This window comes from Cotesia glomerata, linkage group LG1, assembly GCF_020080835.1.
Source record: "Cotesia glomerata isolate CgM1 linkage group LG1, MPM_Cglom_v2.3, whole genome shotgun sequence".
Lineage (NCBI taxonomy): Eukaryota > Metazoa > Arthropoda > Insecta > Hymenoptera > Braconidae > Cotesia > Cotesia glomerata.
In genome coordinates this window covers 7,518,212-7,590,300 of record NC_058158.1, presented here as the reverse complement: position 1 = coordinate 7,590,300, position 72,089 = coordinate 7,518,212, and the positions used below count along the sequence as shown (strand labels likewise).

Sequence of the window (72,089 nt, the reverse complement as noted above, 5' to 3'; positions counted from 1 at the left end):
TAGTATTACAGTATTATATGTTATATGTTATATGTATCGTGTGTGCTCCTGCTCGTCAGCGAATCACCCAGCCGGTGAATATCATCCTGTGACTATACATTACATTAGGTACATACACTCCATACCCTGGTGCACACTGCTAATACAGTAAATACATGTCGTGGTAGTCCATTCCGCCAGCAGACAATGCCACACATCCGAAATGACAATTAACTAGATTAACTGTTCATGTCACTACCATTCAAGTTAAGTAGTTTTGATATTTAAATAATAATCTTATTTCAAGACTTTCTCCTCTGAAGTAAATTATTAATTGTTAATAAATTAATTTATTAGAAAAAAATTTATTCATTTATTAATTATAACTAAATATTTTTTACTATTAATAAATATTTATGTATAGTTAACAATTTTTTATTAACAGTTAATATAAATTTTGTTTAATAAATAATTTATTAATTGTTAATAAATATTTATTTAATTACCTAATATTAAAAATTCATTTATTAACACTTCATAAAACTTATTAAATATTAATAAATCTTTTTATCAGTGTAAAAAAAAATCACAATTTTGCTCGAAGAGTTTCAATATAAAATCAAAATCTTAAAGATATAATTGAAATATTTTATCAAAAATAGAAGTCGGAATAGAATGGATAAGAAGCTTAGATCGTACCAGTTCGCTTATATTCTCATATCAAGCAAAGACTTGATTATAATACTTGCGTGTGTTATCCTACGTGGAGGTACAGACGGATGGTATCCTCGGTACGTGATCCACGACTACGTGATCTATGTCCTCTGGGTGCTAGACATTTACGACCTTGTATGTCTTTTAACAGGAAACTAAACGTCTTTCTTATATTACTTGTTAAATCCTTCATTTTATTTTTTTTCATTTATTTATATTTCGCCAAACTCGCCTTAATCTCAAGCTTTGTTTTCTTAAGTAAACAAATTAATAAAACTCTTTTAATTCCCATGCACACTTCCTCGGGTCTCGGGCCGCGGATGACGTCAAAAGTCATGAGGTAATTTTTTTATAAAAACAAAACAGAAAAAGCCAATTGGAAAATTTGGTCGCGGAGTTCGTTATTCGAGAGTCGCGTGCAATAAATTTGTTTCGAAGGTGAGATGACTTTGGTCGTTGTCGATTGGCCGTGTCTGGCCGCAACGAGGACAAGAATAGCTCTAGCAGGAGTACGTGATTCTCATTGTTTTAGTGTTGACCGGTGACATACGTGATATGAATATTCGTGGATTAAATATTATTATTATTGCTTAAAAAATAATGAAATCAAATTTTTGATTTTTTTTCCTTTCAAAAAAAAAAATAAATTAAAAAAAAATTTTTAAACGTTAAATTATGAGTGAAATTTATTTGGAATCTAATTTTCTAAAATTTATACAGAAAAATAATCGATAATTGTCAATATAATCCTTCATTTCAACATTTTTTCCTAATTGCTCCAATTATTTAACCGAAGTACAGTATTATTACCCGAATCGAGTTAAAAATACCCTGTACATCCACCAAATGACGAATCAGCGAATTAAAACTCTCATTATAATGAAACAGATAATTTTAATTCAGATTAATTAATGATTTTTTTTTTATTGAAGGTTAATCGTTTTGGTCTGTATATAGGAATGACAGGTAAACGAGTCGCAGGAGCTTGTCACGTCACTGATTCCCACGATACCGCGACGACGGATCCAAAAGAAGTTTGTTGAGTGTCTTTTGACTGCTGTCGCTCGTTCGTCAGATCTCACGTTGTCTCACACTCGGTAAGTACATCATTTCCATCCTCAGTCACTAGCGCTAAACAAAAAAAATCGAGTTTAAGCAATTAAAAATAAAAAATACTTCAATGGGTTAAATAAAATCCAATTAGCAAAAAATCCACAAAAGTTATTTTATGCCTGACATAAAATATTGAACAAAACGATAATTATGTCATCGATTAACATAAAAGTCTCATTAAATGAATTAATCACTCAGGTGATAGCTCCGATAACTAACGTAAAGATAACAATGCATACTTGCTATTGATATATTATATACTAGCTGTTACTTGCCCACTCCGCTGGGCGCTTTACAGAATTGCATTTTTAGATTTAGACTTGAAATTTAATTAGAGTATTGTTTTGACTAGCACGGATTCCCAATTTTATCGGATTGGTATGCACCTTTTATCCATGTAATTATTCTAGCTAATATTCATTGTAACTTTCAATGTGCAATCATTATAACACTCCCGTGTTTTTCTAATAAAAATAAATAATAATTGATATGAAAAAAAAATTTGTAATGAGCATCGAAAGTTTCAGTTAAAGAAATTGCAGGTCTCATAAGTGAAGAAATCTGCCTAGTATATAAACATTACCAATAAAATTAAAATAGTATATTACGACCCACAACCAGAAAGTTGGATTTCCTGGCGTATGTGATATGATGGCCGAGGCTACGCCTCGGCCATCATATCACATACGTCAGGGCATCCAACATTCTGGTTGTGGGTCGTATACTATTTATCTTGCTCTCCAGCCGAAAGTACGCAACCCCGGGGAAGGGGTTTTGCAAAGCCGAGGCGAAGCCGAGGTTTTGCTGGTCGGGGCGGGCATAATAAAAAAGTAAAAATTAATAAATAAAAAAAAAAATAAGTTATTTTAAAGTTTACTAACAAATGCTCTGATTAAGAGAGATAACATGCACAGAACTCGTCACAAATATTTAAACACGATTTAATAACAAAATTAATTTTTTTAAGTTGATTAAAAATTAGTTTTTAATTAGACGGCTAAGAAAGATTGAAATTAAATTATTAGAAGCTTGTAGAGTACATGGATTGTTTTATAAACATTGCTTTACTAGCTGTCAAAATATAAAAGAAAGCAAATAAAATTTACAAAACTTTTATATTATTTTCTAAAATTTTTATATAAATTATTTATGCTGTATTATTATTAAATAGTTCATTAACAATAATCTAGTTAGAAATTATTTTTATTTATTTGACATTTTTTGGTTAGTTTCTGCGCTGACACGTTACATACAGACGATGTTGTGACTGTTATATACAGTTGAAACTCGCTGTATAGGCCGGTCGCGCCACGAAAATACGAAAGAAAGCGAGGTTCTATGCTGCCGGCCAGAAAATATGCGTAGCGCGCTTGCGTTAGAGCAGGCCATAAAAGTTGCTCTTCCTGGAGTAAAGTGTGTCCAGGAAGAGCGTACTTTCGGCTAGGAGAGCAAGAAATAGTATATTACACACCTGTGGCAAGAAAATGAGAAATGTCTCAGAACACATATATGTTGCCCGAGGCGAAGCCGAGGTCGACATATATGTGATCTGAGATATTTATTATTTTCCTGCCATAGGTTTGTATACTATTTTTCTGTCCGACAGAGGCGGAAAGCGGCAATTTCGTTTAGCGCAGCGGGCCGAAAGTTGCCACTTTCCGCCTGGAGGGCAGAAAAATTTATTTTCTGCCCTCCGGCCGGAAAGTGGCAACTTTCTGGCCGCTGCGCTAAACAAAATTGCCACATTCCGGCTACATCGAGCAGAAAAATAGTATACACACCTTGGCCAGTAAAAAGTAAAGCCTCAGACCACATGTTTGTCAACCTCGGCTTCGCCTCGGCCAACAATTACATGTGGTCTGAGACTTTTCTTATTTTACTGGCCTAGGTATGTAATCTACTATTTTAACAAATGACAATCGAATAGAATAAATTTAGTTACAATAAAAATTCATTATTTCTAAGTAAAAAAAAAAAAGGTTCCGGATAAGTAATCACCACCATATTATATACTAAAACCTTCTCCGAAACACGCAGCATCTTATGGTATAAGTATTATTTCGATCGGTTCAGTAGTTTTTGCAGTATAACCGGACGAAAAAACCGGCTCTCCATTTATTAGTATAGATTTGACTGGTTGTTATTCAGCGTAGCCGCGAATTAACAACAGCAAAACACGTGGATCCAACACTTACCGTTTCCCGATAGTTTATACGAAACGTCTTATTCATTAATGTAGTATTCTATTATAATATGTAGTATGTAGTATGTAGTCAGAAAGGTTGTCGTATAGTAAGTATACTACAGTATAGCAATGTGTAGTAGTTGTCGTCTGGATACGAATAAGTAAGTACAAGACAAGACGATTTACAAGAATACTTTGGGGTCGCCGACGTATAATTACATATGCCGCGGTTGTGCTGTATATGCTCTACGGGACTTGGTGAACGAAATGATCCAGTCATCGGGGCGTCATGTTTAATGTATTCAGAGCGATCCTGGCGACGTCGCAGACAATGGGTGTATGGGCGCGTCGCGAAAATGCAAATTGCCATGTGCCCACCTACGGTACACTCGCGATTACTTTTTTTTTATTCTCTATCCCCTTTTTTCTTTGTCTTTCATATTCCTTCAGTCTATATTCACTGTAAAAAAATAAAAATCCACATATCGCTGAATTCTTTATCCATTAAACTGCGCGGAACTATTTTTATCTTCCCTTAAATTAATATAGATTAATAAAATAATAAGATACCTGGGTAATTTATTTAATAACTACTGTTTATTTAAAAATTATATTAACAGTGAATCATTCTAGCATTTTTTGGGTCTCACCTTAAATAAGGATTATGTTAATATAATTTAATATTATCTGAAGGAGCAAATGCCCCTCGTTAATTCCTTTATAAAGCTATTAGACTTCTGATCTTGGATTATCTGCCGATTCCAGGTTTACCGAGACAACTTTTAAGTTTTCATACTCCCACTTTGTTTTTTTACGAGACAAGTAGCCTCGTCAGCTGTCTCTTTTTAAATAGCTTTCTGTGCCTACAAGTAAATAATAAATTTTGTCCTCATAATATAATATAATATATAATATAATGTAGACACAGTACAATCTTCCTTGGGCATATAATATGTAATATGGCTGATAATAAATAAATTTGGCGCGAAGTATACGAGCTGGCGCAAGGGATCATAATTAACGTCGAAAGTGTTGTGTATATAAGCACTTGTACGGCTCTTCGACTGGATGCAGACAGAATAGAGACCTAGTCGATGAAAAACAGCTTCGAGCATGTATAATAATACGACCTGGGCTAATATAACGGACGCAAAAGACGAGTTATACAGAGGCGTTATTTTATTACGTTCATACTTTTATGATCGCTCAACCAGTCTCTGAATTTGTGTGGGCCGCGATACAAGCTCCACTCTATTACCTATCGTAATTTATCTATTATTTTTAAAAATGATAAATACACAAAATAAAATACAATTTATTATTTATAAATTTCTTAAATATATACTTTTGAATATTTCTAATTTTTATCCAAAGTATGATGGTTGATAAATAAAAAAATCTTATCGATCGATCATCACGAAAAGCTAATTATTATCGCACAAATCGGTCTTGTCACGGCATACCCCTCGAGCGATTATCACACAGAAAACGAGAGCCAGGTAACAATTTTCGTTATCTCGGGATACTTATATTTTAATTTACAATTTTTAGTGGGTTTTTAAGCCGTCCAGTAGCCGCGAGCCTTTCAGGTCCGTGTAATTATCCAGTCTGTGTCCTGCACGACTTAATAAAAACCCCGAGACGGCAGATAACACGAGCAAAAGGATCTTTGGATTTTTACAAATGTCTCCGGTCTCGCTTGCTCTCAAGTATTCTTCGAGATATTATCAAAACAGCTTGTTGAATAAACTCTGGCTCTTTTACTGTCCTCAGCTCCAAAGAGGATAAAGAATCTTGGTTGAATTTTTGTTTTTATTATCTTGTTCATTTTTTCTTCCGACTTTTAAGTAAGAACTCTGACCACTCTTCCTGCCGTATAACGATCTCTTCCTCGACGGCGAGCTCAAGGTGCTCTTCGTCCGGTCTCTATCGGTGTCAAGGTGCATCTTGCTGCCAAGAATCACTAAGCATGCTTCATTATTTTTATTTTTATTTTTCTACAAACTGGTTTTATAATTAAATAATTAAATCAAATAAATTAACAGCAAGTGTTGAAAAGTAATCAATGTTTATACTAGACAGAGTAAGTTTCTCTTTTTTTTACTACCGTTGGGTGGCTACATACATATATTTATATAAATTATACAAGTCTTGTGTGTATTTCTTAGCGATTCTCCCAAGAGTTTGAGTAGCCGTCCCGACGGAGCGGGTTTTGCCGGTTGATTTATACTTCCGACAGGCGTAACGAGGCATGAGGTTCAGTCTCCGGGGCATCACGAATTTTTCACGTGACTCGCGATATTGCCCTTTTGCTACTCATGACGATCGGCCCCATGAGTCGCGACGATGAATCACGAGACTCACGAGAAAGAGAACAGTAACTATTTTATTTCCGCGGTTTAATAAAAATTCTGATTGTTTCAGTTTCTGTAAACAAAATAATTGTATCGTTGATTTACGAGGCAACCAATTACAATTACAATTAGTGGATTTTCCATGCGTAAATTTTACTTTGGCTTTAAAAAAAAAACCCTGGCTAGATAAGCTGAAAATAATCTAAAAGTTCAGTACAGTTACAGCGTAAACTACGAATCGGTTAACAATTCCACGCTCGGTGCGTAGACAAACGCAGACTTGCAGATACAAGATTTAGATCTCCACGCTAGCCGCGGCCAAAGAATAAGAATAAGAAACAAGACCAACGAGGTATAAGACAAAGAAGTTGGGCTTTCTTGGAGAGTTACTGAGTCCAAAGAGGAAAAGGGTTAAAGCAACCAAGAGTAGAGGAAAAAGAATGAAAGAGAAGACGCGATGGGCCCGCGTGAGCTCTGTACTGTTAAGAAAGCCCGTCGAGATTTATTTGCTATGCCGTTTTCAGCGGCAACCTATTCCCCTTGCCTGCGCCGCTCCCGAGATGTCCACTCAGATAGAGAATCCAAGAGCAGGAAGTGCTGTAGACTCTGACTCTCAATGAAACCAACTGAAATAAAAATATAAATTATTTTTTGACCTTCTGTCTTTCGGTAAAAAAAAATTCCCGTCAAATCAATCCGTCATAAAAATAGACTGGAATAAAAAAAAAATGAACAAATTACCAGATAAATAATTACCGATTCCAATCAACTGCTTACAAATCTCCAGTTATATCGTTTATATACACTGGAATCGTTTATAAACACGACAAGGGATTTAATTCAAAGGAGACTCGATAGTCGTCACTGAAAATACCGTCGAGCAAATCCGGAGCCTCATGAACAAGAGACAGGAGAAATATACAACCACACGAAGAGTGTATCATCATCGATAAGACGAAGATGGGGAATAAGGGAAAGAGAGTAGGCAGTAGGTTTTTTGCAGCGGATCGCGCCGAAAATCTTTTATTTGGGCCAGACAGGAATTCGGCTAAATGCATTGATTAAACTCCTGACATCGTTCGAGCGGCCGGTGGGCCAGCGCGTCTCCGGCGACGTTTTTTGCCGTCACATGCAGTAGCAGCAGCAGCAGCAGCAGCAGACTTTCATCTCATCTCATCCTGGGTGAAGCTCAGACCAGACCCGATCAACGACAGCCACCAATGCCAAGATCTGAGTAACAGCAGCAGTAGTCACTCTTCTCGTTCGCTTTTCTCGAGTCGTTTGATCCTCATCGGCCGATCACGGACCACGGATCAACGATTCTCAATGCCGCGGCTGCCGTTGATGTCGTTCCCAATGCCAATGCCGACTACGATCGTTCTGAGGGATCCCGCTACGCACTCTTGTAACTATCCTGTTGTTAACAACGAGCAACAACAGCCAGCGAGACAAAGAGAGGAGCAGCCCACTATCCACTGCTCAGCTCTCTTTCTGTTTTCTGTTATATATCCCCTCGGGTCTTATAAGCGGTCACATTTAACTGCCGGTACCTGTCGTCATGCCCAGACTAATGGGGAGCACTCGATTCGGATTCGGACGATTGACGTCTAATAAACGACTTTATCAAGCCGACAAGCTAATGAACCTCTGCTCTTATTTCCAGAGAATTTATTCACAAGTTGAGTCTTGAGCTTTTCTCTGGGCTCTCATAAAATAGACCGATATGTTGGTCTTGTTGTTGTTGTTAACAATACAACAACAAACCAGCCGTTGAATTATCATATCAGTAATAAGTAATAAGCAATAAGCAATGACTAATGACAATAAAAATGAATACCCCATATAATTAGGGATAAATTTATTTTGAAATAAACAACGCAAGGGGATCCTTTAAAAAGTGTATTATGTATTATATGTTGAATACTTACTCGAGGAGAAGAAAGGTTTAGTTGGTTTATAACCGAGTATCTTTTATGTTGAACGAAAGCACGAGTTTGGCATGCATCGCTCACTCCTTGGAGCAGCCAACAGCCATCTATGGAATTACCCCGATGATTAATGGGCAGGGTCCGGTGGATGGAGGTACACTCGCGTATTTCTCCCGCTCACCGGACCCCACAACCGCCTCCGCCGAGAGCGACGGCCCACCTTGGGGACCCTGCCTTAGACCCGTCCATACCACCGTACAGCCGACAGTCTTAGTCTGTTAACTTGCCTGAAGATAAAGAGGAAAGAGAAAAGAGAGAAGAGAGAATTGTTTGGCAGACGCGTAAAAAAGCTCGCGATGGTGAACCCGTATTAACATTGTTGTTGTTGTTGTTGTTGGTGCTGTTGCTCTGTAGTGAACCTCCTCGTATCGTCTACGTCTCGTCCAGGCTGTCTCCACGTCCATCTCGCCTGCAGACAAGTTCCTCTCTGCTCGTCCCCGATCTCCAAGATCTTGAACGCTTTCAGATAGATACACCACAGATTTATTTGCGTCTTGGCGACATTCGCTGAATTTATTGAATTAATCCACAACATTTTTCTGATAGTTTGTCTCTTATTTTACTCTTATTTTTCTAGTCCTGACGCTGACGCTGATGCAACTGTATACTTACTTACTTACTTATAAGTTTACTTGTTATTTATTATTTCTTATTTACGATGATATATTTATGAACAAAAATCCCGTCAGCTGCGCAATAGTCTCTGCTATTGTCGGGTTGTAAAAATTTAGCTATCATGGTTAAGAAAGATCTTTATCTTTTATCTCGTAAATTTAATCCGGGAAGACAATCTTCGGCGCTATTTCTTTAGATTTCATCGACGACTCGCGCTGGAATATAACGGAATTTTAGCACGAACAGACTGCTAAGACTACACCAATACTATCAACAGCAAAAAAAGGAATAAAAGGATAGAGATAGAGGGAAGGGAATGAGGTCTCGAATTCAGATCGCATGTCAACAAACAGTAAGACCTCCCAAACTACCCCGACGGGGAATCCTAGACCGCGAATATCAGTGATTCGCCTGGGAAATGTGCAATATCTTCCGTGATTCGGTATTATTACGCGGTGATTGCTGGTTCGATCTAGGCTAGTTCGTCTGGCTTTAGGCCAGGGGCTTCGGGCAGATTTCCACGTTGCTCATACTTATCCTCATCCCTATTATACATCTATCTATACTTTATAAATATACTCTTATAATATAACGTGATATATAAAAAATAATCTGATACTTTTATTCTTGGCATCAGAGCGGCCTTATAACCTCATCAGTACACAACCGTCAGTCAGCCAGGGCCTCATCATGCGATTCGTGATACGATTGACGTACACGCGGCTCTAATACACAATTTATTTCGTGGGAAAAAATATTGTTTGCTCACTCATATTCCGACTAATTACTTACATATTTAGTATCGTTATTTCTAATGGGCTTCCGAAGAAAAATTTAATGTTAAAATAAAAATTGACGGCCAATTTAGCTTCTGGGAACGGATTTGTTGTAAAAAAAGAATGAAAGGTAGTGTGATTTAAGGCGGAACGCAAAAGTGTTCAGTAACACATCCGACGGAACGGGTATATACGTATAATATAATGGGCACGCGAGCGATTAAGCTCGCATGCAGATTTGCACTTGGATTCGAACGGAATAACCTCCGACGTGTACTTATGTTGTTACACATTAAAAACCCAGCGAAAAAAAATAAAACAAAGTCATGGAGGCAGAAGAAAGGTCGAACGAAAAATAGAGAGTATATGTTGCAAGGCGCGATGTTTAACCGCATTGCGGAACGTAGCATCTTGAGACGAGTCATTCGCCAACAACCTTTTCTAAGAATATGTTTTGTTGTAATTCAACTATTGTAGTACAAGATATTATAAAATTTTATTCTATGCAGGGAATTGAGGTTTGAACTTAAGGCGGTCTATTGTTCTAAACGCCTGTCGAATGATAAATAAGACACCGATTATTCAAAGGAATAAATCTTATTGACATAACAAGCGATATTGTCACGCGAGGCTCATGCATATAAATATTATCTATCAGAAATTTGATAAATTTGACAATTTTTTAAATTTTATAACAGTAGCGCAGGCATATGTGACTCGAAATTGAATCATCAGTCACAAAAATTAGGTGTCTCGGGTGACTCGATCGTCACAAGCGGGTTTAAATGAAATTGTCCGTCTAATTCCAGGCCGACGTGCGGTATGGGCTCGGGCTTTAAAATGATGGAAGGTCTCGGCGGGATAAGCGTAGGGCTGCGGTGTCTGACGGCTGAAGACTATTCAGTTTAAATGTGTACTTGCCCATACGCACATATACTGACAGAAGGTACTCCCAGTGTGTACATAAAGTGTAAGTAAAGTGTATTAGTATAGAGATAGAGAGACTGTTGAGTAATAGTGTGGAGGTGGGTTTAATAAAGGGCCTCGATGTCCCCGACGGGTGAGCGAGTGACTGTAGCTCGTTCCGCGGTCTTTCAACCCCTAAAATTCACTCCCCATTCTTTAGAACTCCATTGTCGGTGTTTCTACCCCATCTGAATGCATCGGCTCGACTTTTTACGCCCTCCAAGTCCAAACGAGTTGGAACGAGACTTAAAATAAGTTGAAAAAAAAAAATAAAAGTTTATTCTCTTTCACGGATTCGTGTTTTATTTTATTTTTCAACTCGGCACAGCAGTTCTTATTCTTCTGTTACTTCGTACCATTTCAAATGGACTACTGAGTGAATTATAAGAGACCTGTGTTGATTATAGGATTTAAAGTAATTTGATTGTCGTAATGAAGCGGTAAAAGTGTATAATACACTTTATTAAAAATATTAGTTTTATTTTTTTCCAACATTTTCGCTTCTGATGGTATTTATTTTTATTATATTATTATTATTGTGTATGAGATCATGATTTCTACTTGAATGTTAGGCTGCGCTGGTTATCCACCGGATCGGTGGGTTCGCGCGTTAATTATCCCATTATATATCCTGGCAAATGGCTTCCGCGACTTTGAATGAGCTAATGTCGAGTAGACTATACAACACACATACATATACGCCTCTGTATGTAGATAAACATATCATATCGTAAGCCTTTTAGCTCGCGGAAAAGAAAGGAGGAAAAACTTAAGCCGAGACCTTGCAGACTGTCAGAATCAACAATAAATTAATTTATTTTATTTTTTTATCTAACAATAAATCATTTTATGCTCAGATAAGAGTTGTTTAAGATTTCTGTAGTCGCCTCTGCTCAGCAAGTCATTGGTAATAAAGTAGGTGCCTAAAACCGGGCATTTCAATAAAACCGTCCCATGGGTACAGGACCCTACTGCGTGTGATTAAAACACTCTCCCTACAGCTAATGTCACGCACTCCGCGGGGGGCTGATTGTCAAGAGGGGGTTAGTGCGTGAAAGCTCATACGCAATATCGCTTACCGAACTATGTGCCATTGAATGCCTACTTAAATTAATACATTTAGTGCTTCAATCATCATTTATTGGCCATCAAAATTTATTTATCTCTGACAAAATATCTATTTCATTTCAAAAGTCTATAATCTATACTAATAAATGGAGAGCCGGTTTTTTTGTCCGATTATATTGCGAAAACTACTGAACCGATCGGAATAATACTTATACCATAAAATGCAGCGTGTTTCAGAGAAGGTTTTAGTATACGATATGTTGGTGATTACTTATCCGGAACCTATATTTTTTTGACTTAAAAATAATTAATTTTTATTGTAACGAAATTTATTCTATTCGATTGTCATTTGTTTAAAATAAATTTTTTAATTCTTTCGGTTATGTTTATATACTAGGCAGATTTCTTCACTTATGAGACCTGCAATTTCTTTAATTGAAACTTTCAATGCTCATTACAAAATTTTTTTTTTTCATATCAATTATTATTTATTTTTGTAAGAAAGACACGGGAATTTTATAATGATTGGACATTGAAAGTTACAATGAATATTAGCTAGACTAATTACATGGATAAAAGGTGCATGTCAATTCGATAGAATTGGGAGTCTGTGCAATTCAAAACAATACTCTAATTAAATTTCAAGTCTAGATCTAAAAATGCAATTCTATAAAGCGCCCAGCGGAGCGGGCGAGTAACAGCTATCTATACTAATAAATGGAGAGCCGGTTTTTTTGTCGGTTATACTGCAAAAACTACTGATCCGATCGGAATAATACTTATATTATAAGATGCAGCGTGTTTCGGAGAAGGTTTTAGTATATGATATGGTGGTGATTACTTATACGGAACCTATATTTTTTGACTTAGAAATAATGAATTTTTATTGTAACTAAATTTATTCTATTCGATTGTCATTTGTTTAAAATAAATTTTTTAATTCTACATAGTAAAAAATTTTGCGTCATTGCGTCGAAAAATTTTGTGTTAAAAATTTTTATGTTTAAAACGTAACACTTTTTTGTGTTAATTTAACATTTTTCTATGTTAATTTAACACAATAAATGTTAAATTTACACAAAAAAGTGTTAAATATTTAACACAAAAATTTTTAACACTAAATTTTTTGACTCAATGACGCAAAATTTTTTACTGTGTATTGGTTATGTTTTTATACTAGGCAGATTTCTTCACTTATGAGACCTGCAATTTCTTTAACTGAAACTTTCAATGCTCATTACAAATTTTTTTTTTCATATCAATTATTATTAATTTTTGTAAGAAAGACACGGGAATGTTATAATGATTGCACATTGAAAGTTACAATGAATATTAGCTAGACTAATTACATGGATAAAAGGTGCATGCCAATTCGAGAGAATTGGGAATCTGTGCAAGTCAAAACAATACTCTAATTAAATTTCAAGTCTAGATCTAAAAATGTAATTCTATAAAGCGCCCAGCAGAGCGGGCAAGTAATAGCTAGTGTTAAATAAAATGAAATTGAAATGTCTTAAAGTTATACTAATTTAGTATAATTCTCGGTAAGATATAATTATTAACTGGTGAAGTAAAGCCTTGTCAGCATTTCGACATTTCTAATCGTGTTGTCAAGGTTTGAAAGCCAACTTTCAGCTGACGATTATTTTCCATCCATCCAGGATTGATAACTTATCCTTATCATTTAACAGAATATTATCTATTAGCATAGTTAGCAGTGACGGTTGTTAATTCGCGAGCCTTGATGTTTTTTTACAATTGTGTGGCTACTTTACGTGTGTGTGTGTGTGGCTACTTTACGTGTGTGTGTGTGTGGCTACTTTACGCGCGTGTGTGTGTGTGTGTGTGTGTGTGTGTGTGTGTGTGTGTGTGTGTGTGTGTGTGTGTGTGTGTGTGTGTGTGTGCTTGTACTGATACTGAGATTCTTAGATGTTTTGCTGTGAATAATTTTCATGTCACATGAACGACCCAATAGAGGAAGACAGTTGCATAACGTTTCTCATTGACGCCGATTGCATTAGCTGTTTGATTTATCGAGGACAACTAGTATACTAATACTAGCATATAAATATATATATTACACACATATATGTATAGATATTGATAGTAAAATATGTTCGATAAGGTACCTCGTGTCGCGTAATCACACTCAACTTGCATTTTAATTACATAGACACAGATAAGTCTGTGAGATTCATCGCGAGTCAACTTAAACGGTGGGATTTTTTAACTTGAATTTTTTTATCGTCTTTCATTCTCAAGGGGTTTTTATTTTTATTTTTAACTTGTTATACATAATCAATATTATTATTATTATATTATTGAACTGGGTATAGTATGAAGTAAAATGTGCATGAGTTTAAGTCACTTTGCGAGTATAGTGTGTCAGAGTGATTGTCAAAAAACGATATATACTGTCGGATGACGATTATTATTCATACCGGCTCACCACCTTAATTAAATAATGATTTATGTAATTTATTCGGCGCACTATGCACTCAAGAGCTACTACCACTCGGGTAGGACATTTGCTACGACTGATACGTTCGATATCTTCAATACGGTAATACAGTAAACGATAGCTACATTTTTATTTATTTTCTTTCCACTTACTAATAAATATTTCTACTTAATGTTTAACGAGAGGGTAAAAAACATTTTTTTCCTCAAAGTGATTGTTTATTTATGGTAATCAACAGTTCTCACATACATTAAAAAAATAAATAATCATTAAAAGAACAATTTATATTTTTTTTTTCAGAGAATAATTTTTTTTTATTCTCAAAATCACATAAAATGATTAATTAAATAATTGTAGAGCAAGCAGATCTTGTTACACTAGGTGGAATAAAAATAAAAAATAGTAGACGAAGCAAAGTTGCGTTTCATCGGAATTCCGACCTGGATACGTCCGCCCACCCGTCGCATGTTTGTATACCAAACTATCACGATTTGAGAACGTCAGTGCGCGACTTTAACGGGACTTTTATCGAATCACGCACAGCTTGTTTCCAAGTACTATCGCCTATTGTATTTTGCGGCGACCTACATGCCGAGCTATTTTTTTTTCAGGCATCAACGCCCCCGCGCTATTCTTTCTTCTACCTCACTACTCTATAATCCGGCGCCCAACAATAAAAGTATAACAATAAATAAATATGTATACATCAGCACTATTATAATAGACTGCTGGGTGGTTGGCTTGGGTAGCTTTTAAACTCTCTAAATCTTAAACACTATCCGCACTCATCGGCTCATTCACGAATCGCGTGTACCCTCGTAACGTCTTGTTCTTTTTCATTTTTCATTTTTTATTATTTATTATTCTACCATCTATTTATTTTTTCCCGTGTTATGTTTATAGTCGTCATTACTGTACATAAACCTGTCCGCAGTTTTTTTTTAAACAATTCCGCTTAAATGAAAAATGTCCTTACAAAACGCAAAAGGATAACTTATAACTTACAACACAACAATATTCCTTTCACCGGTAAATATTCGCCTCTCTCTCCACTCGTAATTTCCGTCCAACGACAAAAAAATATCCCCCGAGTAAATTAATTACCCGAAAGTTAAAATTTATATTTATATTTATAATTTAATTTAATAAATTAAGACATAAGACATTCGGTATCCCTAACCTGGGGTCTCTCCTCGTATAATAAACCAATTAAAATAAAGCTAAATAATTCAAATCACCAATAATTGGCTGCGTTACTCAGTCTTGAGACTTGCTACCAACATTTATCTTAAATTAAACATAAATATAAAAAAGGCAATCAAGCGAACGAATTAACGACTTTTAGTGTTATATTATATCGTTATACTATACTCGTTAAAAAAAAAAAGTATCGCCATTACGTGGGCGGCAATGACACGTAATAATAACGGAGGCAACGCATCGCGTGCGACAACGAATCGTAGGGAATCGTGGGCCGTCTCCTTGACAAGCGGGTGTTTAATTGGCGTTGAAATCAACGGTGTGACGGGAACACACCATATACACTTTCTGTGTACCAGCATGGCCCGAATACCTCGCTCTTTATTATATATACATATATATTGTATATTCGTACCTACTTACTGCTTACTCTATGGTATCCATCAGACCTACGAGGGGATTCGCCATCACTAGTTACCACAGAGAACAACCTCATAATTACAACGGGCACGCAACTCTAACTTATTTACTCCTACAAACACATCCACATCTATATCTATAACTATATTCATTCGAGTGCGTGCACGCAGTACCTGATTAGAAGTCAAAATTTAAATGCTGGCCACTTAGCTGGATATATTTATTATTTTGTTTTGATTGGCAAGGCTAAGGACGGTAAAAAATTATCATTAATCAATTAAAGACACAACAAGATATCTTTTATAGAATCAATTTGGAAGATCAATGATCATGATATGTTCTGCGGTTTTTAATCATTTGATATGTATTCAATAGCCAAGAAGGTCTAATGGTAGGTTCGGTGATATGTGATACTTTATAATATACAGCTTATGAATTGTAAAGAGTATGAATTAAACGATGCGGGTATAATTATTGTGTTTAATAACTTGTCGACTGTTATATGTGTGATGATAAACTCTTATTGCCAAGTAGTGTGATAAGTGCGTGTATGTTGCCACGCGAGGTGACAATAACTTTATTGAAAAGTGAGCATAACGCGAATCATACGGGCTTATTTGTACTAATTTGTATCACACTTTTAACACTTATCAATGATAAACATCTAATCGTTTATTATTTTAAATTGAAATCAACATTTTTATGGTGTATCATATGCATATGGGTAAAAAATATAACTAATGGCATAATAAATTCACACGTTAATTGATTTTATAATTATTTAACGTAGTTTTGAAAATATATTTATGAATTTGAATTAAAAATAAACAGATGAGTTTATTTTTGTGGATTTTACTCGAGTTAGAGAAGAATCCGTTAGCGTACGAGTGAGTCTGAGTCTAAGGAGCGTATAGTGCATTAATATATAGATATACTCTTGAGTAAGAAGAGGAAGAGGAATCCAGTTGTATCTACATACACCCAATTATTCACGAAAACGGATTACCATAAATCTTATTGGCAGCCACGAATACCCGGGGGTATTCATGCAGAGCTTGGAGTATCTCGCGGAAGTTAAAGAAGAGGAGCCCAAACAAAGAAAAATACAATCATCGGAGTCTCTCCAATGGAGGGTATAAACGCTTAAGAATAACCTGAATAGAAGAAGAGACCGTGGAGGAGGAATAGGACTTGCCACGAAAAAAAAAATAAAAAACAATCTCTGCGAACAGAACTCGGGAGCAGCTAAAAAAGACTCTACTCCGATAGAACAAGATCCGGAATATAATCTCGAGGGATACAACATTACGTCTATCGTCGTGATGAAAGTACTTCTTCAGCGAAGTTATAAAGAGAAGATACTTAACTCTCAGCCCAGTAATCGCGTGGACCAGTAGCTCTTTAATGTCTCGTGGGAACGACATCTCGTTTGATGAAACTTACTTATCCTCATCAGCTCGCCGGTTTTGCTTGTATCAACTTATACTTGCTGAAACGAGTAAAGTGCTAAGCCCAAGTCCCATCGCGAGGTTTGTTCAGACAGGTTACCTTCTATTCTGTCTTTGGTCTCCATGCGGGTGACAATCATGTCTGTCGACCCTTTTGACTTTTAATCACTTCTATAACTAACAGGATCGCGCTTTTAGATCAACATTACGTTAGCGATAGTCATAATTTAAGATTTTTTAGGATTAGTACTCGCTTATGGGAGATTTATTGGCAACACCCTTATGCACTGTGTTTATTTCCCGCATGTAATGCATAAAACACGGCGAAAAGACGCTGGCTCGGCACCTTTCGTCGAATTATTTTTTAACACCATGCACATATGGGATATAAACTCATGTAGACACCTTGTAATGTGGAGTGCTAGCACATGCATACACCCAATATGCGTATAATAATGTCCGGAAGATTTATATCCACTCCAAAAAGAGTCCACCGGTTGGTGCATATACACGCGTTCCAGCATCCTCGGTGCTATATATTCTACAGAGGATACTCCACTAACAGTAGTCGCGTACAAGAGTGTTATACACATAACAGAGAAAATAAAAGTTGCCGAGACATACCCGATTTGGCTGGCTGGCGTGCAAACCTTTGCTTTGGAATCCAAAGAGATTCTCTTTGGAAATTAATGTCCAACGCCTTCGTTCTTACAGTAATACTCTTACTCTGGGTTTTTGTTTAACATACACCAGTATTATACTATCTGTGCATATAGTATGTATTTATATTTATGCTCTTTTACTTTTTGTCTTTATCTTTGTCTTTACTCTCGAGGTACAACAAGACCAAGTGGTTATTGCACGAACAATAACCACTTCCTTGTTCGGAGTATGCTTCTGGAATTACAGCAACAGTCTTAGGATAAATATCCTATAATGGTGGATTCAATGTTTTAATCTATTAAATTAAATTTATGGTAAATTGGACGGGAAGAAGGTGTATTAAATGCCGGAGAAAAATGTAATACTATTATTATAAATTATTGAAATCGAAGTATTTAATTGTTTGTAAAATTTTCTCATAACTTTTTTCCTTGTAAGTCTTAAGTTAATTTATTTATTAATTATTATTCCAAGTGATGATTACTTATTAGTATTCAGAGTGCGGTGCTGGTGAAATACAATTGGCTGAAATGAGGGAAATGAAGAAGCAAGTCATCGAGTAAACGTTGTTTTAATATATTTTATAATAGTATTATATTATTAATTGTAAGAGTTGAGAATATATAAGGTGAATAATACCAAGGATAAAAAAAAGTAAGAGTCACGATTAACTGTTGCAGTTGGACTGCTAATACCCGGGGTTCGGGTGGAGTTAATTAGCGTTGAAATAACTACTGTACTGGGAATTTTTAAAACAACGCTAATTTCTCGGTGTACTACCAGCAATATAGATGATTTTATTTTTTTTAACACTCGCTAACGGTAGAAAAAGAACGGCTATCCCGTTTACACTGCGATAGCTCAAGTACTAAACAACCGTGAGCTCTAAAGTAAGTTTTAGGGAGTTGAACTTATTAATTACCTCAACTTATCTGGGGTCGGGATTGGAGCTAAGTTCAAGGCGATTTTACCGTCTCACCCTTTCACTAAGAACGGGGTAAAGCCCACTACTACACTTGGAGTGTATATTAGAGTGGAGAGTGTGTGTAAAGCCTATACTAGCTCACACTCTGCTCGGTCCTGCGTTCAGTTGGCCAAAACGAACAAGACCAGTGAGGAAGCGAGAAAAAATTCAGTTGGTCCCAGTTAGAGAGAGAAAGAGAAGAAATATAAACAAACGAAGATGGTCGGGATTGAGAGTGGGGAATATTTAAAAAGTAATATCAATTACATTTGCATATTCACTACCCATCCGTGGCTCTCAGTCACGAGCGGCGACCGGTACCCGTCTCCCCGATACAGAGCGGCTCTTTTCTGCCTTCTATGTTTCATGGGGGTTAGTTGTATATAATAAAGAGGAAGAGAGTTTTGTGTTGCCCCAAACTAACACCCTGCCGTTGCTCATTGTGCTGGGGATGAAATTGCCGAATTTCAAAGCCAATTCCGCAATCTCTTTTGATCCTCGACATCACTCGATCTATTTATCATTTCGGTATATTTAATTCTATTTTTTATTTTTTTACTATCGAATTATTTTTTTATCGTCGAAAAATTTTGTTTCGCGTATCGCTTTTTTATACATTTAGTGCTGTGATTGAGTTAAATATTTAAATGATTAAATCTCGATAAATAAATGTAAATAAATGAATAAGTAAGCAGTGATGGAGCGGGAATAAATATTTAAAAATAAACTAAGAGTTGAATAAATTTGCTGGTCACTCTGATACCGTTTTACGTAACCTCGATGATGTATATTAGCACAGAACACTTTAATAAAAAAAAAAAAAAAAAAAAAAAAAAAAAAAAAATCTAAGAATAAGTATAGAGAAATAAAACGCACGTAAGTCCGGACATCGAGGCGCCGCATTGCGATAATACGATAACACCCCCCTTCTACTCTTCCGTGAGTACCGCGTCTTTCCATAAAACCTCCAGAGGGAATCTTCTATTGTGCCCGTTTCGATTGTTACTCTGGAGGCGTTAACATAACAATACACCAAGTAGAATACCCAGTGAGTCGCGGTGTATAACGTTTTGGTTCCTCCAACACTATCAACGCCGAATATACGTATGTAGAATATAACCAGAGCAGAGCGCTGTACGCCATAGCCAGGTCTAATTCTCTCTTGACTCTTCACGCCATTGTCGTCTCTGACGATACAACGACAATCGGTCTTATGACACTGTGAACTCTCACGACCCCCTTGATGACGCAGATGCGACCCATTCCAACAGACAACACACGATTTGAATTTTCCCGAGCAGAGCTGCTTTTGCGTAAGACTTCTCAGGCAAGAGTGCGTCGGTAATCCGCTTTCAGACGACACTGTTGTAACGTGCTGTCTGTTTAAAAATAAATGCCGTAGATCTACTTTTGTTCCATACGCTTATACATGAGTTTTATTTGAGTCTTTTTGTACGACTTATGATGCGAAGCATCAGAGAGTGCTTTACAATCGAAAATTTTTTTTCGCCTCATTTCGGCAACTATTTTTATTATTATAGTCTTGTTAGTTCACGGAATCAAGATATTTTGCATACTATTGTCAAGATAATTTAATGGTGATTAATTTGACACTTTTTAAAAATTGATTTAGTGCAATAGAAACGGAAAAAAACATCAAAACAAGGTCGAAAAATTTTCCTGTCCGTCATATATGAAACTCTGAAAACACTGCAACTTGCGAAAAAATTCATTAATTGAGTTAAATTTTTTTTTATTAAATTCTTTAAAAGAATTGTAGGTCACCGAATGCGAATGGTTACACGGAGAAAAAAGTATTGCTATTGTAGCGATCCAGTGGATCGTGAACGTAGTATTGTGATTAGCTCAAAACAGTATTGTCATTTTCACAATATTATAACCTGATATACTCAATACTTCGGATTCTTATATTCACTTGCCGTGGTATGTGAATATGTAAAAACGTATTGTGATCATAAAGAAACGTTTCCTTACTACGGTGAAACGGATCGTGATTATCACGATCCACGACGCCTTCAGCGCCACCACGCATAACCAAGTCTGAAACTTACGAGTGGATTTCCTTGACTAAGGTGAAAAATTTTTGTAAAAATGTCTGGAATATATGCGCTTATTTTTTGGACCAAATCAAAACAATTACAGACAATTAAAACTTCAAACATACCTGTCCATTCACGATATGAAAACGCTAGTGTAAAGTTAAAGTGGAAAAATGAACGATCAAAATTATTTGAAGTGTTAGATTCTAAAATTTTGAAAATAAGTGGTAAGTAACTATATAAATGTAAATTTGGATGGTACAAAACCAAACTATTTTTGAATTAAAATAAATTATAATAATGTTATTCCAGATGATAAAGATTTGCTGGACAATATTTCTGTTGATGAAAATACTGGTCGCGGATTTATAGGATCAGAAGTGATAATGATGATTATGATGACGATGACGATGATAATAATGAAACTGGTGATAATAATGATGAAAATTATTTCAAAAACTCTTCAATTGATTCATAGTTATATATAGAATTTTACAAAATTCAGTAATGTACTTAATCAGTTATTAAATTAAATTAATTAGTATTCATTCTAGTATGTATTGGTATTGATTTATTATTAATAAATAAAATTTTTTTTCAATTGAATTAAATTCGAACTTTTCATTTTATAAATGTAAGTCTAATTTAAATAAAAGAAAACTATGAATTATATACATTTAATACAAGATTTTTCAGTCTGACCAAAAATGAGATTTGTCTCAGGTATACGTCGTTAAAATTAAGACACGTGTGTGAGACATGTCTCTATCGATCTACAGTCATATGTTGAGGCCGTATATGAGACATTTCTCACTTTGGGCCCCGGAGTAAGAAAATTTGGAGTATTAGATAAACCTCATTTTAACCTCATTTCAAATTTAAATGTTCTTTAGAAATGTCTCATTTTTGTCTCAATCCGGAATATTGCGTACTAAATGAGGTTTTTCCTGGCATGAGTTTTAAATGGTGAGGCTTAAACTGAGACAAACCTCATTTTATAGCATTTTGAGACCTAAAACCGTAGTTATTTTTCGACTCGGGTTAACTGTGTTAATGCTGTGTCCGTGGTTATTGTATATAATTCTACTGCGTTGATAAGGAAAAACAATGTACATTATATATTGTATTAAATAAATAAAATTTTTGTTTTCACAAAAGTCTTTTTTAGCATAAATTATTTGATCCCATACTGTTTTATACAAAAATATGTTATTGTATGAAATATGTACAGTAATAAAGGAGTAAAAATTCCATTAAAAATTTTTTTCTTATGATAAAAATATTTGCCTCTTTTAAATGAATACTTCGATAATACAAATTTCTAGACTAATAATAATAATAATATTTGTAAAAATAAAAAAAAAAAGTGATATGAGATAAATTCCAACAGTACTGCTGTAAGTCATTATTTAAACATTTTTAAACCTAACCCAATTCTTGACTGTCATAATCTACACAAGAATTTTTAACTAATCAAGCTACAAAAGGAATTTGTATTTATGTTAATAACAATAATGTACCAAAAAAATAATAATCTGCAATAAAATATAATTAATATTTAATTCAAGACAACTAATCATCTATAAAACATAGCAATATAGACACTCGATATCCGTATCCATGTGGATCGTGATAATCACGATCCACTAGATTGGGCATTTGCGCATCTAAAGTATAGTCATACAGGGATCGGGATCATTACTATACTGTATTGTGGTAATAGCAATACTTTTTTCTCCGTGTAGGTAATTCAGTGTCGTTTATTTACAATTTATAAAATAACACAATAATCAGAAGACCGTATATCTATATATATATTGTGTACATTTATCCCACTAGAGGCGCTTGAGCATTATCGTATTATTTTAGCTGTTTAATATATTTTTTTTCACATTCTTTAATTTATTGATATTTCATAATTAAATGAGCATTATGAGTCGTGCACTTTTGGATTTTCCAAACTTTTTTTTTTATTTAAATTTGTTGCATTTAATTATCGCAAGCAATTTTAATGGTTAAAATTACATTAAATTGTTCTGAAAAAAATAATGTATTAACTATTAAGTATACACGTAGTATCGTGTTATTATTAAGTTTATGGAACGCAAAATAAAGTGTGTATTACAAGCATCGGTATTTCTTGGTAACAATCAACAAGACCGTTATACTCCCTAGTATAAATTATGTTTCCCTTGTGTAAGTTGCATAACTATCGCGAGACTTGCGTACCACTATATCATATATTATAACATATATCTACTTATATATTTGTGCTATACCATAAACATTCAAAAGCACTCTCCACATCATACTCAGTATTGTAATATTACACCCCAAGACGTAAAATAAATTTATTAGGAATATTTTTGAGTACACGTAATACAGTAGTAGCTAAGGCTTATTATCATTTGTCGGGCACTTATATTTTACTTGTAATGCAATTATGTTATATTAAGGTAACCAATCTCGTACTGCAAAAAATAAATGCTCGGTATTAAATAATTACATAAAATAAATTCTTAAAAATTCACGATCCATAGCAAAATAAATAAATCATTCTTTTATGTTACTCGGTAGAAACACCGCGTTCTGTTGTTAATCAGTGTCGCCGTAATATTCTGGTAGAATAAATAAAATTAACAAATGTATACAGTATATAAAATAAAAAAAAAATATAAATGTAAAGAGAGACCGGGAAATGGCGTTGTGCTACTACTATTTCTACGACAGCGATGTTATATTAGTAGAATGAGAATAAAGTCTGAGCATTAAGCGTGGCTAATTGCTTGAATCATTAAGAAAAAAACACGAATGGTCTAGCACTGAAGCCGCCGACGACGACGTTCGCTGTTATGTGTGTATGAGCATCAGACGCCAGTGGGAAGCGGCATGTGATAGCGATCAACACTCCGCGTCCTCATCCTCATCCACTAAGTCTCAGCTAGCATTCACTAGTATATACTCTCTATTCTGTTTGCTAGGAATGAAAATAATCACCTCGATTTTTACAAACTGTACGTGTGTATTGTTATATTTTATATTACATTATATTATATGCATAACAACAATATCTAGGACTTGAACCTGTTACAATTGTCATCAACTGAGAAGAAAATTTCTTCTCAGTTAATAATCTTTCGTATTTTTTTTCTGGGAGTTTTTTATATATTTTTATTTTTCTTTCTGTCTAATATTCTTATCTAATTGCACACTTTACTTCAATTCCCGTTTTTCTAATCTCAGATAATACACTAATAAAAAAATTTAATTGATTATAAAGATAAAATCTTAAACCAAAAATATCTCTTAAAAGAGTTTGATTATTTTTCTTGGTTTAAATAAATTTTACTTGATTCAAAAATTTTCTTAAGATGATTAAACTCTTCAATGTAATGTTTTTTTGAATCAACTTATTTTTTAATCTTATTTGAATAATTACGCACCAAATAAAAAAATTAATTTGATTTAAGATAAACATTCTTAAACCAAAAAAATTATTTTGAAAAGTTTGATCATTTTTAATCAACCAAAAAATTCTTAAGCTAAGAAATTTTTATTGGTTCAAATTAATTGTACTAAATTTTTAATTTAAAATAATTTTTTTAGTTCAAGAATTTTCTTTCGATTCAAATTAATTTTTTCATCATTGTATCGACATCTACCCTCTGTAAATAAATTTGTTTGTCACCAATAATCCAAATAATGAACGTAGACAGTAAGTTGAGCTACCGACGGGCAGCCAAGCTGTTTTATTATGTGAAACTTGTAAAATAACCGTCCGGCTGTGGGTGTACGGGCTAACATTACACCCAGTATACAAGTACGAGTAGAGGTTCTGCCGTCGGAGTCGGATCATATAAATTAGCTCTTGAGGTACCTAACTTAATGTATAATATAATACACACACATCCCGGCTGTTTTGTAACAAACGTTTAGTTTAGGAGGAAAATAAAACACCCGGTGTAGATGATGATGGTGTTGTTGTTGTCGGGCCTACGATACGCAGCCTGGAGGTTCAGGTGGCTCTGGGCTAACTACTGTGCCGTAGTAAACTCCATCCATCAGCTCAGTACGCTACCAACCAAGGGTGCATACATTATATTTTCATTCGGCTCTTTAACCCCCTGAAAGCTAAAGTATCCAAGCACCATGAAGAGACAGGTGCCACAGTACACAAGTCGCTGATGTATCCCACACCCCCGAGCCCTTTTATTCTCTCATGTGAGGCCCCAAATTTTTTATACTGACGTTTATTAACCACTAAAATTACCTTACTTTATTTTTATTATCCCAGTGTCGCTGATTAAATTTTCTTATCCAAATAATCGCAATAAGAATTGGTAATTTTATTGTACGGAGTAATTTAAAAAAATAATTTTAAATATTTCCCAAGATAACAATGAACAAATTTTTTTATTTTCAAAACCAAATGATGATTAGGCCGTATGTAAACAGTTTATTTATTCAAAATTGCCGGAATAAATTTATATAAAAACACAAAGTGTAGGAAATGTACGTACGTAGTATCTTACATGTGAATAGCGCTATAGACAGTGACTGTTGGTTTATTTAGATTAGTATTTTGTAAAAAGCTTGTCGTGGTACGTGACGGCACGCACATTCTTGGAAATACCCCGGGTGGTTCAGGCTCTCGTTCGATTTATTTAGCTTTTATTTTTTACTTCCAACTTAACATCAACGATCGTTTCTTCTCTGGTGTCTGTCTCATCGAGAAACATTCGAGCTATCATTGAACGACCGAGTCCACATCTGAGACAAGGTGATAAATCTACCTATTGGACACACACGCGTGCCGCGAATGTTCACGCTTCTACACTTGCATCACCACCGTCATCCTCCTTAGTCTTATCATGATCATGATGCCCATCATCCTCGTCATCATTCCAAGATTCCGATGGTCAGAGTTTCGGCAAAAGGGCACAGAAAATAGAGAGGAAAAAAAGAGTAAATAATACCTAACCGTGGACCTGACTTGAGGGAGCGTCTACGAGAAAAAAAGTTTGACGGAGACAGAGCTTGTAAATCAGAGCCCGTCACTGTTAGTTATACTTCAAACGATCCTCGCAGTATCATCACTATGCCCAGGATCTACAGGAGATATCCTCCCCTCAGCTTGGTGATTCTTTCTCGGCGGCTTGGAGAACGCGTAGGCGTATACCAGGACCCGCGAGGAACCGAGTGTGCCTACCTACCGAGTACCTCGGTGACACGAGGACGAGTTGTGTGAGAAGGGGATCCTAATATGGCGGCCATCTTCGTCGGTATTCTGATCGTCGCGAGCGCGACAGAGGCGGGCGCGGCCGACTCTTGAAGGCAGTTTTCAATGCCAGTCATCTCACGGAATGCCTACATAACATATACCGTCCAGCAGACTCTAACTCGGCTCGTTTACTTTGTATTCATTCCCGGGTACGAATGGTCGAAAGTCGCCAGGCGATTCACCTTGGCTGTATTTTCGAGGAGAATGCACTCCGTTTTTGAATAAATATAAGTTTTATGATAATGTGTAAGATTATTGTCAATTTTTAATTGACGCTGAATTATATCAAGGTTATAACTTTTGAAATTGCGAAATTGAATGCCCTGAATATTCTGAACTACGGTAATACACATCAGTACCTGGAATTAAAAATAGAACTGCGTTCAATTCTTTGTCCGACAGACACTCGCCTCCATTATGCCAGTACCACGTGGTCAATGACGTAGTATGGGTTAAAACAGTATTGTACAGTGAACACCCTTCCTCCGAGGTCGGTCACCGTGAAAAGTTCGCTCGTCACGCAGTGGTGAACTCGCGCGACACAAAATGGCTTCCACTTGCTTCATAAATTTTTACTCAAAAAAATAAAATGGTGAAATAATAATCACTGGAGTTAAGTTAATTAATTAAAAAAAAAAAGTTTTTTATAGGTCACATTTGGCGTAAAACTGACAGCTACTCCCACTTCACCTGGGTCACGTGATTTCCACGTGGCTGAAGCGCCACCTGTGATGTCAAAGCGAAGTTTACAGTATTAAAAATAAATATGTCTGACAGAGAACAATTGAAACACACAAAACTTAAAAACTCACGAAGGCTACAAAGAGTTACTGGAAAGTTTGTGTTAACCGCGGCACAGTCTCGGCGCGAATGCACCTCGCGAAATGGCGTCAAAATTTAAAATGGTCAGTCACCGGTACGAGGGTCTGGTCCGAGTACACGCAACGCCGAACGATAATATAAGTACAGAGTAGGAATATTAATAAATCAGTGTTGTTAAAGTAAGACAGTAGTTACTTTTAGCACCTGCGGGTCGTATTTAACCCATAACAACGATATCTTGAGAGCGAGGGTTAACTGAAGAGTAAAGGAGTAAGACACGTTGTGAACTACTTGGTTTGGTAACGGCAACGACGACGTAGACTTTGGATGATGACGAGGCCACGAGAACGACGAGAGACAGGGCAGTTCCTGGCAGACAGGGAGAGGAATACGAACTAAGGGGGTTCTATATTCATCCGAGTAACGGAGCAGAGTTGAGCCGTGGCATGGCTATATAACTTGAGCGAAAGAGAAAGAGAACCGTCAGAGTAAGGAATATACCAGCAACCCCGGGTAGGGGTAGCCGACGTCCGTCCCGGAGTCTTTCCTCATCTGCAAGTCGTATAACCGAGCTAATTATCAAGTTAATATGGCCATTCTGTATGGAGGGCCCGCCGGGAGTTGGAACGGGCGCGAGAGTGATTCAACACAGAGAAGGGGATCGAGAGAGGTTGTTTAATGTTAAAGACGAGAATGAAGAACCAAAAGCAAAACCAGAAGCAGACGTAGAAGAAGACGAACAAGAATTATAATAAAAAGAACAAGTAGGATAAGACAGTGTGGGGTCCAAACCGGGCTCGCTTTCTTTCTATACGTATACATACATTTTACCAGCATTACGGTAGGGATAGCGGCGCCCCGCGAACCGAGCAAGCGAGACAGCTGAAGTACATTGATATTATAAGTTGCTTCAATCGCTGTATTCATTTGTAAACTAACCAGGCTAAATGTATTCACCACCGCACGCCGGCGTACCGATATAGGCGGAGCCACCGCTGACGTTTTCTAGCCCACCACGGCGCCCTTACTTCCTTCCTTCCTTCCTTCCTTTCTTCCTTCTTCCTGATATTGTAATATATGCTTTCTTTTAGCCTCCTTCCTCATTCCGTACTCATTTAATCGCTCCTCTATATTGAGTCTTCTTTATCGACATTTGTCGTCCTGTTAACCTCCTTACATTTTCATTAAATCCTAACAATCTCAGCTTCTTTATTTAGTCTATCGTCTAACGTTTGTCATAAGAAATCAAATGCAAGTTTTTAAAATTTTGAATAATTTAATCAACTCCAAAATTCGAACAAGATTTACACACTTCTTATTTAAGATTCCAACATTCGGGTTAGAATGTATAAAAATAAATTTTTCTACTCGTTGGCTTAAGATTTTATTTACTTTGAGCGAAAATGTAGGCACAGAGGGATGGTGAAAAAGCTCGGCATTACATTTCATGTATTCAGATTTTTCATTTTCACTACCAGTAGAAAAACGAAAGCTTTATTATTATTCCGTGGTAACTTTGCACCTACCTCCCACACTCTGTTTGGTAGTCGTAGTTGTCGTGGTTGCTTTAAACCCTCAACCTTCTTCTCTGAGCTTTCTTATAAACCACGGCTGAGTTTTTCTATTTCTTTTCCACTTTCCAGACGCGATGACTACTTCTTCGCGTCGAATAGGCATCTGCATGCCTCGCTCCAACCCACTGGAGAAGAGACCGCCGTCGCCCCAGAAATATGAATGCATAAATGCATAAATGCTCTTACCCACTTCTCCCTTCGCCCAACTTAAATATACTTTCTCAGAATACCGTCTTTTGCTCTCTGGTAACTCCGGAGATGTATCCTGATTTATTTTTTAAACCACTCATAAAATTTACATATTCTTTAATTTACCTTTAGTTTATTTAATTACACTTACAATCACGGTTACTGTTGTATCATTTAATTAAATATAAATAATAATAACTTTTTATGTAGACTAATAAGTACCGAGATTAGTTAACAGTTTTAGTTAAACATCTTGGAGAAATATTTAATACATTTAAAAGACACGAAAGAGGATAAGCGGTACTGTTTATATAGAGTGTGGGCGGCTTATTTCGCAAACGTAAATACACCAGTACAAAGTTATCTACTGTGACTGGAGTGTTGCCGAGCAGGAGTTAGTTGGAGTCGCCGGCGTATATACTAAGCAAAAGAGCCATCGCGGCAATAACCACCGTAGGGACCGACCACAGGGTCGAGATTAAAATTAAAATTAGCATAATGCGTGCATGGAGCCGTGGCTGCTGCTAGACCTACCAAACACCGCAGTCTGTCTTCTCTGGCTCTTAAAATCTTTATACATTTCTATCAAAATTATTAATAAAAAAATTAAACCAAATTTTAAATTTAAAAAATTGCTGGTCATCAACCTGAGGTCGACGATACCTGTACTCGGGTCCCTCAAATATAAAACTAATAATACCTAACATGAAAATTTAATTCATTTCTCGTATTTTTATCCCCTCATAGCACGAGTGTGAGAAAAAAATGTAGATCGGGAAATTTTTTTAAGACAGAAGACAGTAAAGTGTAATATAAAAATATTATATATACTTTTTTAGTTTAAATTTTAATCAACGCGATGATCGCCCACTTATGACGGCTGACACATCTCAGTTTATTCTCGAGCTCAAACACTGGCTGGGTGGATGCTGTCAGATCGTTTTGTCTGTGGTAGAAATGGAGCACACGAGATGGGAGGGAACGATGCAAATAACACGTTTAATAAAGTGTCACGCCCGAGCCATTTGAATATTGTAGCATATTCACTTTTCTCATCGGAGATGAAGCAGATGGAGGTTCACCACCCGGAGATATGGATAAGAACGGATGGAAAGAAAGTGTATAATAGTCCTGGCCTTTATTTGAAGCAGAGAATAAGGCAAGAAGTAGAAACAGAGGAAGATGAAGATGAAGAAGAAATAAAAGTAAAACGAGATTGGACGAGCTGTGCACAGAAAGACACAAGATCTACTAGATATAAGATATAAGGGTTGCCGGTGGTAGCGAATCGTACCTACTACACCTTACTGAAACTCATGCATGATTCAGTCGCAGTATCTCATTTCATCTGCTCTTCCACTGTTAAGCTATATCCATCTTTTCTAATGGTAATGCTATTCCACTGCACATATCTCTTTATATTACGTAGCCGGCTGGTGTTCCATAGCTCACTTCGGTGTGTTTCCGACTAACCGACCGAGACACCCAACATCTTCCGCCATCTCTGCCAGATACCAGAGAAATTTTGAGCACCCTTCGCTGCACTAAACTAAGCGAAACTCATTTACTTGGTTTCATTCGAATCCAGTTGAGAGTTTGTGCCAGTTAAGCCTTCAGAGATCTAGACCAGAAAGAAGATATAAAAAATAAAAAACTAAAGATGTAATAAAATAAATAAAAGACATAAAGAAAGAAATTGTTAGTTCTCGCTGTTTTAAATTACCATTTATTACCAGAACCAGAAGACATAAACCCGAGCTGAGAAGTTTAAGAGAGCCTACAGTCAGCCATTTTGGTTTACTGGCCAACGGAAAATTCTAAGCATCTTATATTAGACTCAGAGAATAAAAAACATTATTCAGTTTTTCTCGTTACCCATCTACACTTTTTCCTCATAATCATCATCGGTATCATTATTTTACTCCTGACGGGGGTTGATAAACCCAACTGTATAAAGATGATAAAGCTCTTGTGTTGTATTTCTTCGGTAATGATCATTACCTCCGGTATTGTGACAAGCGACTCTTTTTCTACTTGGTCTGTGTGAAGGATGCTGGTGCAGGAAATGGCCATAGATAACGCTGTCATCGCAACTTTTATGTTATGACGAATGGATGATATTTTATTGGGAAACAGATAGTAGGAGACTAAGTTGAGATGAAACTTCCCTTTGTCAAGATCTTCCTTCAGATTTCATTTCAAGTATAATATTCTTCTTCACAATATTTATTTCTATTCTTTATAGATCCAATGACTAGTTATTTTTATTTTCTAGACTAGAGAATATCTATTATAGGTACTCAGTATAATACTGTGTTGAAGGTATTACGTAAGCTCTACCAGTAAAACAGCAATACATTATTCTTAAAGCGTTTTACAGTAATAAATAGAAAGGGTCGATCTCGATGCATTATTTTTCTCAACAACTCCAATTCGGTTAAATATTCGTGTATATTTTGGTATGATGTAAAGCCGATCGAAGTAAAATAACCAATCGTAAAGTTCAGACATAACGACTAATATACATATATCCATATCTATGGATATTTTTTTACGGTAGGTAATATTATTTTCCGCAAAAGCTCTTTCCCCTGTGCTTGGAACTCAGTGGCACGAAGTAAAGGCTGAAGCTGAAGCTGAAGCTTGTGGCCAGTCTTTCATATATTGGCTCTCTATCTCGTGTGTGGTGTATAAAGAAGACCAAAAAGAACCATGAGAGAGTAAAAGAGCCGAGGTATGGGGATGGTAGCTCGTCTATGTGGAAATGCGATCACTTAGAACCGGCTTCGGTGTATAATTTGGTGCTCTCGATGGCAGCCGATAAGAGTGGTATAGTCCGGCATATACAAGCTCTGATCGTACCGGTCGTATATTTTTTATTATTGCCCGTTGATGCTGTTCGCTCCCAGGGGGTTGCAAAAATAAGTATCCAAAAAGAAAAATAAAAAATGAAAGAGAGTTAAGGGTATTTCGATAGCTGACCACTCGGCTCGCATCTTTTTCCTCAGAAAGTAACCACCCTCCTTGCTCACTCGCTGGAAAACCTGCCGAGACTCGCGATCTCTACCACTATGAGTATCGATATCAGTATGAATGTTTGTGGGTGTGTGAGTGTTTATTTTTCAGATGCCACTGGAGTACGGGAAAGAGCGCATCTAGTTGAGCCAGGGGTCGTTTTATTGAGTGTGGACGGCAGAAACGATCCTCATGTTTTTACATCGAGGCAATTTTTCTATCTCGCCCCGATGGCTCCGTGTCTTCACGTGGAACGTTTCTTCTTTCTTGTATATAAATATATAACATATAACTATCAGCTCTCTGCACTTTACTCTCGGTCAATTCTATTTTATTTTGTATTTCAGCTGGTCTCGCTTCTCACGCTTACCGTGTAGCCTAGTAGTCGTGGTCATCTTCTTGCTTGACTGGACCCCACTAACATTCGTTACAGTATTTTATGCTTTCCAACTGATACAACTTTAACTGAAAGAATCCATTATTCTATATATTATCTTCACTATCTATAGGTTCTCAAGTGTATTACCTCTACTTTTATTACATAAACCTCGAGAAAAATACATTCCAAGATGTGATATAAGTAGTCACAGTCCATCTTGTGTTGGACATGCTCGCGAGATTGCCTTCTTATTACTTACACGGTATATAGCATAACTAGGTTTCATCACCTAAAGTTATCATAACTCATATCATAGCGAAAAAATATATACATCGATGATGTCGTGGGATAAAATTTTATATGACATGACATATACAGCTGCCCAATTTTAAAACACAGTAACTGCAAAATTTTTATACCTGATTTTTTTTTAATATTGCGGCATTTCTTATAACTTTTAGACCTTAATTTCAAGTACTTTTTCTTAAAAATATTTATATTCAAGTATTTTCTATTCATAAATCAAATTTTTTATAAATTTGGCGCGCAAACTTTTTTTTAATAAGAAAAATTTTTAAAAATCTTAAAATTGTCAGTTACTGTGTTTTGAAATGGGGCAGCCGTATAATCATAATCAATTTTTAAAATATTCTATCCTTAGAAATAAAAATTTTTACATTGAAAAAAAAAATTAACTTGATTCGAGAGAGAAATTCTTGAACCAAAAAAATAATTTTGAAAAGGGTAATTTTGAATCAAGTAAAATTTCCTTAAAGCAAGAAAAAATTTATTAGTTCAAGAATTTTTTTACTCAAATCAAAATTAAGCTCTTCAAAATTATATACTCGATTCAAGAGCATTTTTTTTCTTTATACATAAATAAATTTTCAAAAATTTAATTAAAAATATTGAGATGTTTTTTTGTAATTGTTATTACAATATCAAGAAAAACAATTTTAAATTTTAATTAAACTCTCGGTACATCATTAAGATCAACTTAAAATCAATTTAAAATAAAAACCAAGACAAGTTAGTTAAAAAGTAATTTGGTTTACAGATAAATAAAAAAAAGTAACGAGGCAAGCAGTTAGCAGTTAGTCACAGCCAACCACAAGTTAGTGTCCCTCAAAGAGCGTAGATCAGGTCACCCCACACACACTGTATAACATTACAAGGGATGCCGTCGTGTCTTTCTCTTTCTCCCAGCCACCACATCCTGATTATTATACGTTGACCTAAGAAAATCAGGCTGCGCACCAGAAGCTTCCTTATACATCCCAGTGCCTTTCTCCAACCGCAGAGGTTCATCCTTCACCGAGAAGAAGAACCATCGAGACCGTATCATCCAGCTCGGCTCCCGTTCCTCATTCTCAGACCCTCCATCCTCCATCCTCGATCCAAGTAAAGAGAGAATGTGGCGAACTACCGAACCAGGTGGCTACCTAACCAAACTACCCTTCTGCCGCAGACGTTCGCTCACCCCCGAAGCTTCGAGACCACATTCGGGCCGTACCAGGCTACATAGTGTGTATAGTAGAGTAGGTAACTCATCACTTATGGATACTGATGACTCGCGGAATGAACTTAGACTCTGTGTTCTCCTCCTCCCATTCGCTTACAACATCGCTCAGACTTGCCATCCCCCAGCCCATTTTCATTTAATTCTCTGTCTTGAGTCGGCTTGCCTGAATATATCATCGCATCCATGAGGTTGATAAGTTAGTTGAGAGGTTAAGACATTTCTTGAGTAAAGGTAAAGCGTAAAGAGTAAAGAAACTGAGACCGAACAGAGGTAAAGGTACCAAGCAACCTCTTTCGTTGAATGTTCAATAACATTTTCCTTTTTCAAGAGCGTAGGAAAAACCACGCTTGATGTATCTCACGGTACTTTACGCTCGACGGGTATAGTGGAACGCAAGTATCGTGTATGTGTGTGTGTGGATGTTACGCGAGAAAAACCCAGCCAAGAGGGGTAACCCTCGATCAGATAAGACGGGAAGTTAATAAGAAAATGGGGAGCGTGACGACTTTTGTGGGGAAAGAGCTCTACTACTATTTTTTCTTTATTTTTTCATCCTTTTTTATTCTTCTTACGTCAACATAAAGTACTCTCTTTAAATTCTCTACTATGAAGTCTTATTATTCAATTCCAGAAGTTGGAAAAATTTAAATAATAAAGAATAATACTGTATTGTATGTACGGCTGTAATGTGAAAAAAAAACCACATCAGCTTATACTATTTACCTGGCTAAAAATAATTGTTTGTTTTTTTAATTGCGCATTAAAAAATCCTTGCTCAGTTCTACTTAATTGGCTGAAAAAAACCGAGTTCTTTTTTTCTCGACAAGGGAAAATTTAATTGAAAGAAAAAAAAACTGTATTGATTTTCCATTTGATAACATAAGCGTTTGTGAATTTCATCTGGTCGCCTCCTTATAAACTTTTTACACCACTTACTTTAGTTATTCTATTTTTTGAGTTCTTTTATCCACATTCGTTTCTATTATCACCCGCCGAAGGTGGTCTGGTTAGATTTATTTTCACTTCGTGGATATTTTTTTTATAGCCCAGCCAGAACCAGGAGAGTGAGGCGGTTGGTCGCTGTCACCAATAAGGACCAAGACGACAATGGTGGTCGCCACTGTGTAAGAAGAGACGGACGTCTAGTCCAGAAGAAGAACTTTTGCGCCACGCGTCTTGCTCTCAACTCTGTGCTCACCAAAAACCATCCACATCCCTGCTCAGTTATGGGTAAGTAAAGAAAATATACCTATATTTCTACTACGTCCGTATAAGCAAACTGGATACCCGCTCGCTGTTGTATAATAAACCTATAAACACCCTCAGTGACTACGACTACAACTACAACTCGGGGTCCAACCCCCACGTGGGACGTAGGTAATACATAAAATGCCGTACACACGCTTTACTTCTTTTACTTGCATTGTATCCTCCTCGAAATGATACTTCGATACAAACATATACTTCGATACATATACAAGCTCCCGCGACGGCTTTTTGCGGGCTTTCGCCTGGATTTTACGGCTCAACTTTTTTTTACGTGTTATCCTCTTTGTCTCGTCTTCAGTCCGTTTGCCATCATAAACTTAAATCTGCTATACTGTTACTTGTACATAACACAACTAAAACTACAATAATACCCACCAAATCCAAAACTTTTTCGGCTTTTATTGTATTATCGGAGAAAATAAAACTATAGTACACGATATTAAATATTAAGTACTGAAATATTTAGATTTTTTATCTTTCTTTTTAAAACAAAAGTTTACATTTACTTAACTTCTTAAATTCAATGTTTATATTCTCAATAAGCCCGACGTAACCACGGTAATTAAACACTATATTATAGATAATAACTGTAATTATATATGAATCCAAATTGATGATGAATTAATTATGCCGGCGAGCATTGAAAGAAAAAAAAAACGGGAAGAGACTGAAAACAAAATATAAATATGATTGATTAAATAAGTGGTAACCTTGCGTTAACATTAAAATCATTGTTTTCGTAGCAACCGTGAGTAAGTTTAATAATAGCAATAAAGCTTAAGAAGAGTATTATGTATTATATTATAGACAATAATAAATAATAATATATGAATTTATTTATGTATGTATATACGGTTGGGTTAAAATAATACTATCGAGTATTACCGTGCAGAGGAATGAATCTTATCAGGCGTGCCATCGTTGAGATCTACAATTGATAGCCTTTTAACTTCTTATGTACATGCACATTTTACCTTGGAGGCTATGCTAGATTACTCCTTGCTTGGCACATGCACCAATTGCTTACACTCTTGTCTAAGATATATGTATATATCTCGCGGTAGTCGTTGTATTATGCTCAGTTTGTGAACATAAGTAGCTTGATATGTCTGTTTCTCTATCAGATACACCGGCATTTCAACAGAGAAACAACTTTTATTTGAATAATCTCAAGCTAATCAGCCCAATCAACATATTCAATTATTCACAGGCCTCGTGCTTTCTCACTCTTACAATGTCTTTTATTTTATGTCTTATTGTTCGGTTATTTAGTGTATCAATGTTCTCATTAATTTTAATTAACACTTTTTTATATTGTTTTTTATCAAGTTCAAGTTAAATCCAATGCAACTATGTCAACATTTAATATTTAAATTAATTTTTAACGCATCGAAAATTTTAAATTTGTTTTATTTAGTTAGATTTTATTCAATCATTGAATATTAATGAAAGTAATAAAAAAATTATTCATTCAATTTTAATAATTACAGTAAATTAATAGAATGATCTTTCAGTTTTTTACGATGAGGAACGCGTAATTATAAAATAGTTTATGCAGCAAAAGTAAACAGTAAATTCCATATACAAACAATGTATACAATTGAAATTTAAGTGCATATTCTTTCTCTGTAGAGTGAAGTATACAATAATAAAATATGCATACTCAAATATGGAGACTAGTAAAAGATTGAAGGCATTTCCTTTCTTCCACAATTTAATTAACATGCTTGAATATTCTTTCTCTCAATTATTACCTCACATACATTAAATTACAGTACATTAGCAGGTTATAAATACCAAACGTGCGTAATATGTGCAAGTTGTAATTGAAAGACGACCTTGGCACACTTAATGAATAAAAATGAGTAGACTCGACTTCGTTTTATAAATATTATGGGCTTAGATTTTATTTTTATGGCTCAATAAATTTTTTTATGCCTCGCGTATTCATTATAATTTACGAGATAGCTATTACCTATTAAAAACTATATATTTTACAAATTTACTTATTAAACACATACATATGTTGTTTTATTAAGATAATATTAATAATTATGTACATAATAATAATTAATAGTTAATTCAAAAATTGTATGAAACAGTTTTAATATTTTGTAACGGGCCTCGGAATTTTTAACCACGCGCGTACGTTTCCATACATATTTGTTTGTATATATACAAAAGGATCGTAAAATCACCGGGGCCCCTTCTACTTCATGTTTATTAATGCCCCATCGATTCTCCGTTTCACTCTCGTTTGCTCTGCTATATACAGAACCACACACGGAGATAATGAAACTGACCTAGGTTTAAGCGTTAGGCCGTAGCCGCCAAATGCTTCTTTAAATGCTTAATAAGCATCCATCACACTTGTTCGTACATTACCAATACTTTGTAGACAACAACACGCCCAAAATATATAAATATTATATACATCTATTAAAACAAACAGGAGGGCTCGAATATTTTCTCCATTTTTATAATATTCAAAAGTTTTAATTTTGACTTTGAAATGTCTATTTATTGAGAAGAAATAAATTTTATTACAATGTTACTAATTTTTTTTAATTCGATTATGAATCAAGGCATTTTTTAAACATAAAATTAAAAGGCAAAACCAACTCCTTGGAAAATTGGTATAAAAGTCGCTCTAATGCAGATTCAAAAGATATTTGAGGAGCTGATTTTCAAAAGGGTATCTTTTTGTATTTTAAAAGAGCAGTTTTTTGAACTTTCAAATATTAATTACTCCGAGAATTATAAAGATTTCTAAATGAAAATCGAATTATAGCTTCATAACTGATAGCACTTTATAGTTAAATTAAAAAAGTTCAATAAAGATATTTATAATTGAAGATAACTAGTTTTTTGTCTCGGTCAATCAAAAATGAAAAGATACCCTTTTGAAACTCAACTCCTTATTTATATTTATTAAGAAATAAAATAATTGCGTAGATTTAAAAAAAATATATAAAAAATCTAAATTTTATTAAATTTTTGCCATTTTTTATTTATGAATAAATATTAATATTAATTTGAATCTAATCAATTTAATTTGTTCACTAAGTAATAAATATTTTAAATCTTAAAGGGCAAAAATTCAAAAAATTTATTAAATTATAATTATTATAAAGTACTGTCCCTTTTATTTATATCATTGTTGGTTCAACCCACAAGAATGCGGTAATAAACTTGTTAATTATTAATTATCAGCATGTTTAATTCATCATGCGCACGCATAGTACTGTACAAGTAGTTTTATTTGTTTCTTTAATATACAATGTGACTGAGTAAAGGTCTCCAGAAACTCTTACTTAGGTATCATCTGCATTAAATTGCTGCTAATGCCTTTAAAATGATCGGTAATAAATTAATCCTACCACTGAAATTTATTTTTATCCTTAATAAAAACTCATGGTTGATATAATGGTTGAATATAATTTATATAAAGTGTGTAAGTAAACATAAAAGGTATAATATGGAGTTTACTTCCTCCTGGCGCAATGTGTCGCCGATAAAAGCGATGATGCTGCCTTGCCTTGAGAGAATAACAACACCCAATGAAGATTGAAGCTCTTACTAAATAAAATCGCGTTATTTTATCTTATATCTGTTCCCAGTATTATTATAAAGATACACCGAAGAGTATAATATAAAATACCGTGCTCATAAATTCATCAAAATCACCGATTGCCGGGGGGGATAATCCGCTCTCTCGTCATGTTTTTAGTTTTTATTGCGCAATTTCACGTGCCAGAACAGAAGCGATGCCGATAGTAATATCTTTACGATCGCGTTAAATAAATCATTCTTCTATATACACAACTTATAGCCTATTGAACAAGTATTCCATGTATTCTAAAACATTTTACCAGTTTTTTTTTTATTTTTTTAACATTAAAATCTACTTCTATTTTTTATTTCAACTCTAATTTAACAGGATCATAAATTTTTTATTTACGACACTGTAAAGCTTGATAGAAAAAAAAATTTTTTATTTTTAATAAAGAAAAGGATAACCCTGACCCGTTTTATCTTTTTTTTTTTTGGGAATTCAACTTCCAGGTAAACGGTATGAAAAAATAAAATTTAGACAGATAGAAGGATTTGTTTATATTTAAAAATATTTGTTAATATTTAACAAATCATTTATTAGAGACCACTTTTTAGTCCTTAACAAATATTCTTTAGTATTTAAAAAGATTTATTAATCTATACTAATAAATGGAGAGCCGGTTTTTTAGTCCGGTTATACTGCGAAAACTACTGAACCGATCGGAATAATACTTATACCCATACAGGAAGCCCCAGAGTTGAACGACGGGGCCATGCCTGGGACATTATTGGGAAGCTCATCTTGGCAAACCTATATTGTCCCATGCCCGGGCCATAACTGGGCAATCAGTCTTGGCCATTCCAATGATTACCCAGGCTTGGGCCAAGACTGAATAACCAAGCCTTGGCCAAGCCTAGAGTCACCCTAACTTGGGCCAAGTTTGTGTAACCTAACCTCGGCCGTTGGATGGTAACCCTAACATGGGCCAAGGCTGAATGACCTAGCCTTGGCCAATGAATGGTAATCCTAACTTGGGCCAAGATTGTGTAACCTAACCTCGGCCGTTGGATGGTAACCCTAACATGGGCCACGACTGAATAACCTAGCCTTGGTCAAGCCTAGAGTCACCCTAACTTGGGCCAGGACTGAGCAACCTAGCTTTGGCCAACTCAATGATTACCCGAGCGTTAGCCAAGACTGGGATGCCTAGCCTTGGCCGTTGAATGGCAACCCAGACTTGAGCAAGAATTGGGCAACCTAACTTTGGCCATTCCCGAGTCGAAATTCGAGTTCCGTTTTAACCGTAATTTTTTCCCATCTCAATTTTACGGTCAAAACAGACTTGGCGCTGTATTGATAGCTCATTTAAACTGAGCCTGGTTTCACCGTAACTAGTGGAGTTTTGTCCCATTCTACCACGATTACGGTCAAACCAGGCTTGAAATAATGATAATAATAATAATAATAAATAATAATAAATTAAATTTTAAAATTCTTAGGGGTCCGGGTTCAAATCCAATTGAAATCACATTTATTTATTTTTTTTTTGTTTTAATCACTGCAATAATAATTATTATTATAATTAATAATTATTATTGTTATAAAATAAGTAATAGTAATTAATAATAATTGTCATTAACATAAAAATTTGTAATTAACAATTATTACAATTACTACTATCAAAATCGTTTATGAGCACAAAAAAATATATAAAATTAATTTTGTAATAAAAAAAACAAAAATGGATGATTTCCCAAATTTGAGTCTTTTTTTTACGAACAGGGGTTATTTATTATCCAGTTTATACATATTAAGGAGTAAGGAAATAGGAGGAAAGGATTACTTATGGTAACTTAACCTAATACGCTTCGTAAATAAAGAAATAATTAAAAGTCGCTTTGCCCTAACCGAGAACCGAACTTGGAACCTATCGCTCGTCAAGACTTACGCGCTACCCGCATCGCTACACTGCCGATTGGTAAAAGGCGAATCTCAGTAGTCTCATAAACTTTTTAAATGACGCGTCTTGAAATGACTAAGTTCTGAGTGGAATCTGAAAAAGAACTTTACGGAGAAATTAAATGAATAGTAATAATTATATTTATAGACATTCAAAATTGAAATTTAGTTACCCATTCTCAATTATTAATCTTATACTTCTATTTTCAATTGTAAGATTCGGTAATTGCTTATTTTCATGGGGTGTGAAATCAACATGATTAGATTATTTTCTACTTAATAGATATTTTTTTTTTTTTTTAGAATAAATCTAAAATAGAAAAATTTTTCAAAATTTTTTTCAAAAATGTTAATTTTGGGATAAGAAAAATTATGAAACGTTTCAATTTTTTAACTAAAAACAAATTATGAAAAATTTCAAATTTTGGGTTAAAAAAAAGTTTTAGCAAAATATCGAAAAATCGATAATTAAAAAAATTTTTTTTTTCTACTTGTAAAATATTTTTTTTATCAGAGTAAATCTAAAATAGAAAAATTTTTTTTAATTTTTTGAAAAATTTCAATTTTAGAGTAAAAAAAAATATGAAAAACGTCAGTTGTTGGATTAAAAAAACTATGAAAAAAATATCAAAAAATAATTACTTTTAAAAAATGTGAAATTAAACAATTACCTGCGATTCTTATATATTTTAAAACTTTTTTCAGTGAAAATATGTGAACTAAGCTGAATTTAGAAAAGAATAATATTTTTTTTCCAAAATTCAAATTTTTGAAAGAAAAACCCTTCTCTGAGATTATTATTGTTGTTATTATTATTATTATTAAATTTTTAATTTTTAAATGTCAACTTTTCATGTTTTTTATTAATTTAAATTTTCGCGCCTAAGAACTACAAGATGGCAAGAGAAATAATAATAATCAACAAGATGACAAATATAGTAATAATATTTATAATGATAATATTATACTCCTGGAAATTTTTACGGTCAAAACAGACCTGCGTACACCTGTTTTAACCGTACTTATTCTCCGATACCGTCTTGTACGGTCAAAATAGACTCGATTTTTAGCGGCATATTAGACTTCAAAGAGTTGGGACATTTTTACGGTCAAAACGGGACTCGAATTTTGACTCGGGTTCAATGGGAAATCCAAATTTAATTAATCATTAAGTAATAGAATTTGGAACAGTAAATATTTATTACTTAACGAATATTTGATAGCAAATGCTAAAATTGAAAATTTATTATTTCAACAAAATAATTGTATATCGTCAAAATTGATACGGTCTTAAAAAAAAACTAAAATATTATAATATGATATTAAAAATATACAGAACGATTTAAAAAGTCTAAAGTTAATGTAAGAACTTGACTTTTGCTTTTTTTTTAAATTAATAAACATTTGTAAAAAATAGATAATTTTCATCAAAACACAATATTAAATAACATAAATTATATAAATAGTAAACCGTTACACTCTGTCACCATATAGATTTAGCTTATATGAATGGTGAGATGTGCGTTAACTTATCGGTTGTACGGCGTAGGAGTTGGTGGTCGGTCTGGCAAGCGCGCGGCTCGGGTTCGAATCTTGGTTAGAGTAAATGCGATTTTTACTTTATTTCTATAATTAGTGAAAGTTAGGTCTACATTAAGAGTTGAGTCATCTAAACTTGTGTTAGCTCTACATCAAAATTGAAATAAATTATTGACAATTAAAACATTCCTTTTTTATAATTTCAACTAACAACTACTCATTTTATACAAAACAATCTAACCGTTTCGTAGAATTTTACTATTTTATTTCAGAGAATTCAATTTATTCGAAATTGGGTTCTTAATACTAATTTGGTTTCACATTAAACAATTAAATTCTAAATATATTCTGTAATCTACTTCTTTTAGTAAATTCTATAGTGGTGAATAAGCCTGGGCTCGATTTGGCTTAAGAACTTGGGCCAGTCTTGGTTAACAATCTTGGGCCAGTCTTGGTTATCATGCTTGGGCCAGTCTAGGCAACTAAGCTTGGCACCCTGTTATCACTCCAGACTTCTACCAAGGCTGGGCCAATTGGCTTTAAAGCGGGTTTAAAAGCATGGGCCAGAAATAGACAGCATTGCGCCAAGCATGGCCCATATCTGGCCCCGTCGTATTGTCCTGTATGGGTACCATAAGATGCAGCGTGTTTCGGAGAAGGTTTTAGTATATGATATGGTGGTTATTACTTATCCGTAATCTATTTTTTTTTGACTTAGAAATAATGAATTTTTATTGTAACTAAATTTATTCTATTCGATTGTCATTTGTTTAAAATAAATTCTTATAATTCTATTGGTTATGTTTATATACTAGGCAGATTTTTTCACTTATGAGACCTGCAATTTCTTTAACTGAAACTTTCAATGCTCATTAAAAATTTTTTTTTCATGTCAATTATTATTCATTTTTGTAAGAAAGACATGGGAATGTTATAATGATTGCACATTGAAAGTTACAATGAATATTTGCTAGAATAATTACATGGCTAAAAAGTGTATGCCAATTTGATAGAATTGGGAATCTGTGCAAGTCAAAACAATACTCTAATTAAATTTCAAGTTTAGATCTAAAAATGCAATTCTATAAAGCGCCCAGCGGAGCGGGCGAGTAATAGCTAGTATTTAATAAATGAATATCAGATTTATTAAATAAAAACAAATAATTTTAAATACTAAGCAATATTTGTTTAATAATAAAAAGTAGTCTCTAATAAATGATTTATTAACTATTAATAAATATTTTTTAATACAAATAAATCCTTCTTTCAGTGTACTGAGTAGAAAAATTACTAAAGGCATATCAAATCAGTCCTTCTGACTTGTTAAGTAAATGAATGTCCAACGGAGTCATTACAGTCGCAGATAGATAGATGTATGTGGGCAGAAGCAGTTATCAACTACGAGAGAGTAGAGAGCATCAGGATGATAGGATAGAAACTAGAAGAATAAAGTTTAACGAAGTGTGCGACGCGTGCGGTTAGACCGGGCGCACGTTCATTCGCCGACTCACCTGCCGCTCATTAGAAGCCTTATCGCTAATTAATCCGTACGGCGGCAGCGTCACGGCTCTCGTGTCGTCTGTTCCTTGGTTTCCCTCTTTTACGTAGCTTGCACTTCCTGAACTGGTTGCCCGCGAGGCCCACAAACTACAACGTATCTGCCACGCAACCGTATATACTTTACTCTCCTTTGTACCCTCCTTTGCCTGCTCGAGTGTTTTACGAGCCGCGGAATTCCCCTTTCTCCTCTTCGCCGACCAAGGGTTCAGGGACCGTGACGTTAATTATCACGACTTTGAGGTATGAGAAAATAACTCGCGAAAAAATATTCATTTCATCTACTGGCAATTACCAGGAAAATTCCTTTATTTCATGAAAATTTATAGTTTTATTATTTTTTAATTGGTTAACACGATCGTTAAATTAAATTACACATCAAAAATATTACATTGCTATTTTTCTTGAGCGAGTTTTAAATTAACTTCTCGGTAAGTATCTAGAAAAGTTGAACTCAAAAATACGCACGTACGTTCGAATAGTGGGCCACGTGACATAGGCGTGAGCAAGGTGCGATGGAACAATGCCATCGGAGTTCTTCGAGAAGGAATGTCGTTACGGCGCACCCATCTTTTCAATCTGCTTGTCGACGACATCTACGACGAGCAGTTGAGCACTCGACGACATTACACTTAACTCTTTACTCTTTAAAACGACACCAGACATTTCATCCTATCCGTTAATTCATTCCATACGTTTCTATTTCCATTCCCATTTCCATTTTCATTGACCTTGTCTCTCTCTTTCTCTCTCGCTCTGAAAATTACCCAACAGACAATAAATTATATTTCACCAATTAAATCCCAAAAGTACATAAATTCAATAAAAATCTAAAAGCAACAGCTTAGACATTCACATAAAAATAAACACAAAAAGTATTTTTCAAAGAAGCGCCGATTCATTGCGGCATACACTTGATAAAATCGATACCAATCGATCGCCGCGGCATCCGGTTTCTCTTGTCTACGTGAGCGACCTAACTATGTATTGTTTGTATTAAATCGTTCGTCACGAGTCATCGCTAGTGTATCATCGCACACCCCATATAAATAACCAAACGTCTGATGATTCAAATTGCGTCACAATAATACAATTAAGAAAATTAATAATAAATATTTTTTTATTGGATATATTTGAATTGGATGTTTTTACTATTGAACATTAATAATAATTTTTTTTTTGATTGGATGTATTTGACTTGGATGTTTTTACTATTGAATATTAATAATAATTTTTTTTTTTATTGGATACATTTAAATTGGATTTTTTTGCTATTGGGTATTATTCAATTGGACATTTTTGTCATTGGATATTTTTGCTGAATAATTTTACTATTGGACATTAATAATACATATTTTTTGATTAGATATATTTGAATTGGATTTTTTTGCTATTGGATATTATTCAATTGGATATTTTTTCTTTGGATATTATTACAATTAATATAATGACCTAGAACCACAATTAAGCAGTCAAAAAAAATATATTGATGTTCTAATTAGCAAATTGTCTAACTCCATTTTAGAAAATCTTCCATTTGTATGAAAAAGCAATTAGTTAAAAATTTATTATCACTTTAAAAAACCATTTAATATCTAATAGAGGTATAATATTTTGGTTTGGATCATTCAAATAATTTGTAATTGGACTATTGTTACATCAAAATGTTAAAAAATCACCATCTACAAAATAAGGAGTTAGACCAATTGCTAATTAGACCGTCGATAGCAATTTTTTTACCATCATAGTGGCAAATATTATCAACTTCTTCAATTCTCTAATATAAGGTGTGTTTTTCTTGTACAACAATTACATTAATTTAGATAAAATTTCGTCGATAATCGAGACACCGTGGTTATTATGGGTATGATTGTAATTACGATTGTGATTATAATTGGGATAATGTTGATCGCAATGCCATTGTGTCGGTTTATTTCGTTGGCGTGTTGCGTGTGTTCATATATATATAGTACAGTGTTGACGGTAACGAAGAGTGTCGTTGGTGGCGTGACCTTATTCCTGCTTGAAATAATACGCGACCGGCGTACCGAAACAAAGAATATAAAATGACGACCAACCACATAAAACAGAAGCGATCGCGGCCATTGTATACGACTTTGCTCAACATCAACACTCATTGTACGTAGTACTACCTACGTCGTTTAGAGTCAAAAATATTTTTTACCCAGCCATCGAATATAATAAAAGGAATCATCATCAATAATATACGGATTCATTATTTATAATACATATATTTGTACGTAAAGGCGTCCCACTTTTAGTCTATATATTTATTTAAATTATTGTTCTTATTTTTTTTATTTATTTTTTATCTGCCTTGATCACACTTTGAATTGAAACAGCGCCCATAATATTTACATTAAACCAATTTTATGGCGTGTAATTAAAGTAGAGTGGAATTAACAGGTGACGAAGGGCCGGCATAAATACTAAGTCTACGAAGACTGTGTCTCGAGCTGGTGGAACATTACCTGAAGAAAAATAAAGCGAAAAAAATATATATTATAAAAAATAAAACGAACAAAAAAATGTAAAAAAGAAAAAAAATTAAACGGCAAGAAAGAGAACGGGGAAAGAGGGTTTTATATAGACTCGTGAATATGCATAGGTCAGAATGGGACGACGAGCTGCACGATAAGGGCCGGGTTTAAACTTTTTTCTCCTTTTTTATGTACACACTTTTTATGCCTCTTATAAATTTTATACACTTGTATTTAGTATTTAACTCCCGTGCTAACTGCCACCGCATTAACCATTTTTATTTTTTCATTGGATTTTACCCTTCTGTCTCTTTATTTCTTCTCCGAATCTTACTAACTCAATGTACTATACTATAGCTATACAATGAGGTTTATTTCGGGTTTTAAAATGGTCTGCGATTAGTATGCGCCCGAAATGATCGACTCGTAGGGGCTGCGGGCCAGGTTTTTTTAATTCCTCTGATACTTTATGGCTACTTCCTTTCAGAGTATACAGCTAGCCAGTAGTTGTAAGTTGTAACAGCAGAAGTAAAGCAGTATAAAACCAGTAGGTATAAATGACTCGACGACCTGCAGAACTCACTTCCTTTTTCCCGCGATGCCCGATCAAAAAATCATGAATATTCATCAACCACTCTCGTACACCCTACACTGGGTCTACGACTGTCACATGTTCCGTGGAACTTTTACGTTGAGATAGGCACTAAACGATATATAAGTAACAGACACCGAATGTACATTATATTACAAACCTAGATATCGTAAAATTCCGTTAATATTCACTGATAGAAGGATTTGCTAACATTTAATTTGTTTTTCAACATTATCTGCTGATAAATCGTGTTACTAATGCTAAAAGGGCGTAATATAAGTATAACAACACATGAGTAGAGTCGCGTCAGTACAGGGCGACGTGGTTGAATTCAGTAAGTCAGGTTTAGTCTGTATTATACAGAACAGTACAGTATAAAGTACAGTATAAAGTGAGCATTTATTCGAATAATTGAGGAACAGACCAATGTGCCAAGGGTACCGTGGATTATCGATGGTCTGGTTTCTAGTTTGCGGTCTAGCTGGATAGGAGTGTTGAACCGACACCCGAGCAAGCTTATTCGCCTAATAGAACTGCGCTAATGTTATGGTAATACAAATACCGATACCGACAGAAATGCCAAAAGGTGTTTCAAGTTTCTCTAATTAAAGAAAATTCTCCTCTACGTGTTACAATACACAGAAAAAAAATGTTCTTGAATCAAGTATTTAATTTTGAAGAACTTAATATTTATGATTTGAGTAGAAAAATTCTTTAACTAATAAACTTTCTTGATTTAAGAAAATTATACTTGATTCAAAAATTTTTCGTCTTGATTCAAAACAATTATACTGAGAAAAAAAAAATACTTTTATTAATAAAATTTTCTTGATACAAGAATTTATGTTCTTGAAAATTTCCAAGAATATATATTCTCAGCTGAAGAAATTGTTAAATTGATTGAAATAATTTTTACTTAATTTAAATAAAGCTATTCTTTTGTTTATCTATTATCCAAAGATAAAAATTGATGTTCTTCTCTTCAGAAATTAATAATTAATAATAATAGAATATTTGATCGTCAACGAGTTTCTTGAACCAAGAAATTGTTAATTGAGTAAAACTATTTTTTTTTCTCAGTGGCCCTCTTCAAAATTATTTTCTTGGTTCAAGAATTTTTCTCTCGAATCAAGTTAATTTTATTTTCAGTCCACATTACATAGACTCTTAATTTATTATTGTACCGGTGGGTGAACATTTTTCGTTTTATTTCTGATTGCCACAAAACGATAAGCCGTTCTCTCCTTGACCCAAATCTTATGATGGATTTCCATTACTGCCATCAATTGTTCTGCTCCGAGTTGCCTACGAAGTACAAAATAATTCACAGCTTTCAAGTGTACGTTCTTTATGACTTGCCATGTATTATTATCGTTGAGAATTTTAGTGTACAATTAAAATTAGCCTAGCTGCTTAATAAATGGCTTTCAAACAGTCCAAATAATTATTACAATAAAAAGAAAAAAGTCTATTAGAAAATGTTTTACTCCAGTTGTTGGCAGTGTATACTTAAATTAATATTCAATATGTGATTAATTTGTACAGATATCATTCTCGGGCGCGAAATAACGTTGATATGAAATTCGACATCTGTTACAGTTGAAACATATAATATTAATGAATAATAAGAAAAAAAAAAAGAAATGGCGGCGATTAATGTTTAGAGGTAGCTTTTTAAAACCCACTGACAGGAATAGCAGCAGCAGACACACTTAACTTCCGGGGGGCCCCCGGTCAGCTAAAACTAATGCACCAATGCAACACGATATGGTGTATAGTGTACAATATATAGTAATGTATCGCATACAGCAGCAATGTAATGTAATGTAATGTAAGGAAGGAAACGCGAAATAAATATAGTAACGCGCGGCGAGTAGTCGACGGCAAATGGAGAGGCGAGAGAGAGGCTTACACACTTACTCACACTCTTGCACACTTACACCGGGAACTGGAACTGGAACTGGACGGTAGCCCAGCCAGAAAGATACATATTTTTAAATATTTTAGTCACGGCTCCGCAATCGCCCCGTCACGCAGCCTTGCCACCTACCGGCTTATTACGTCCATACGTCTATATATCTATATTTTTAAGTTAACTACTTTACTAGCGTAGTATAGACCAGCCAGCTAGACCGCTGTGCTTTCGACTTAATATTTTCACGGTGAAGTATACTACTGATTACTTTTTACTTCTTGCGCTATTAATATAAATGTATATACTCCTATTATAGCTTTTATTCAGGGCAATTTAACTTTGACTTCAACTTCAACTTGTATTTTATCTCCGGTTCTCCAGCAATCACCGATGACGATGATACTCAACTTCATGTACTCACGCACCGATTGCCATTATATTAGATTCAACTGTTCTGTAGAACATTACATAGAACTAAACACATCACTTGCATGTCCCTTATTAAAAAAAGATTTAAAAAATGTTTGACTGCTATATATAGATATACAGTTGCCTGGAGTGAATCTTTTCAAATATTTTTTTTTTAATAAGGGGTGCGTCCACAGAAAAAAAATATTCTTGAATCAAACATATAATTTTGAAATATATAATATTCTTGATTTGAGTAGAAAAATTCTTGATTTAAGGAAATTTTACTTGATTCAAGAATTTTTCTTTTGAATCAAGTTATTTTTTTTTTTCAATGTGATTTCTAACTCTGGTCTGTCTATAGGACGCAAGTTTTGCAGACATGTTATTATTATTTTATATTATTCGACGAGCATAGGATGTGTTCAGTATAGTAGTATTATATAGCAATTCAGCTGGGAACTGCTGCAACGGCCGCAGCAACTGCTCACTCACCACGTCGGTGGTCAGTCGTTGACTAATTTATTAATCAAATTCTGCAGATGCGACATTCCGAGGCTCGCTGTACTGCGGCTAAGCCAGTTCTACGTCGGGTATTTTACTTTTATTTGTCTACTCATCAGACGCTTTTTGTTTGTTATATATTATAGCTTTCCTGGGGATTTTTATCATCGATATATACTACGCGGATTTATTATTAATTTTATTGTAATTGTAATAATCTGATATTATTTATTATTTTTCGGAGGTACATAAACGCCCGTTTAACGCGAAATATATTATTTTATAATAATAGTTGAATTAATTCATCGCGTGCCGCGGATTACGGGACAACGTGAACCCTATTAGCATAGCATAAACATAACTTTGCATACGTGAACAGAGGAGATTCCTTCAATCAAATAATTTGTCTTGAATTTATAATAAAATCACAATCTAACGACAGATCTTTATTGACATTTTTATTTATTTATGCATTCACTCTTTTCACAGCATTAATAAATCATTCTTTATTTTAATTAACTATTTAAGAGGCGTTAAATTGTTATTAGTTACTTGTGTTACTTATATTGTATATGATATTTATATTACCATAATTTTATTTATGGAATTTCTTTTAATATTAATTTTTAAATGCTTGTTGAATAATTTTCGTGTAAACTCAGCGAAAGAAAAATTATTGTCCAGACAGGAATTTATTCGCTCAATAATTTGTTGAAATTAAGGTTGTTCGGACACTAATGCACTTGTGAATATCAAAAGCTAATTTTTTGATATGTTATGAATTGCTATCTCATACGTCTAAATTAATTTCTTGGATTAGATCTGACGATAGGTTATCCTTTAATAAATTATTAAAAGATTGAAATTTAACATCTAGCCTATAGAGACTATTGGCAGATTGCACATGTATCGATTTATTTGACTACCTCATAGGAAGATTAAAAAACTTGTATTTCAGTCAATCAACTTTCGTAAAATACGTTAAAAATAAAATGAAAATTTTCTGACGAAAGCTTTTAAAGATATTTTAATGCAAAAGATGAGAAATTCTCGAAAATTTCAAGCCGACATATTTAAAAATAAATAAACCACGTGATTCAGCGCAGTCTGGCAACATTGCACAGAACAGAACGCGCGAATTTTGAATTTTAATAATTCCTGTGTATATTTATGGGTTATGTTTTTCAACTCAACACTACACAGCTAGATAAATATAAACAGCTGTTATGCGCGGTGTTGCCAGGTCTGAGTTTTGTGAAAAAATACTTAAGTCAAACGTTGACTATTTATTGTTTTTGTTAATGAAATTATTTAATTATTTTAATTAATAATAATGCAAGGTAACGGTTAAATTATAGTAATGAATTTTCGTATTCAAATTTTTAATTTCAATGAAAAAAAAATTTAGATTCTATTATGACTTACGGGGTACTGTTCGTGCAAGCTTAAAAATTTAAAATTATTAATTTTTTTACAAAATAATATCAATATTTAATTTTATTATGATAGATAAACAAACAAACGGTTTCACTTGGAACAATTCTTGAAACAAGAAAATATATTCTCAATAATTATCAAGAATATTTTTTTTGTGTCAAGAAAATTTTCTTCTAACCTCGTACATATTTGTACACAGAAAAAAAAATTTACTTGAACCAAGTAAATAATTTTGAAGAATTTCATCTTCTTGATTTGAGTAGAAAAATTCTTAAACTAAGAAATTTTTTTTTTGGTTTAAGTAAATTTTACTTATTTCATCTTGATTCAAGACAAAGAAACTCTTCAAAATTATTTACTTGGTTCAAGAATTTTTCTCTTGATTCAAATTAATTTTTTTTTCAGTGTACTTATATTTTTAAGCTGGCAAACAATTTATTTTTCAGTGATTTTAAACTGAGTATGATAATAGCAGGTGAACAACACAAGAGTGAGAGTTAACCCGTGAGAAGTAACGGTTATCCGTCCGATACCCGACGACATTGTCACCGGAAGTCGTGGCCCATCTTCACATGTAACCTCTATGCTCTATAGCTTATACTCACGACCACGAGAAGTCATTTTAGCAACTCTACACCACTACATGCTCATGTGATTCTTTTGTTTCAACTTCTATGTTTCTCATCAAGTCATCATCATCATCATCATCATCTTCCTCTATTGCATCTTCTCAAATCAAACTAAAGTTAAAACTTCACTTTAAAAATTAATCAAGAAAAATATTCTTAGTTTAAGAAGACGATTTTAAAAAGTTTGATAAGCTTGAATCAAGTAGAAAATTTCTTAAATTAAAAAATTATTTTTGGTACATTTAAATTTTATTTGGTTAAAAAAATTTTCTACTTAATTTAATTTAAATTTAACCAAGAATTTTTAAATCAAGTGTGAGTATAATTATCAAGATATTTTATGGACTTTCTTTACTGAAAAGTTAATAACACACATGACATTTGATTAAACTTAAAATGATAAACTCCGGGCATACCAAAGTTTGAATAAAAATGAAATTGAGCTGACGTGATAAAGATTCCTCAAGTAATGGGAATGAGTGAAATTCACGTGCGAAATCTGACACGATACGAGTTTAATGAGTAGACGCGTCATTAAGGGATATGACGTTAGTAGACAGACTTTATATGGAGAGAGACGGAGCGAGAGTTTAGTTCGAAGGGGTGAGTAGATGGGCGAGCTTGATGGAAAGAGCGCTGAGAGTAAAGTACGAGAAAGGAGCTATAGGTGTTCTCGCACATGAACCTGCGGTGGAAATGAAGGCAGCCTCGTCCCTGGAAAAATGCGAAGCTCCGTCTCCCCGAATATATTTCCATACATCAGCTTCGTCTCTGTATACCCTGCACCGTACCGTATATACCGAGTCTCGGTGAGCAGAGCGAGCACACTCGCGGCTACTGACGGCGGATGACGGAGACAGAACGACGAGCTGGAGAGAGAAGTTAAGTATTTTCTCGCATTTTATGAGTAGAGAAAAGAGACTGGAAGAGCTGAGGGGCTGCTCGGGGCCTCCAGAATAAATCCAACTAATTAGACTAGGAAAAACCGCGGATTAATTACCCGACGCAGATCCTACTCTCTTTCTCTCTCTCTCTCTCTCTGTAACTCCGGGTTCCACTTGTGAGCACGGTGCATTTCCACGGTTAAATTATTTTTAACATTTTTCGTTAAGAGGATGTATGAGAGACTCTCAAAAGTTTTGTGGTTTAATACAAAGTTTACTAGAGATTTTTACCCATTAAAACTTATTCTCTCTTATTATTATTTTCTTTATGAAAAGATTTTATAAAAAAATATGTATTAAATTATTGAAAATAAATAAAAAAAAAACATATAAAAAATGAATAATACACTGATGAAAAATTAATTTAATTGAAAAGCATAATTCGTTAATCAAAAGCATGATTTTGGTAAAATTTCTTTATTTTGAATTTTGAAAAAAAATTCTTGATTCAAGTAAAGTTTACTTAAATTCAGAAAAGTTTGATATCAGTGTATAAAAATATATAAAATATGTCTAAAAAAATTTCTTTATTAATGACTATTTTTAATATATTCAAATGATAGCTATAATATATAAAATATATACAAAAATCAACCAAAAAGTTAGATATTAAAAATATATTTTAACATAAATTTTTTTACACTGAGAAAAAAAAATACTTTTACTCAATTAACAATTTCTTTGTTCAAAAAACTCGTTGACGATAAAATATTTTATTAATATTAATTATTAATTTCTGAAAAAAAGAACATCAATAATCATCTTTGGATAATAGATAAACAAAAGAATAGTTGTATTTAAATTAAGTAAAAATTATTTCAATCAATTTAATAATTTCTTGATCTAAGAATATATATTCTTGAATATTTTCAAGAACGTAAATTCTTGTATCAAAAAAATTTTTTAATAAAAGTATTTTTTTTCTCAGTGTATGGGGATAAAGTTGTTAAAAAAATAATAAAACTAATTTCACGAAATAATAACAACAGTAATTTAATACAATACAGTGAAAATGTTATAAAAATGCGGTTTTAAATTTAAACTGGATTTATATTTTCAATAAAATCTGTTATTTGTTGAGATTTTGGAGTTAATGGTAAACAAGAGGTACTCCCATTGTATTTTTTATTCCGGTTGGGTGAGTTTTTCGACGCAATCACGAAGAATTGTTCCGTCCTCTTGAGTTTGAAATAACAACGTTATTCTTGAGTACATTGATCCCCAGAAAATGCTGATGCCCTTTAGAATAAAACGCTTTGGTTATATACATTGAGTGAGTATATATATATATATATATATATATATATATATATATATATATATATATATATATATATATATATATATATATATATATATATATATATTGAGATAAGAGTGAGCTGCACTACTCTTTACTCTTTACTCTGAGCTGTCAGCTCGGAGGCGAGTAAATACCCGGTGACGACAGCCAGAATGAGGATGACGACTACGGTGCCGGGAAAATAAAACCAAGAAGGAGCGTTTAATGTTGAATGTTATGAAGACTAGCAGAAGAGTATAAGAGTGTTGGAACGAGGGGTTAACTATCTGTATATACTCACCTTCACGAGCGAATAGAAACGAGTGAAGAACTCTCCGGGTACTAGCCCAGTGTCGCGATCAGAGTGTTTGCGAGTCGCTCGAAAGCTCTCTCGGTAAAGCACCGTATATATACGATGAACACCCCAGCAGCCAGTGCTACGACGGATAGTGGAATAAGACCGAAATGCAGATTTATCCTGCGACTCTCAAGGCCCCCAAAACCGAGCCCTCGATCTCCATCCCCCGTCTAGTAGACACTAGACAACATTTAAAACCTTACATTACCTTCGACTAGGAGCAGGAGGCTCTCACGCTTCAACTCTTTCTCGAGAACTAAACTCCCGGATTCTCTTTTTTTTCCTTTAACTCTTCTCTCCTGTTATTCTTCGTTTGCCTCATCGCAAAATGCATCTGAAGATTACAACCAAAGTTCTGTTCTGAAATTTGAATAGAAAAATAATTTTATAAAAATATTTCTGCATAAAAATTATGAAATTTTATAAGAGTACTCGTGAAAAAATTTTTGACATGTCCTTGCTGGGAAAAAATGAATTTTATTCAAAAAAAAAATTCTAAAATTAAGTAAAATTTATTTATTTCAAGAAAAATTTTGAAGTTAAATAATTCTCTTACTTGAATCAAGACGATAAAGCTTTTCAAAATCATTTTTTGGTTAGAAAATTTTTCTTTCAAATCAAGTTTATTTTTTTTTCAGATCTGATGTGGAAATTGGCCATATCAGAGCATAATATCCTGCCCAATTTTATAACATAGTAACTGCAAAATTTTTATACCTGATTTTTTTCAGTATAATTGCATTTCTTATAACCTTAATTTCAAGTAATTTTTCTTAAAAATATTTATATTAAAGTATTTTCTATTCATAAATCAAATTTTTTATCAATTTGGCGCGCAATCTTTTTTGTAATAAGAAAAATTTTAAGAAATCTTAAAATTGTCAGTTACTGTGTTTTGAAATTGGGCAGCCGATATATTGCCATCAAAAAATTTTTTCACGAAGAAAAAATATTTACTCAAGACTGTAAGCAATCTTTATGAAATTTAAAACTGTGTTATTTAATTTTCTTTATTTAAAAAAGCAATTTATTTACGAAAGAATATATATTAAGTGTCTGTCGGACAGTTAAAACTTTTTGTCAGCGACATTATAAAAGTTCTTTTTACCATTTATGACAAAAGTTTATAAACCGGAGAGTGTAGTATATAGCTGGGTAATCTATATTTTTCAGCTTCAACAAGCTGTCTAATAATTCACTTTATGCAAATAAAAAAAACCCGGGATCTTGTGCCCCTGAGTCCGCATACGCAGCCGGATATATCAACTCCTCTCTCTGTGTACAAAATACACACGGGTCACCATATTTTTCCCTAAAAATTTAGCATAGCCCACACCGATAAATCAAACTGACCGTTATAAAAAAAAAAAATAAACGGCGAAAAGGAAAAAAATAAAGAACTAAGCCCACATCTTTATCCCGCCGCGGTTTATTTAGCATACATATGTATTAAATCCAAAGAGGAGCTATGTGCATACAATAAGTGTAGCCATATCCATATCGCATCGGTGTACGGCTGAATAGATGGATATATTTCTATAGAATACAATACAGTATCAGTTAGTGTATACCACTCAAGTGGACTCTGACTCGAAATGAGAAAATGCGGTCAGTGTATTTTGTATGCAGTGTCTGCTCTTTAAACAAAACGATCAGTCACGTTAACACGTTTCGACGGTCACTCATTTTAACCGTCTGACACTTTGGCAAAAAATGTCGTCCTATCAGCGAACTAGATTTCGTAACAAAACTAAACAGTCGGTACGTAAAAGAGAAAGCGTCCTTTTTCTCCGCGACTAAATAAATAAAAAACTATCATATATATTGCATGTAGAAAATAAAGTGAAAAACAGACAGAGATGATGAATTGCCGAGGTAAGAAAGAGGGGGTTGGGTAGATAACGCCCAGTACCATCAATCAAAGTTCATGCCCGGCAATGACGCAGCCTCAATACTCTTTTATTTTTACTACATCCTACTCTCCTTTTTATTAACTTATTTTTTTCCAACCACCTCGTTCTCCTCCTTATACCTCCATCGTAACCTCACCACAACTGCGATGCACTCTGCTTTACACTCACTTGCTTAATATAACGTCAGTTCAATGACTAGATGTACAGTCTTTTCCTCGGCTATTTATTTTGTCTTAAACAATTTTCTTTCAGCTCATCATAATTTTCTTTTGAAAGTTACTCAGTATTTATTTATAACCCGTCGACTGGTGAATAATTGCACACTTATTTTCTCCTTATCTTCTATCAAATACTGGTAGAACAATTTGTTAATATTTAATAAGATTTATTAACTGTTAATAAACGATTTTTTAATATTAGGTGATTTAATGAATATTTATTAATAGTTAAAAATTTTTTCAATTAAAAATTTTCTTTGAGTCTACAAAATTTATATTTTATATTGAAACTTTTTAAGAAAAATTACCATCAATCTACACAGTAAAAAATTTTGCGTCATTGCGTGAAAAAACTTGGTGTTAAAAATTCTTGTATTAAATATTTAACACTTTTATATGTAAATTTAACACTTATTCTGTTAAATCAACACAGAAAAATGTTAAATATTTAACATAAAAATTTTTAACACAAAATTTTTTACTGTGTAGATTAATTTTTATACACTGATTAAAAAATTTTTTGATACGTAATAAGTATTAGTAATTGTTAAAAAATGAATTTTTAATATTAGGAAATTAAATAAATATTTATTAAAAATTAATAAATGTATTTAAATTAAAAAAAAAAAAATTTATTTATAGTTAAAAAATATTTACTCATATTTATTAAGTAATCAAATTTTCTCTTAATAAATAAATTAATTAGTAGTTAATAAACTCTCTTTATCACTTAAACGCTAAAAAATATACGGCTAATTGCAGCACAGGGTCGGTAAAATAATAAAATGCAGCATTTGAACGGTAGAAGTGGTTCGGGAGTTTAGTTAGAAGCAGTTCGCGAGCGGAGGGTAATTTCGAGAACTCGGAGATAATCTCAAGCTGATAAGACATGCGGTGGTGGTTGTTGTGGGCCCTGAAGGGTTGTGTCAGCGTGACGGTTACAGTCACGGTCATACGGTTCCCCCTTTTAATGCTCTACACACATATACACACCTTGAGGCGTACTGTGCTCACCGGGTAAACTACCAGCAGGAGCATCTGACGTATTCGATCGAAAAGACTTTCCTCCAGTCCAGCACCTTCACTATTACACTCACATAGTATTATTATATAGTCCTGCACTCCTGCACTACTCTTTGCAGATTTTATCTCGGAGGTCACGGTGCTTATGCGCCTGCCGTTAACATATTTTTAAGTGACTCGCGGTGGCCGTGTACGGCATGCACCACTAACAAATACAAATACAAATACTCTTTCTTTCTCGTGAGGTTTTTATAAGTACACACATTAACCAAGCCAAGAGTAATAGTAGTTGAGAGTTTTATTACAGGCGAAAAAACAGCCGCTGGGATGATGGCACCTGCCTCGCAAGGTGTTTCCAAAAACTCAGTCTCGTCCTTGCACGTATCCCCGGCATCTCAACATCTTTCACTCGTTGATGATGATCTTGGACTTGGATCTTTGATCTCCTGAGGCGCCAGTAGCTTTCCAACAAAATGTAAAACTTAATAAGATCCCTTACCTCAGTACATATTAGTGATGATTTTTTAACTTATGGGAGGGTACTTTGTCAAGTAACCTGATTGATCTACTCTATACTCTTCTCGTCGTTTATAACGTGTCCAGCGTGTCCGCGCTGACACGGCTCTTTTTTCTACTATTTGACAGCTGATAGTTAGACTAAAATCATTGCTAATAAGCGGAAAATACTCAGGGATTAGTTTTTTAAGTGGCTTAAAAACGCAGCTACTTAGTACCTGTTACCATTATCTTATCTGATCCTTTTTACGAGTTGTTTTCTACCAGATAAACCCACTGTAATTAGCTAACGTAATATTGTACCTATTCTTCTTCGAATGAGATATTTTTATGATTCTAGTATTTTATAAACAACTTCCAGGAAAAATATATATTTGTTTAACATTTAGGCAAACAAATAAAAAATTTGTGTACACTAATAAAAAAATTAGAAAAACGGTTGACCCTGAAGGCCATCCCTGCAACTTCCCGCTAATTCCATACCTAGGCGCTTAAAATTGCACTTATGACGTTTTCGAGCTCTTCGAGCTCAAAACTACAATTTATGTATTATTTTGAGCTCTCCGAGCTCAAAGAGATAGCTTTGCTTTGTTTCATCAAAATTCGATGAAACACGATTTTTCTAATTTTCAAACTGCTGTAACTTTTTAATAAATCAACCGATTTTCACGCGGTAGGCGGCGATCGATGTAGTTTTTTGAGCTCTATAAATGATTCTAAACAAAAAAATTGATCTGATGAAAAATTTCGGAGTTATTACAAAAAAACACTTTTTTCGATTTTTTTCGACAACGATATCTCACGAACGCATCAACCGGTTCTGACGCTTTATGTGACGATCGATGCGGGATTTTAAGGTTAAGAGCTGATTAGTTTTTGAAGTTGATCGGTTCTGCCAATTCGGAGATATTTAAAAAAAATGAAAAAAAACTTTTTTTGTCACTTTTTTTGCAATTTCTCGAAATCTACTGGTCCGAATCGGTTCCAACCTACAGGAAATCTAAGTTTAGCGAAGCCTTTTTGAATGACACCAACCGCAATGAAATCGGTCAAGCCGTTCAAAAGTTACGAGAGGTTTACATATACACACACACACACATACACACACACACACACACACACACACCCACATACACACATACACACATACAGACGTACGGACATCATCGTGAAAATAGTCAGGAAAGTTTCCTAGGACATCGAAACGTCGAGATCCGATGAAAACTCGATTTTCGAAAAACGGGGTAAAACCAATAACTTCCCGATTTTTGAAAATTTTCAATTTTCTTAGCGGGAAGTTAAAAATTAACTTGACTCAAGAGCCCAAATGTTGAACCAAGAATACTATTTTGAAGAAAATGATTTTCTTGAGTCCAGAGAATAAATTTTTGAATTAAGAAATCATTCTTGGTCTAAGAAAATTTTCTTGTTTAAAAAATTTATTTTTTTGACTCAAGAAAATGATTTTCTTCAAAATGATATTCTTGGTTCAAGATTAAGGCTTTTGAGTCAAGTTATTTTTTTTACCAATGTAGCTATTTTATTTTTACTTTCACCAAAAACATTTATCATATTCATTCTCATATACCGTGAAATAGTATATTACAACCCAAGGCCAGAAAGTTGGATTACCTGACGTATGGGATATGATGGCCGAGGCGTAGCCTCGGCCATCATATCACATACGTCAGGGTATCCAACATTCTGGTCATGGGTTGTATACTATTTTTCTTGCTCTCCAGCCGAAAGTACGTAACCCCGTGGAAGGGGTTTTGCAAAACCGAGGCGAAGCCGATGATATAACTTTATATACCATGATATACCATGATATAACTTTTAAAATAAAAATTATTTCTTGACTCTTCTAAGAAGCTTTTCTGACATTATTGTGTAGTGTTAACAGCTACTAAACCAATTTTTTGTTTAATACAATATCATATTCGATGTTTAAATCTCTAAAAACTTTAAATTAAAAAAAATATTATCAAGTCTAAAAATAAATGGAAAAAACTCAATTACTTTCTTGATTAAACTCATACTTTTGTCCAAGCACACTTAATAATTTTCTCATCGAATATACTTTCACGTGGCACGCGCGCAGGTGAATAACTCTGCAGGTGAATCTACGAATCCTCCAGGGATATATTTCGTGGGACGATTCACTGTTGCCGATTTCTCACAGCGATCTTGCTCCGTCTGATCAGTAGGACTGTGCGCGTGTTAGTAACACCTGCAGCCTTATTGTCAATTTGAGCTCTTTATACTTAAAAGTTACGAGCCGAAACCATAACATATTATCCACGTATATGCTTAGTAGTTCTATACACACTCAACAAAAAATAACTTGACATTTATATCCGTCGATGACAATAGCTTTAGGTCAACTCATGCTCTTAGTAGTTTATTGACCAATTTTTTTTACTTTTTCTCGACTCACCCAATATCTGCCTTTCAGATAGGGGTAATTTAGCCGTGAGTATATTACATTATACTTGACTAATAACAATAAAAGTTTCATCAGCGGAATTACTTGCTAATTTTTTAATCATTCATGTTCGAAGTTTTTACGCACCTGGTCGATGTATTACAAATTTCCATGAATTTTTTCAGAATATAAATTAATTTATGACATAAATTACAAACTGTAAACTGCGAAAAGAACATACCCATAGTGATATAAATTTTCTACTTTATCTTTGGAGCTGATGGAGCCTCCTCTGAGCGGATTCAGTCGACGGGATAAAGCAACAACTGGTGTAGAGAGTAGTTGGACCTCTGCTCGGGAAAACTCGTTCCCTCTCAGTGAAAGCTGCTCGGCGGAGTAGAGCTTGCGAGCGAACAGAGCGCCTTGCTTTGGCGACTTCCGGCAGCTGCGCTCTTTTCCGGGAACTCAACCGCCGAGAGTTATTCCGGTAAGTCTCGAGATGTCTGCCTTATCGATGGCATTATCGTACCTTGATGTTAAACATACGTCTGACATAAGATTTTCCTGTTTTCGCACTCAACTTATACGCTGAGATAACTTTTTTAAAAAAAATTAATTACTTTTTAAAATAACACTGGTTTTAATTTATGTAATCAGCTGGTAATAATATAATATAAATTTATTCAATTACATGCAAGTGCTCAAAGTGGATTATTCGTAGCACGCACATCCGTCGTCGTTAAAATAATGTGTGTGAGTACAATACATTTTTTCGCGGGAAAAAAATAAATAAAAAATGAAAATAAAAAGGAATTAACTGAGCCACGACGATGAGATGAACACCGCTCACGTACGCAACTTGCTGTAGGATGACAGTTGTTCTATCGTAGGGACAATCGACTTACTGAAGACGCATGACTCACGCACATTTCATGACCCTGTTGTTACTCTTTTCTCTCTTTCTCTCTCTCTTACTCTCCTCTTATTTATGTGCGTACAGAAACACACGCGCTGAAATTTTTCAGAAACAAACTGAGTTATTACTTTTAAACACAATACCAAACATTATTTTCAGCAGTCACTCGTCTTGTTTTATCTTACATACTTACACATACGTCAGACATTAAGCTCTTATTTACGGAATACATGCCCGTTTGCTTCTTTGCTGTACAAATGTATGTATGGGAACTTGATTATGTATTCCGGTAGAATCATCAACTTCCACTGATGTACGTGTGTGCGTGAATTTCATTTTATACTCAATTCTATAATCAGATCTGTAGGTTTGTAGGGCTTTATTAATTTAAAACTACTTGTAAGTAACTTTGAAAAAGTTTTGTTGTATTAAAAATTATATTTTTTAAAATTTAATAAATAAGAAATGAAATTGTCTTAAATTTTAATTTTTATCTGTTCTGAAAAAAAAAAATTAACTTCACGGAAAGTACAAGATGACACTGAATATCATCCCAGATTATACTGAGTGAAAAAAAATTTCAAATAGTAGCTAGTATAATCCAGATTACAATAAGTATAATCCAGATATCACACAGTATAATCTTGAATTTTTTAGCTACTATCTGAAATTTTTTTTCACCACAGATATCACTGAGTATAATCTGGGATGATATCCAGTGTCATCTCGTTCTTTCCGTGTTAAATCAAAATAAAAATTCTTAAATCAAAAAAAATTTTTCAGTTCAAGATTTTTTTTTTTTTAGTGTGGGTTTACTGTTATATAAAGTAAAATTCAATTGAATAAAATTAAACGACTTGATTTATGTGATATAATTTTTTTATGAAAGTGAAAAGTGTAACAGCAGTATCACATCGAACATGAGCAATATAACTTTATATAGCGGTGTTTTATGATCCAGTAAAAACCTGTTAAGTAAATTAATTTGAATAGGCTTTTACTTTCGTAGAATCCCATAAAACGGAGTGAGCTTCGTGATGTGCATTGAATCTCATCCGTTAGACTCTCATCGACAGCACCGATGACGAAATTCAGGTGTAGGATAGTATTACCTACTCTGGTGGATGAGTTTTGGTGAAACATTCGCAAACACGATCAACGTAATACGTTGATACGAAGGTACAGCAGAGACGAACGAAGGTAGATGATGTCAAGAGATTGAGGGGTGTAGTACGATATATAGCGAGAGGGACGGATATCGCCGCGATTGAGGGGGTGTGTATTACTCTGGCCCATGAGGGAGACAGCTGAAGCTGCGAAATAGAACACTCTACAGTGGATCGTGGACGACGAACGGTGTGCGAAAGAGAAAGGAAGATCGGAGAGCAGGAACATGGTGATTGATTTTTGTCGTGGCTTTGGTTGTCGCTGGTATCCCACTATCTGCGATTGTGCAGAGAAACCAGTCGTTGGTGTAGTGTATACACAGACACAACTGTCGACGTCGGCGTCCCGACGCCGTCCACCGATTGGCGGTTACCACTCCCGAGAGGCGGCGCTAATCACCAGACCGTGCAGAGAACTTGTGAGTGAGTAAGTCTATTGCACTCGCTTCAAAAGCACTTTGTGTGCATCCAGATGCTTTTTATCTTTCTCTTGCTCTTGCTCTCAAACTTTTTCCAGCGACCTCCTCCTCGCTCTTGCACCCAGTCCCGAGAGTTACGCAGTTTTTGCGTTAGCTTGACTCACACCAAGTGTCGCTTCATTTTCAGCTCCGTGTCTAAGTGAGAACAGAATGTTAACTGACGACTCCAACGACCACGAGAACTAAAATCTCGTCGTGTTATGTCCCATTCGTTTAGTTGTCTGTGTCTTTAGTTCATGTTCTCATTTCTCGCTTTCTCTCTCCCTCTTTCTACACTCAATCTTCAGTCTTTGTCTCGCGTTTTCTATTTCTCTTTCTCGTTTGACTCGTAGATTTGGGGTTAGAGCTCTCGAGAGTCACGAGCAAGTCTCCTGAGTACTCGAAGATTTTTAATTAAAACTTGAGGAGCCTCCTGTGCCAACAAAGAATCTTGATGAACTTCTTTGAGTTTCTCAAGTTTTTTTTTTCTTCTATATAAATTTAATTAAACTAATTATTAAAAAAATTTTATAAATTAATCACAGAATTTTTAAACAAATGTTTTTTTTTTTTTTTTTTTCTAAAAGTAAAAATCCGTTCAATAGATGACAGAGTACTCGTAAATCCCGGTGGAAAATTAAACATATAGAGAAAAGCACAGGTCCATCTATCTCTTGTTCAGCAGCAGCAGTAGCGGGAACAATATCCACCGTTCGGCGGCAATATAGTTGATAAAGGCCGATAAATCGCGGGTAAAACGGAGTGATAATATCGGTGTGGAAGCACGCGGAGCATGCTGGTGATGCTGCTGCCGTTGGTGGTGGTTGGTGATAGCAAAGTTGATGGTAGTGGTTGCTCCGCGGTACCGCGAACTTGTTTCTCGCTAAAAGTGGGAGTCGGAGGAGTAACAGCCGTCAGCGGAGAATCTAAGAGGGAGATGGAGAGTTGCTCAGAGGAGAGCAGCAGTGGGGACAAGAAATCCCCAAGTTGGGGACAAGCAAAATAATTGAGAAGGGGAATTCGCAAAGCAAACGGCGGAACAGCTCGCGTGAGGAGAAATCGGATACGAGAAACGTGGGAGGGACCAATGGACATGCGCGGGTGTGACGCGACACAACGGCGACCTTCTGGCCACCTCCAGAAACAAAATGGCTACTTGCTCATGCAAGCTTGACCAGAGATGGCGGCACTGTTATCAGTCTAGTCTGCCTTCACTAAACTTTTCTACTTGCTCACTTTATTATTTATTTATTTATTTATTTAAATTTTTGACTTGTTTACTTTTGACTCAACACGTGCTCTACAATCTCGTGACTGCTATTAAAAATTTATCGACTTTATTCATGAGATTATTGAGGTTGAATTTTTAAATTGGTAATGCAGCCCGACAGAGTATGTAGTATAGAATATAGAATGCGTAATTGACGGAATATAGAATGGAATGGGCAGTGAAGTAGAAAGGGAAAGTAAAGGTCAGTCGATATTATTTTTTAATAGATTGTTAAGTCAATTTTATCGAGAATAAACAAAATAATGGATTTTTTATCTTTATTATCCATTAAACGCTTTTACTGTGGTTATATTTTTTTTATTTTCGCTATTATTATTTTCAGTATTGCGACAGGTGGCAAATAGACAGTGTAAACTGCGTAAAACCACATTGTACAACGGGTTGTAAATTTATATGTTGCCACGTATAGGTCGAGAGTCGTCAAATAGTAAAAAACATTTGATGATTTTGTATACATGGTCATGAGAAAGCTTTCGAGCTTTCGAGTATAATATACAGTAGTACATGCATAGCTCTTCGCATAGTTTAGTAGAATAAGTACTCTACTCGGGTGTTCCCTATTCCTATTCTTGCGGTCAGGTTGTCAATGTAATCGAGACAAGTGAGAAAAGGAAACGATATTATCGAGCATAGTGGTTGTGTGTGACTCGCTAAAGATTTATATATTGAGCTGGCTGGGTATCTTTACCACCGGAAATTCCACGATACGATAATAAGTACGTCGCAAAACTCGGTAGTATATTTGTCTATAGATATACGGTACGGTATGTGTATGTAGTCCCACACATTCGGGGTAGTTTACGATTTGTTGCGGTTATCGGAAAACCGCGATGCGTATTCCGGGTGTTATTCCGATACTCTGTGCTATATACATATTGATGCTTGTGAATATTTCAATGTTTCAATGTTCATGAGAGTTATGAGGGCTATTACGCGGGGAACTTTATTATCTGAGTGAAAGGAAAATTTGATTTTAAAGGTTAAAATATTCTGTAGTCATGTTTGGTTTATCATTCATAATGTTTATCATTCAATAATTGCTTGATAAGTTTATCAATTTTTATAATTTCAACGAGAAATTGTTTGCTTTTTTATTTATCAAAGGTAATTATTAAGCTAAGACATTTAATTAGATGAAATCATTAAATCACTGATATAATTAATTTAAAAGTAATATTTGATTTTATTATTTAAAAACTTTCATATTTATCATGATATTTTTAGTTATTACTTTAAATACAAAAATAATAAGAAAAAAATTTTATTTTTGAAATTCTTTAAATTCCATGAAACGAATAGTGTAAATATTTTTCATCTGCACTGAAAAAAAAATTAACTTGAGTCAAGAGAAAAATTCTTGGACCAAGGATATAATTTTGAAGAGGGTAATTGTCTTGAATTAAGACGGAAAATTCTTGAATCAAAATTTCCTTAAATCAAAAATTTTTCTCCTCAAATTAAAAATATCAAGTTCTTCAAAATTATATACTTGATTCAAGAACATTTTTTTTTTCTGTGTGTACCTTTAGAAATTTATTTTTTCTACACTGAGAGAAAAGTGCATAGTTAACTGAATCATAACATCACAATTGTGAAAATATAGTTTTCTGAATTTTATTTTTGTAGTTTCTCAAACTATGCATTAGTTTAAGTAACTATTGATAAATAGTTATATCGACTATATTTTAATAAATATGTTTTTGTTATCGTGTTAAACAAAAAGTTATTAGGTGACTAAAAGGTTTTTACGTACAACGTCTCAGATAGCTAAACTGGAAGAGCCCTTAGTGCGTAACCAAAAGATCCGGGTTCGATTCCCGGTCCCAGCTATCCGAATTATTTTTTCTGTTTTCTGAGTTAAAGTTAATCAAGATGGCTATTAAGCTGATATTTAACTGAAAATAGTTTAAGTAAATATCTATTGGGGTTCAATATAATAAATAATGTTAGGTACAAGAATTGCAATTAAATAGTGGTGATGCTATTTAACTAAATTTTCCTAGTTCAGTTGACCATATTTTTCTCTCAGTGTAGTAAACTGTTTAAATTAGAATTTATAATTAAAAATAAATGTTAATTTTCCTAAAAAAGCAAAAAATAATTTATAACTTTTAATCTAAACATAATATTGATCATTAGTTAAAATAAAATATTCAAAAGATATTTGTAATGATTATGAAATAAATTTTGAAATCTTAAGTGATAAATTTTTCCAAAAACACAACTTTCTTTGAAAAATAAAAGCATTGATAAATAATAACAAAAGTAAAAAATCAGAGTTGTTTTATACAATGTATGAAATAGTTGATCGGTCGTTAAATACTTGACAGGTAGATATTTGGTACACGGCATTAATTTGTCGAAAACACTCGCGTCAGTGCTTGAGAGTGAATATCATTTGAATGCATTAAAGCTTGAGCATTTGCCGTTAGTGTTAGTGGTACTATACATAATATATACAGGATTGTCGGGATGCGTACGCACGGCACACGCAATTCGCATTACAGGGTAGACCAAACTCCCTCTCTTTTATATTATATGGATGTACATCCACACTTGGACGAAAATTCTTCCTCTACACAGCATACAATATATTATCTGTAGCATCAAAAGCAAAGTGACCTGCCTGGTGTGTATAAATTGCCACCGAGTTGTCGCTGGTGCAGTTCCAATGAGATAAAATGAAAGGGAATCCCCGCGATGATATCAAATAGCAGCAGATCCTCTTCGTTTATTCTCAAAGATATCACCACTTGTTTACAGCACTCTCGTAACTCCGGCTCGTCCTGCAGCCATATGTGGGTATATCTGTATATACCTTTGCACACAACACATAACACATAATATAACCTGCACTATACTATGTCCCATTTGATTAATCGCCGTATGCGTAATCAGACTCGACGTTGTACGCAAATAAGACACGGTAACGTGTTGTGTGCCGCGACTAAATATTCTCTGATATGACTTTTTAACAACCAGCAACGTACATACTCACATACATTATTACACATTTATATTTAATACGTTATATGTCCACTGAGGTATTATACTCTTGTACTTATCGACACGCCAACTAATTTTATTATTCCTGATTTATTATCCGCGATACTGCTTGTAATTAAACACAGTGTTGGAATGCGAAAAATCCGCCGTTAAAACCGGGAAATTACTCTGTAAATTATGACAACGACCAATCAACTGTTGAATTAAATAAGAAAGTACTAATAATAATAATTATAATGATAATAGTGATGATAGTAATAAAGATAATGATTGATGTCTTGAGAGAACTTTTTACCGAGGACAAAAGAAATTCTCCTTTCTCATAAATTAAATTGTCCCCTGATGCTTTTTCTCTCAATGAAAGCGGAAGGGATGCTTCAACGACTGTGGAATTTACTCCGGAAATAATGAAGACGCTTTGTGCTTACGACGAATTCACTAAATTCCCTATTTACCCAACAATATCATACATTTTTTACTCTTTTAAATTTTTTTTTTACAACAATTAAAATTTATTATTATTAATAATAAAAAAAAAAATACGCAACTCAGCTGTTTAAGATTTACATAGAAAGGAGACATTGATTGTCGAGAAAGGAAAAATATATAGGCACGCACGTCCAGGGGGTTGGTGACTCGCGTAGTTCGGCCGGTGGCTGGTGGCTGGTTGAATGTTTTTAGGACGGTAGATAGCAGTCCGTAGCCTCATGCATATTCAACGGCACTCTCAACTCCTCCGTCACGGAGGGAAAGAACACCCCATATCTCCCAGCATTCTAGGCACCCACCGTCCCATTTTCACCCCCCTCGTCATTCCCTTATTCCCGTAGCCCCCGTTTCCCGCCCTCCTCCTTAGCCCTCTGTATTCTCCTTACTGTTCGCTCTGAGAGCTCTAACTCGCGACAGAGAGAATAAGGGAGAAAAGGAAATGCCAGCCCGCTGTTATGTTCAAAAGAACTCCGAGTGACTGAGCGAATACAGTCAGATACACCGTTCACGCTTTTCTCTCTCTTTATTTTATATTATAAATTTTCTCAGATTCTAAGACTAAGCCCGCTCATGACGTGCAGTGTGATATGACTGACGGAGACAGTTAAAGTCGCTTACACAAATAAATAATCTCACCTCCTTTTTATTTTATTTTTTTTTCCCAAATTTATAAATCTCTTGAATGAAAAAAGTCTAAAAATAAAGCCCCGATTTTATTGCCAGCATGTTGACAGCTGAATCATTATTTTTCGTGATTAAATCGCCGGTAGCCGAGTGATGGATGGAATACTAAGCGATGCAGCTTTTTAAAAATAAAATTGAATTTTTAGATTTTTATTTTTAAAAAGTTAGTAAGCTCAGAATTGAGCCAAGTACAAAGGTGAAGCGTGCAGTAGGGTCGTTTGTTATCGGAAGGAAGCTACGCGACGTCCGAGACCAAAGTGACCTCGGAGCTCATGTCTATCGTACCTGAGACTTAGTACTGGGCTCTTATACAGTAAACAGTAATGCTGCATCGTGCTGCGAAGCTTACTAGTCGCCATACCAATACCGGGACAGGGTAGTTGGAATATTGCAAGGCAATTGCAGTTGTTAGCTGCAGTGGTACAAATAGTAGTTGTAGTTGTAGTACAGCAGCCAATTGCGTGGGTAATATAATAGTATAAGTACTAGTAGTATAGGATACAGGGTATAGGGCCGAGACCTGGCCTGCCTTGACCTCACGTGCTGTTTGATCTTAACCCAACGATAAGATAGGGGTGTATACCGTGGAAAGGGCTGTACGAGGAATAGCTTACGACGTTCTTCATTTCACGGCTGGGTGTACACTATATTACTTTGTCACGCAATACACTCTTTATATTTTGCTTTATATTAATGACCGACAATTAACGCGAATGACCTTTTTTATATGTCATTATTACTGCTGGCTCTTTTTTAATTTGAATAAACGCTCCAGCGGCTGTTATTTTATTTTTATTATATTCTCTTCATTTTTATTTTCATTTTGATGCTAATAATATTTAATAATAGGGTTTGAATTGTTTTAAGGCTAGGATAGAGGGTGAGGAGAAATTAAAATAAAGTAAATTCTAATTTTATGGCGACGATAAATAAAATTATTGGGTTTTATTTTATTCGAATAAGATTGGTTGGAACAGTAGTTGATCTTACGGGCAATAAAAGCTCGATAATAATCAATCATTCGTATAAATCTATATCGCGGAATTTAAACGGTCGTTAAAATCGGCTGGAAAGTGTCGAGCTAAAGTGAAAAGTGGATGGAAAAATATATGTATGAGGTGTAAGTATATAAGTGCATGAGTGTATGAGACTCAACTGAGTTTCTTTCTCTGCAAGCGTGAAAAAATGAGAGAGTGGTGTCAAGGCGCGAGAATGCAAGAAAGAAGGCAACGTTCTGTTACGACCGCGATAAATTCCGGAACGGAGGATTTTCCTCTAGGAAAGTAAGTGCGGAAATGCTGTGGCTTCCAGGAAGTCAGAGCCAAGATTTTTTAGGGATTGATATTTTATATCGTTGTATTTTTGTTGGAAAAAAATTTTTTTGGATTCGAAAATTGAACTAGTGGAATTATTAATTAATTTTGATAATTATTTAAAATTTATACACTGAAAAAAAAGTTTTCTACGCTTCACTATCCGTTGTATCGTGAACGGCATATCGCTATAATCAGGGAACGGATCCTGACGGTCGCGACGATCTAACCTCGAAGCGCCAGTGTCTTCGGCGTAAGTTCCTAACCTCATTTGTCATTGTTTATCGACAATTATTAAGTGAATGGTGATTATTGTCGTAATTATTATTACTGGATAAAATATTTAAAACTTGGCTTCGATCATATAAATAATTATTTGAAACATCAATAATAAATTATGCAAAGTCAGTTTCTCCGTCACCGCTAAGTGTATTCAATAGATCGCTAAATTAGCAAAACGGATAGTGACCATAGCGATCCAGTGTTTCGTAACGTGCGTATAGTGACAGTAGCGATACTGTATCCTGAAGCGTAGAAAACTTTTTTTTCAGTGTAGTTGAACTTTTGAATGCCCTTGTTTATTTTCTATTTTAGAAATGATAATTATTACTTTGGAAAGCATACATTTTAAGAACCAGTAATTTTAGAAATATTATAATGTCTTAAGTTTAATTATTGATAATTATGTCACCCAATTTATCGGTATTATTTTTGGCTAAAGTATTTCTGATATGACACTTGATATTTCGAAATAATTTATTGACTGGTAATTGAAAAATTTCAACGGAATTATGGATTTATTGGAGACACATTTGCATCTATTAAATTATACTCTAATGTCAAGCTTTCATGATATAAATTGCAACGAATTATAATTATAAATTATAAGAAACACGGTGATATGATTAAAAAACTTTTAAATATATTTTTGACAGCGTAAACTTTTTAACATATCACCGCTACAAGTTTTGTATTAACAATAAATTTTAAAAAATAATTTATAATGGTTAAATAATGGCAAAAAAATTTTTAGCTTCGAATCAACTTGATGAGAAATTAAGAAATAAGCAAAAAAACGACCGATTGTTTTGTTTTTTCACAAAGTTTTGTGTAATGGAAATGTCACTCTCAGACCAATTATGCAAATGATATGCGGATTTCACGAGACTTGAGAACACCGAAAAAAATGTGTAAACATCTGTTAGTTTAATTATTCAAGTGTTTAGAATATTAAATTAATTATCAATATCAAATAATTCATATAATCCTATCATAATAAAAGTTATTTTATTTTTACAATCAGAGTAATTATTTTTTATTCAAGTGATCTAATTAATAATTTCGATAGCTGATCAATTTTGTCAATACTTCAAAAAAAAAAATTTATAAAAAATAAAGTAACTTAATCAAAAATTTCCCACATAATATAACTCAAAAGTAAAATAATAATTAAGTAAATTCAATTACAATTATAGAAACTTAAAGACGGCAAATACAATCGTTTTTTTTTTTATTAATATAATTAATCTGCAACTAGTTGTTTTTAAAAATTCTTTCAGCAGCGTTAGAAATAATTGCACTCAAAACTTTTTCGTGTTTTCATTTCCAACTTTATTTATTATTTTACTTTTTTTTTAAGTAACTTTTTCTCTTGTTTCTTGTTACTCGACGTCGAGTTTCAGGGTCTCCTTTTAGTCTCGGAGGACGTGGCGGCAGCGGACAATCAATATTACTGTTGGGAAAGGAAAGAAGAGGTCGAGCGACTATTCTTACTGTGGAAAAGCTTCGAAGGGTGTCAGGCTGTATAGTTGAGCAGAAGAGTGGAAGAAAAACCGAGTGAAGAAGCTGAAGAAAAAGCGGAGGGTAGTTTGGCTGTTGGCTGAGTCAAGTGATGGTGGTAGTATTTGGAGCAGCCAGGACTCGACGACGACAACGACGATGATGAGGACGACACGACCACAGGAGATGGCGCCTCATATTTTGCTCATTAGCGTCTCGGTAGAGCAAAGAAACCCTCTTTTAGCGCTGCTGTACTGATCTCGCGTGAGTTAAGGGTGCTGAGGAGTCATCCATCATCTTGTCGTACACTTTCACCCACTGGTTACCCACCTCTGTCATATTCTCTCCCCCATTTTTCTTCCCTCTCAGATTCTTTTCCCTCCGCCATAATATTCCTTCATCTCATACATACATATATATATATATATATATATATATATATATATATATATATATATATATATATATATATATATATATATATATATATATATCTCTAAATATAGAAAAAACTCTCTAGAAATCATTTATCATTGGCACTATTACTTTTTTTTAACAAACAAATCATTTGTTTTTAATATCTACTTTTATTTGAATTCGTAAAAGTCAATTATTTTTAATTAAGACATGAAATATAAATTATTTGATCCAAATATTTATAGACTCATAAAAATTTTTTCATCATA

General features: G+C 34.3%; 1 protein-coding gene and 2 long non-coding RNA genes across 3 annotated transcripts; 1 reads left to right on the top strand and 2 right to left on the bottom strand.

Annotated features, from left to right (window-relative positions):
- Nucleotides 1-1,361: 1,361 nt before the first annotated feature.
- Nucleotides 1,362-8,378, bottom strand: LOC123267420. Its single transcript, XR_006510030.1, has 2 exons — nt 8,274-8,378; nt 1,362-1,824 (listed from the first exon to the last, which is right to left on the bottom strand). It is a non-coding gene; the product is annotated as an uncharacterized LOC123267420 (long non-coding RNA).
- Nucleotides 8,379-20,686: 12,308 nt separating this feature from the next.
- On the top strand, nt 20,687-21,462 carry LOC123274090. The gene is made up of 2 exons (XM_044741586.1): nt 20,687-21,201; nt 21,287-21,462. Exons 1-2 carry the CDS (start codon nt 21,027-21,029, stop codon nt 21,460-21,462), a joined length of 351 nt encoding a protein of 116 aa, XP_044597521.1. The 5' UTR covers nt 20,687-21,026.
- A 32,180-nt stretch (nt 21,463-53,642) lies between these two features.
- Nucleotides 53,643-60,880, bottom strand: LOC123267434. Its single transcript, XR_006510033.1, has 3 exons — nt 60,543-60,880; nt 54,150-54,566; nt 53,643-53,805 (listed from the first exon to the last, which is right to left on the bottom strand). It is a non-coding gene; the product is annotated as an uncharacterized LOC123267434 (long non-coding RNA).
- Between the last annotated feature and the right edge of the window lie 11,209 nt (nt 60,881-72,089).

Bases quoted from the DNA above. Each gene is read 5' to 3' on its own strand.
- LOC123274090 (XM_044741586.1), top strand. From the start codon at position 21,027: ATGTCTGGAATATATGCGCTTATTTTTTGGACCAAATCAAAACAATTA. The intron at 21,202-21,286 runs GTAAGTAACTAT...ATGTTATTCCAG, and splicing joins TAAAATTTTGAAAATAAGTG to ATGATAAAGATTTGCTGGAC.